The sequence below is a fragment of the Scophthalmus maximus genome, chromosome 14 (genome assembly GCF_022379125.1).
Source record: "Scophthalmus maximus strain ysfricsl-2021 chromosome 14, ASM2237912v1, whole genome shotgun sequence".
Lineage (NCBI taxonomy): Eukaryota > Metazoa > Chordata > Actinopteri > Pleuronectiformes > Scophthalmidae > Scophthalmus > Scophthalmus maximus.
The window spans coordinates 11,362,757-11,434,845 of record NC_061528.1 but is presented as its reverse complement, the minus strand read 5'-3'; the positions used below and the strand labels follow the sequence as shown (position 1 = coordinate 11,434,845).

General features: G+C 40.8%; 4 protein-coding genes across 15 annotated transcripts in view; 1 reads left to right on the top strand and 3 right to left on the bottom strand.

Moving 5' to 3' along the window:
- LOC118283109 (bromodomain adjacent to zinc finger domain protein 2B) overlaps positions 1-21,792 on the bottom strand; it is a 44,291-nt gene extending 22,499 nt beyond the window's left edge. For 7 of the 10 annotated variants that reach the window (XM_035604806.2, XM_035604811.2, XM_035604807.2 and 4 more), the window contains exons 1-2: positions 21,538-21,789; positions 15,421-15,463 (exon numbers count right to left, since the gene is read on the bottom strand). In XM_035604806.2, the coding sequence (XP_035460699.2) occupies positions 15,421-15,463; positions 21,538-21,564 (70 nt within the window). In that variant the 5' untranslated portion in view covers positions 21,565-21,789. Of the gene's footprint in view, positions 1-15,420; positions 15,464-20,815; positions 21,222-21,537 lie in introns of those variants that run through there. The other 3 variants (XR_004784431.2, XR_004784430.2, XM_035604810.2) reach the window with 2 other exon arrangements.
- Positions 21,793-27,868: 6,076 nt separating this feature from the next.
- cd302 (CD302 molecule) lies at positions 27,869-32,186 on the bottom strand. Its single transcript, XM_035604823.2, has 6 exons — positions 31,879-32,186; positions 31,091-31,216; positions 30,872-30,982; positions 30,026-30,211; positions 29,828-29,848; positions 27,869-29,710 (listed from the first exon to the last, which is right to left on the bottom strand). The coding sequence occupies exons 1-6, from the start codon at positions 31,967-31,969 to the stop codon at positions 29,508-29,510; spliced, it is 738 nt and encodes a 245-aa protein (XP_035460716.1). The 5' UTR covers positions 31,970-32,186; the 3' UTR covers positions 27,869-29,507.
- Positions 32,187-34,351: 2,165 nt separating this feature from the next.
- On the bottom strand, positions 34,352-53,145 carry LOC118282632 (RNA-binding motif, single-stranded-interacting protein 1). 2 transcript variants are annotated; one of them, XM_035603899.2, is made up of 14 exons: positions 52,634-53,145; positions 46,317-46,492; positions 45,553-45,611; positions 43,823-43,914; positions 42,119-42,154; positions 40,764-40,921; positions 39,818-39,897; positions 39,052-39,167; positions 38,633-38,682; positions 38,426-38,513; positions 38,221-38,271; positions 37,225-37,335; positions 37,001-37,078; positions 34,352-36,878 (listed from the first exon to the last, which is right to left on the bottom strand). In XM_035603899.2, exons 1-14 carry the CDS (start codon positions 52,733-52,735, stop codon positions 36,807-36,809), a joined length of 1,269 nt encoding a protein of 422 aa, XP_035459792.2. In that variant the 5' UTR covers positions 52,736-53,145; the 3' UTR covers positions 34,352-36,806. The 2 variants fall into 2 exon arrangements, with proteins under 2 accessions (XP_035459792.2, XP_035459793.2); XM_035603900.2 differs by lacking the exon at positions 42,119-42,154 and having other exon boundaries at positions 52,634-53,142.
- A 10,315-nt stretch (positions 53,146-63,460) lies between these two features.
- On the top strand, positions 63,461-68,565 carry tank (TRAF family member-associated NFKB activator). Of its 2 annotated transcripts, none has more exons than XM_035604543.2 (8): positions 63,461-63,650; positions 64,469-64,610; positions 64,857-64,965; positions 65,139-65,209; positions 66,302-66,360; positions 66,474-66,592; positions 67,065-67,462; positions 68,220-68,565. In XM_035604543.2, the coding sequence occupies exons 2-8, from the start codon at positions 64,512-64,514 to the stop codon at positions 68,277-68,279; spliced, it is 915 nt and encodes a 304-aa protein (XP_035460436.1). In that variant the 5' UTR covers positions 63,461-63,650; positions 64,469-64,511; the 3' UTR covers positions 68,280-68,565. The 2 variants fall into 2 exon arrangements, with proteins under 2 accessions (XP_035460436.1, XP_035460435.1); XM_035604542.2 differs by having other exon boundaries at positions 63,464-63,650; positions 68,109-68,565.
- Positions 68,566-72,089: the final 3,524 nt, after the last annotated feature.

Below are 72,089 nucleotides of genomic sequence, written 5' to 3'. Positions count from 1 at the left end.
TACATTAGGTGCAACATTTTTTCTGATGCCTGGGGTTCTGCCCATCTTCCAAATCATCATCCAGAACCACAGAGGTTTTGGTGCTTTTGATATCCCCAGTCTAGTGCCTCAAATCCCATTGATCACAAAAGCCCACATCTTTAAATGCCCTTTAACACACACCCACATGCGGTTTGTATTATATTTTACATAACACCACAAATTTCTAGATCTCCCTGGTGATTCTCCTCTGCACAAGAAAACAGGAGCAGCTGATTAATTTGAGGAGACAAAGCTGCCCTCTGAATATCAAGTATCATTCCTCACCAGGAACGATGCTGATGAGACGTAAATGACATGAAGGCTGTGGCCATGCTTCACTGATAAGGCCACGGTAACCGTCGTGGTGAGCAGGGGTTTGTGCAGAGCAAAGAACAAAGGTGCTTTCATATTTATGATGCATCGTTAAAAGAACACATTCCGTGTATCATTCTGACCTTGCTTCATCAGCTTTCATTTCTCAAGCCAAGATGTACAGTATGCTGGTGGAAACAAAACCATAACTGTGCATTCATTTTAAGATAAGAAATACGCAGCTGAGGTGGTAACGGTTTTGACAAGGATTGAAGGTAAAATATGTGTAATAACTTCTGCACATTCTACATTTAATTTTTAAGTGATATGCTGCAGACATGTTGTCTTACCAGGTAATTCTTTTCTGCTGAATAATTAAACATGTTCCGTCAATATGTGAATCCTAAAATGATGTCTCAATGTTTCCTTCATACATGCAATGTAAATCAAATTAAACTGTACAGTTCATGTTGTAAAATTAATATTTTGCAAAACAAATTATAAATACCAAATATTATATGCAAAAACCTGAACGGCACTGAAGGAATTTTTTTTTTGCAGCATGTACAAAGCACAGCCTGACTTCATTTTAGAGATTAAAATGGTTTGACAAGCAAACACACAGGAATTTATAGGCAATGAATATAACAGCACACAGGCAGCAAGTATAGTTTTCTGGTGTTTTATAACCTACATAAACATTTTAATTTGATTTGATGGATGCATGAGCACCATCTTGAGCTGATGTAAGCATGTGAGGGGAAAGTCACGCAGCGATGACATCCCCGAACACTGGATGCAGGTCCTATGGAAGCACATGTATGCTAATCGACCAGAGGTGATTTACAGAACAAATGACTTCCTGAGTACGACCCCGCAAACACAATGCACCAGGTCGTCTGAGTAAAAGTGTCTCGTAACGGGAAAACAAATGAACTAAACAGAATGAGATTCTAATGAGACAAAGCACAAAACGCCATCAATCATTTAAACGCAGGCTGCTACAGCTATTTAAATAAACAGCATAACCAATAATAATAACACTGCAAGTGTTATGATGACACAGCATCACACACACACACACACTCACATCAAACCACATTTCTCATACTAACAGCATCGTGGCTCGGTTATCCACCTCAACTGCAACTGAGTGAAACAGATTAAATTTACTGTCGGAGAGTACGGTTTTTTCCTTTTGTGTAGTAGTGTGTATAAATGCGACAAATTATCTAATCACTTTGGCAATACAAACTATCAGCAGTAATGTTTGGTTAATGGCTGGAAAAATGTACTTTGTGCACAGGAAGATGCTTTGTAAGATTCCCAGTCCATCAGGTGTAAGGACATACTCACACCAACTATCAATTAATGTACTGCAACTCCCCTGAGATGCACAACAACAACAACAACAATGATAATAATCTTTATTTGTTTAGCAATTTTCTGTAATGTATAGGGAAACTCAAACATCAACAGGAACCATCGGGAGACTAATCACACTCAAATGAGAATAAGCCCAGGCTCCTCACTGTCCTGCTGTGAACAGGCAAAACAATTTGATTAACCTTTACTTGGACGCAAAGAACATCTCAACAGAAATCACATTGCTGGCCTCAAAGCTAAGCTTACCAAACCCATGATATAAATGAAGCGTACCCTTCATTCTTCTGCTGTTATCCACTATCTATTTGGACCTTTAAATAAAGCACCAGGATGTTTTGTTGATTCATGTCAAACGTGTCACATATGATATGATTCCTGAAAGCCTTCGGGAAGTTGTACAGTGGTGTTTTGTTTTTTTTTACCTTAAATGAACAATGTGACATTTAGTGAAAGACACTTTTTTCTCTTGCTGAGTGTTAGATGGTAGATGGTAGAGTATCATTACCACTCTCATGTCTGTGCAGTAAAATGCTACTGCCAGCAACCTGTTATCTTTCTTTGTTAGGGCTGCAGTAATTACTCTCAGCAAGAAAGAGAACAAACATATATCCGATAATCAAACTGAATGTAAGAAAATAAATAATCATTTTTATAAAAAACGTTTTGATCGGACTGTGATGGATAAACACGCAGGAATGATGCAAATGTTTTTTTAGTATATCTCATAAGATAAATTGATGCCTTCTCTGTCTTTGTTATTGGCTCCTTGCAGCTGTGTCTCTGTGTGACACAGAACTGTGTACATTTCATATAGTGTCGTTTTGTTCTGGGTGCACCTCATGTGTGTTCCTCCCTGTCCGCATGTTATCGTCTTGCACGGTAACAGATGGCCGACGCTAACAATGATAATCCAGTAAAAGAGTCCTCAGCATGGATCAGCAGTATCACAGTTGCAAACACCGTTTTTTCACCTAATGGAAGGTAGACGATAGGAAGAGGCACTATATCAATGTGTCGTAACACTGTTCTGAGGGAGAGAGCTGCATCACTCAAATGGTCCTTTACTCTGTCTGTTCCACATCAGTCTGCGATGAAAGTGAAATGATTAAAGGGTATGTGAATGACAAAAAACAACAACAACAACAAATGTGTCAAGTTCTGACTATAATTACCATGCATTCCTGATGGCCTTCTAATTAGAATTACATCACGATGTTTAATCCACCTCCGCAGACATTTACATCTCCTTGATTGATTGTATACGTGGTTGCTTTGTCACCAGCTGCAGTTTCCCAAACACCACAAATCACTGCTGGTGTCCATCATCCCACTTAACACAATTAATTCCTTCTGCTACCAGGGAAAAATAGCAACGCCACTCACTTTTGGCCCCAGTGATTTCCTGGATGGGAGGAAGTAGAGGGATGTGGCAGCAGTAATGCAGATTTAAAAATGTTTCTTTTTTTTCTCAAAAGACATTCACTCCCCCGCTCGTCACTCACTCTTTGAGGTCAACTAGAAGACCAAGTGAAATGAAGCCAATTATTTTGAAGGTTTTCATTTCTCCCCATTTATACGAACACCCACAAGTAGTGCAGAACGAGGGCTCGCTGTGGGGGCGCGCTCTTACCGAGCGAGTACGGCTGCTGTGGCGGGGTGTGGAACAAGTTCATCGATACGCCCACAGTTCAGCTGAAACGCCGTGCTTCTATGAGTTTCAATCAGTTTTTCATTCGGTCATGTCTTCTGATAAGTTATGGTTCCCGGCCCTCACTCCTACTCCACCTGGAAAGTGATGAAGTGTTCTGTCTCATCCGTCCCACCAGCTGAGGAAGGAAACTACAGATTAACCTGCATGAGGCCCAAAACTACACTTACACACACAATTATTCATAAAGTCAAAGGAGGATTTTCAAGGCCAACTAATGCTGATGATGATGCAGCATTTTTTTTTTTTGGACATTTTTGTAAATTTCTCAGAATTGTTTTTTATAAATTAGACATATTTATGGTGTTGACATGTACTACTTTAATGAATTTGGTGCAGATTACCAGACTTCCCCCTCCCCCCCTCATTTTTCTGTAATATGAGTAAGGCAGACATAGGATTATTTGGCCTTAATGTGCCACTACTAAATTACATCAAAGCTTAGCTTTTAAATAAAAGTCAATTTTTGGCTTTTCAGCAACAAGGTAATTTATTATTTTCTGCTGCATCATGAGAGAGGAGCTGTGCCGACTGATTACACGGGAACATTTCATTGCTACACAATCAATACCCAGCATTTAGGGTAAGCCCACTCAGGTCTGCTCTTGACGGTGATGAACCCATTTTTATAGGTGCAACAAAACCTGGTTGTCCCCAGGGACAGAAAAATTAAAATGCAGCTCCTGGATGTAGGTTGTAAATAAAGGGTCTATACAGAGACTGATCAACAACCATGACTTGCTGTTTACACAGGAGAGCGTCTGGGATGTTCTGTCACATGGATACAGCGATAGACCCATTCTTATATACTGTATGTGGTCCATAGCAAAACCTGTGTTACTAAACACCTTCAAACACCACCAGTCATAGTAGTTTTTTACATCTTTGACCTCCGACACACAGACACGCTGCAAGCCCAGCAAAGTTATACAAGTGCTCATAATTCCAGGATAATAATCAATTTTTTTAATCATTTCTCCAGGACACTTTACTTAGAGAGAGCTCCACAACCAAAAATAAATTACTTCTACTTTTATTGGCTGCTTCAAACAAGTAACAAATGCTTCCAGTAACACAGTGGAAAGGTTGTTAGTCAAGCAGCCAAACGGACTCTGATAATTAATGTGAGGCCTCAGTATGAAAAGTGTTTCAACAAATGCATTTGTCTGCATTTGGCAGCATTGGCAGAGGTTTCCTTTTGCATGTGAATGTATTCATAAGGAGGTGGGACACGGTGCTGGGAAACAGGAGTCAAACATGTTCTGTTCAGAGAGACATGTTCCTAGAGCTGCTGCTCACCGCTGCCTCATCGACAGCAAGCACTGGCAATAAATTGTGCAGCTCAGCCTGCAGTTTCTAATTAGACACATACAGCAAAGACTGAAGAGAGGGGGTTGAGGACAAGGAATGTCATGCATCTCCCAATAAACTGCTATTAATTTGTTGTCATTGGTTTAGAAAATGTAGTTGCTCGAGGGAGAAGGCATCATCTGGGTGACATTTTCATCATCATAAATATAGAGCTTAATATGAATTAATACCCAACTGTTTAAATATACAGTGGGGTCCAAATGTGTGAGTTTCCCATTCTGGGATCAAACTGTACCTGCCAGTTCCTATTAGTAGTATAAGTTCTAAAGGGAGGAGGTTGTAAGACAACTGTGGTTAATGATAATCACACATACACCATCATATCATTATCACACATTACACAAAGTCCTTCTACACCCTCCTTGTTTACTTTGGCATCAATTGTTCACCATCATTTGCTAAAGGAATCTCCCTAATGAGTATTAATTTTATATAATATAATATATAATGGCACAAACAAAATGATCATGTGTATTAAAGAAAGGCCAATTTGAAGAATCACTTCAATTTGCAGCTTCAATTATTCACAGAAGAAAGGTGGTAATGTAAATGGACTGTGATTCAAAATGTTATAGAGATTAAGCAGTTAAATAGCTCAGTTTGGACTAAGAAAGGTGCATATCCATGTATAAAAAGGTGTCTTCACCTGACAGGAAGCATGCATCATTCCACAATGCTAAATAATAAAAAGCTGAACAAAAAACAGTCTACGACTGTAAAAGGTGGCAAAGACATTCTCATCATGACACTAATGCTTATTGTTTATTTAATTATTAGACAAAAACAGGGAGGAGGACATTTTGTGGATAGTGCTACAGGACTACTGTACATTAAGGCAAAAATCTGCCTGACAACAGTCAAGTCTCTGCTGGTGTGTTGGTGGAAGGTGGTGTGATGACGTGTGAATTTGGCTATACATCATGTCAGAGACAGTGAGGATAAAAAGTCCAAGGTTCTGTCAGTCTTTAAGGCTTGAAGCTGCAATAACATCCGCATGCTTCAGATGATCAAACAGCATTTGTGAACAGGGAAACCTGGGACCTAACAGGGTTTTTAACCTATTTGTCCCTGGTGTCAATGTCCAAGATGACATAAAAAGGATCAAGGTAAACGTCGCCATCACAGCTTTTTCTACAAAGCTCCGGTCCCCCCCCCCCCCCCCCTCTCTCTCTCTCTCCAAAGAGCACAACATAAATCACATGGCAACCGTAATGGAAAGGAGGACTGCAGTGAGCCAAATGAAGCAATAAAACAGATCCAACCTTTCAAAGCATTAGTCACACAGTGTCCATATGTCCACTGCTTTATTGAAGCAGACCCTGCTGGTTACATTCAAACAAGCACCTGCTCACGCACTGAATGTCTTAAATGAAGGTCACGAATATGGAAAGTGTGAGCTAATCAGGAAATTGGCACTGCACCCTTACAGCTAGATAATGTTGTGCTGTCAAACGGGGAGCACCATTTTCAACAGCGGAACTCTTACATCAGCAGTCTAATGGAGACGCACGAGGACTGACAGATCACATCTCGACATCAGTCACTTTGATGTGGAGAAGCACGGGATTACAGCCCAAAAACAAACTCCTGGAACACAAAGAAAGAGGAAGGGCCGTCAAACACTCCAGACGACAGGCCGTGCGGAGCGAGCATGATTAAGATAACACGGGGGAATGTGATGCATTGACACGGAAGGGAAACTTCCAGCAATGTCTGAAGGCGCAAGATACACATAGCGAGACTTGGAGTATTCCCTGATCAACAGTGTTCAGTGACCATTTCTGTCATTTGCAAGAATGGTGCGAGAAGCTGAGCTGATACTGTAGCTCCACATTGGTACTGGTGTAGACAATTTACACCTTCGGGAGCTTAGGCCTTACCATTAGTTAAAAATAAAAATAAAGTCTCAACATACAACATTCCCTTCTTTTTACAGCACACAACTCCGTAATACTGATTTTCACCTTTATATTAACCACTCACACTCTCCTAACATCATTAGCAGTGTGTGTGGCAGTGAAAACACATGCAATAAAAACAGTCTGTAAAGAAAGATGGAAAAGAAAAGAATAGGAAAATAAATTGTGCAAATTAAAAAAGCTGTATGTTACAGGTTACAGGTGTGGACAAGCTGTCACTAGCTGACAGGTTTTGCAGGAAACCATTTGGAAGCCAATCACTATGTGAAAAGCCCCCAAAACAACTAAATCTGCACAATGCAACAGTGTGTAAACACCACAGCTGCACTATGATTGTCCTCTTGTTAATGGATCCTCTTGTGAAACGAGAAAGAAATCCCTTTCCAATCACTTCACTCTGTAAAGGAGACAATGTGTTGATTTTAAAATCATTTTATTGATTATGATGTAATTGATGGAGTGTAGCTCAAAACACATCCCCGATGGATTTTCTAAACATCACAAATAAGCAGGGTGAAGGTTTTAGGATTGAGAAACATTATCGAGGAATAGTATTTTTAAATATAGACATTATTTTAGAGCAGTTCAGCCAGTGAAACATAATTGTGAGAAATGTTTCATTTATAATCTAGAGTGGAGATTCTCTTGTGACACGTCTGTCAGTGGCAAAACAACCAAGAGTAGTACAGGATTCATAATTCCTGCCTGGATAGAGCTGCGCTTGAATAACACAGGTCTGATTGGAACAACCTGGTAAAATGTATTGCTTGTGAAAATAACCCCTGCATGATGAAGTCCATTTTCATATTGTCTAAAACACTTTTCACAATCCGTATTGTCAGGTAACAGGATTTAATTATTATGAAATTCTAATCAGTGTTCAGCTGACCACACAACAGTCCACTGAGATTGAAATTAAGAACTGTTCCACATGCACACATACTTTAGATGAGACTCTGGTCTTCCTCAGACACGACTAAAAACTGTATTATCTTAAGATTGGTGGATGGATGCAGAAACAACAAGAAAGAACAATTTCTACAATCCTGCCTGTGCAAATAATGCAAATAGGTTCTCCACTGAGCTAATTTGTATCCACAATATATAAGAAGATTAAGAATTTCTGTTACCATTAAGGCTGACAACAGTTTTCTCTAACAGTTAATCGTTCAACCAGAAACAAAAATAGTTGCTCTGACTCAGTTAATAGGGCTGAAGCAAATTAAGAAATTCTGAAAGTTCAAAAAGTGACTACAACTGCCACTTGTAATTTTCCCAAAACCTATGATAAAATGAAACCACTAAAGTAGTGCAGTTTCAAAAACTTGCTTTCTTCCCTGCAACAGACCATACTGCTACATTTCCTGTTACAGCAAACTTGTACTTGAAAGACCACAAACAGAGAACAATCAAATAACAATGTATCATGTAGTCTTATCTAGTACTACAATTTCACACATGCACTTTTTTTCATAATGCTTAAGAAATTCTGTTTGTCACCATTTAAATAAAACCTATATCTGTGCAGAAGCTGCACAAGACCCACAGACCCCTCTGCCTCATTAAATCAAACGTTATCAGAGACCGATGTTTTAAAGGCAAATATTATTAATTAATAGTTTTGCCATTCAGAATTCTTTGTTCTTTGCTCTGGGATGTCATTGTGTTTCACACTATAATTTTAGGAAAGTAATAAGTTAAGCTTATAAATTTAAGTAGGGCATTTCATTATTTTGAAAATGCTAATTCTTATGGGATGAAACGTAGGACAATTACTTTGCGATGAGAAAGAAGAAGAAAAATGAGGGCTTATTTTAATGGTGCTCAAAAACACCTAAAATCCATGGGAGGGTTACTAAACACACGGCTGCGATTGATGTGGAGAGTCACTTGGGATAATCAGACTATTTTTATTTTTGATGAATGTGTAGAGAAAATAAGTAATTTTCTGTCTGCCTCTGAGGCACCTTCACACAAAGAGCCTCTTCTCCACAGCTGAATGAATATTTCCATCACCAGCTCGGACTACGTCAGACACTGTGTGCTTTATCATGTCGCCCGAACAATGACTATACGGCACAAAACACCAGTGTACCATGCAAATAGGTGGACATTTAATAGCTGTGAAATATTACCATAGCAGAGGTCAACAGGGCTCACAGATTGGGCTACCAATGCTTCCTTTATAAAACCCACAAATCAGAGCTAATTTGGGATATGAGAGGGAATATGTGCACAGAATATAGGACTCTGGTTGAGGAAAACACTGCTGCCGCTTCAATATTTGCAGTATCCGCGGTAACACGAAACCACAAAAATATTTGTATATCATCAAGATAACTACTATTACAGGGCTATGGATGGAAATTTCATTATTTTGATAGTTATATAGACAAAATCGTCTTTGACAGAAAAATAGAGTAATTCACAAGGAGAGAAATGATAGTGAAAAAGTTACAAAAAAAACTGTTTATCCAATAGCTTTAAAATAGGAGAAAAATAACCAGATTACAATCCTTAGCAGATCATACCTACCTTAGAGACAGGTAGCATTCCTGCTATTTTTCAATTTCACATTCTACCTTTGCATGTCTGCCAACATCTAAGCAAACACAAACATCTCATTTAATCCGCCAAATTCAACTAATCTTTATGGTTCTTCAGATGTGGCGGAGAATGTGCTGAGGGGACTTTCATTTCCTGGGGCTATTTAGATGATAAAAACCCAAACAGAGTCATTTGGATTAAATAAAAGAGCAAGATGTGAGTTGCACACATTCAAAGAGCTGATGAAGAAACAACAAAGAGACACAGTATTGTGTCAGATAACAGTAAATCCATGTGTGTGCAGTTCCAGATATAACCAACCCTCTGCGCCAAACAACAGGACTCCATTAAAATGCAGCACAGCAATAGGCAGAGATTGTGCCACTATCTTCTATTTTTGTTCTGGACAGGAACAGGACCTTGAAAACAGTTTGTCTTTTCTAAAAGAGGAAGGGACATATAGGGAAAGCGGACATTTGATTACCTAGGACTGAAAGAATGGCATCATTTAGCATTTACTCAGAGGGCTCTATCTTAGAACCAGCACAAAGCGCAAGCGTCTTTGCTACTTTCAGACAGACACAGTTGTCATTTTGTCGCCCAGTGCCCATGTTTGTTTAAATAGCAAATACACTTGCACAGCCCAGGAGTGCCTTGGTAACCACATGGTTAGGCCACGGCATAGGCCACATAACCACAACATCCACAACCTGTGTTGCATGTCATGCTTCTACCTCTCCCCGTTTCTTGTCTGCCTCTTTACTACCAACTGTTCAACAAAGGTAACAATCCTCAAAAAACTGGTGGATATTGTTGCTTATATCAAATAAAAGTGCTTAACTAGTCAACTCATAACACTAAGTCACAACAGCCTGCAGACAAAACAGCTTCATAGAAGTTCGTTACTTTAACCCCATTCTGGTCGCAGGATGTCAGCAATATTTTAGTTTAGCAACAGAGATTATCATGAGTTTGATTCCGGATCTTTTTGAAGCACGTTGTCATCTTAATTAACCCTAACAGAAAAAAAAAAAAACATCCATCGCCTTGCAACGTTTGTTTTTAATTGTCCACATCTTTGCCAGCACACAATTGGCCTAGCGTGGGCTCAACTAATATTGATATACATGTATTTAACATAGGTTACCATCTATAAGCCAAATGAGCAGGAGCATCTGTCATTGCTAATATTGCCTTGCTAATATTGCCTTGTATGCGGGGAGTGTGAAACAGAACACCATGCACACACACAGATCCTTACTAATGCAATTTTATTCCCACACAGTTTCTGTTTCAGTTCAACTCAGCGCTCTGAAAGCTGTGTGCTGCCAGGCCCGGAGGAGAGGAGGAAAGGTGCGTGGCATCGCAGCTTAATATTAACCTCCATACAACTGTCTCACATGTATGAGACATAGAACTTTAAGGAACAAATAACATTGAAATTTGGATTATTGTGCCAGTATTTTTTTTTTTTTCTTGAAGACAAACGGCTAATGTCTAGAAGAAGCTGTTTGGCCAAGATTTATACTGTAAACATATGCATGTCTGACATGTTATATTTTTCAGTCATTCCCTACTTTGTAACAAATAACCTGGTTCTTCTTGACAAATTACCATCAATATTCCAATAAATGCAAATCTATGATTAGATTTCAAGTAAAAAAAAATAAGAATATAATGTTTGAATATCTATATATTTTAAATACTATTAATTATACTCTGAGGTAAAAAGACAACCCTTCCTTTTTTCTGAGGGATGTCACTCAAATCCAAAAGTTTCCTCCTGAATATTCAGGCTACGAGAGCACAGTATTCATTTCACTGCAGGGGGACAGTCGATGCATAACAATGAGATCTGCTAATGAAATCAACCATCAAGCCAAAATACATACATATTAAACTGGGGTCTCAATGTCATTTTCTTTTTTTTTGCACCGTTTGTTCATTTCCTCCATTTTCCCCTGGTTCATATAATATTCCATTCCAACTTAAATTTGTTTACAGTCAAGAATAACAGAATAATATCACAGTTTTAGTCTAAGTGCCTTGTTTAAAAAGCGCATTTACCAAATTGATCATTGCAAAACTATTCTTAACGTGGTAAATTATTTATTTATATTGAATCAAATAGTGAAAACCTTGTGATACATCTATACTCATTTAAATCATTTACAGCAATCCTGTAACAACATGAAATAAATGGAGCAAAACAGCTGCCATGTATCAGCTGCATATGCATCAATACACCAGTTTATTTTTTCTGAGTGTTTACAAAACATTCTTGTTCACTGCTTCCTCATTATACACCAACAACAAACACCAGTTTCTCGATTGTACATGCAGCCACTCGCTTGAAAGAAATTGACATTTAAATCCGTTTCCACTAGCTTAGTAAACAATGGAAATGAGATAATTGATCATGTGCTGGGGGATCTCTGTGAGCGGCAGAAGGTCACCGCCTGCCAGCATAGCTGATAGGGAGAATGGCATTGATGCTCCCGAGCTGCCATTTTTCTTCCTTGACAAAGACTCCATCTGCCACCGAGCCATTTGCAGCCTCCAAGTCAGAATGTCAATGATTTCCAACCATTCTACAACTCAGCGTTCACCGTGGTGTCACCTCTACACCCGTTTGAGCGCTGACACCACAGATCCTCACTGCAGACCGCCAACAAAATTCCACATAAGTGGCAACCAAGAATGGTGAGCATTGTATTTGCATTGATGATATTTGTTTATAGTGTTTTGAGAGCTACGATTAAGCAGATGTAAGGTTCCAGAATTTCTGGTTCGCTCAAAGGAAAGCACTCATTCATTAGATCAGTAGTAAAATCAATGACAGTGCAGCTGTGTACTGATAAAGTCAGGAAGACACCTAAAATCCCTGTTGTCTAATAAAGACGTCATGCCAACAGTAAAGAAGGAACAGCAGGCAGCTGGCCACGGCTGCCCAACAAAATTCAATTTGCCTCAGTGCCATCTGCACACCTCAGAGATGCCCTTGCAGACTGCCTACAGTCTGCAAGCTCCCCAGTAAACCATGCCAGTGCTGTACCAAAATCCCAGGCATGCCTGACCTGTCACCTCAGTGGAGAAGCTCACATAATGAATTCCACTATACACTGACAACAAACTAGCCTCTGTGAGTGCAGCTGCCTGGAACTCTCTGCTATACGGTTTCTCGCCTTTATCACCTTAGAGCAGAAACACACTGTTAATCCATACTCGATTCTCTTCAAACAGGCAGACTGTATACGACCAGGAAAGCCCAGAAGCACATGAGGAGAACCAAGTGCGTGTCAGTGAATCCGACTGTTTAGAAGTCACGTAAACATGCACCACCCATGGGCTGCTTTGCTGTAAATGACAGGATGTCCAGGGCACTTTGGTGCTAACTTGAGTGGTCTTAAGAGTTCAAATAAACACACAGACATTCAGCTGCCAACCAATCCACAAAACCACCTAGAAAAACTGTACAGCTTTGCCATTCAGAGGAGTGCTATTCTGAAAATCAACAGTGTGAAAACCCTCAAATCAGCCTGGGATTCAAATGAATTCCTAGAGGTGGGCGTGTTGCTGCTAATAGAGTTTTGCTCTGGTCCCTCTTTATCTGCCTTGACGGAATTAAATAAAATTTCATCCTTGGTTTAAGATAAGCACCAGTAACCATTACAGTAATCACAAATATTCAGAAGGACAGAGAAAAGAAGAAATGGCCTATTGGTTTTATGAAGCCATAACAGAGACAATACTATAAGATCGTCATTCATGTCTCTGTTTTCCAGAGGCAAAGATAATTGTCATTAATTCTACATTTGTGTTATAGGTGCTTTTTTGTAGGCTGTGTATTTAATATAAAGATCTTTCATCTCATAAGTCAACATGATGTAACGAGTGGTTCTGGATTAGCGTACAGAAACACATCATTCACACTGCTGCTGTTGCTAAATATGGCTGTATAATCATTAGACGTGTGAGAACACTGTGTCAATACCCTACCCAAACAACCAATACATCGCACAGTTGCATCATTCATGCGGGTCTTCGATTTACTATTGACGGTTCTTTCATCTCAGCACTTTTCTTTCCTGCATGTATTATAGTCCGTCTCAAGGCAGAAAAAAGTGGATAGAATAGAGGGCTTTGATATTTACTACAAAAGCATATTACAATAGCACAGCAATCAGTTCGATCTTCTGGCAAAGTCACAAAATATAGCCCACTCTGTGAAGCTACAATATTAACTGAAGGTCATAAATATTTAAAAATCAAGGGGAAAATGTCATTTGCGCAGCTCAACCCCTCTCTTTTATATACATGCAGAACATACAGTAGGAAGTAATGATCCGTATTAAACATGCCAGTCACCAGTCCATAAAGCTTTCCTCCCTCTCATTCACGACCTAAATATCAATCATGTAACTGGACAACACACTTAACAGTCAATAAATTGCAAATCTAAAATTATAATAAAATCATTAACAGGCTTCAATTAACTCAGATCGTTCATTTGAAATATCATAATACACTAGTGTGTATATTGGATTAGAATTAAACAAACATTTAACATAAGAGGTTCTGCTTCACCTTCTCTTCCCGAACAAATCTTCAGAAAACAAGCCTGTCAGCTTTGTCTGGAGCCAGACATGTCATTTGTGTACTTTTCCCCCCTCCATTGCGTTAGAGTTAGAAATGAATCCTAGCACTGATGTGTCTTTACGATAAAACAACTGCTGGCACATGATATACACTCAACTACTGTTTTGATCGAAGTGAGCACAGGTATGTTAGATTTACATGTGTTTTATCAGGACAGTGCAATCATTGCACAGCAGCCATTTGGCAACTAAAAGCAAAGGCTGGCCACAGTACAACTTGCCACCCTCAAACCGACTGTGGCCCCTGTAGATAAACTGAAGGTTACCGGTAACGGCTGTAATAAATCCTTGAAGGCTTCTACGACGCCCTCACATGAAAGGGAGGGAGGGAGGGAGCTCAGCTTTAAGAGATGATGGGATTTGTGCGACCGCGCTCATTTTGCCATTGCTGTTTCAACTCAGCTTGTCCACAGTGCCGCACATGACCTGTCCCTTTCCAGGGTCAGTCGCATAAAGAGCACAAGACTTTTCCTTCACAGTAGATCGAGAGGTGGCCGTGTACATGTCATGAATTTCATGGCACAATTTCAGCATTCTTTGCTCCATAAAAATTAAGTGAGCAGCCCCACACTTTCACTTTCAGGATGCTGCCAAATGTTGAAAGAGTGGGGAAAGTACAAAAGGACACGAAAGAGAAAACTTTTGTGAGATTCACCCAATGTATAGTAAATGTGAGCAGGTATCCCTGCAGAAACAATAAAGACCGAAATGATTTACTTCTTATAGATATCTTACTCAAACCAATACTAATTTAATTTCAAGTATGTCTGTTTTGACACTGCTGAATTAGTGTGAGATCCAGGAATAATTTTTTTCATACCTGTATATCCTCTTGTTTTGTGATAAAAACCTCTCAATGTAAAACTTCAAATTAGCTCTTCCCTAATTTGGCAGCAAGTATAGCAGTCAAAAGAAAACCATGTCACATTCTGTCACTGTAGAGCTCAGGCTGAGGGAAAGTGACTTTCATATATCCACCACTTTTGTCTTGGGGCAACAATTTAATTTCTAATTGCAGCCCAAAAACATCTGTATAAAGTTACTATTTGCAGAGTAACCCATATTAAATTTGAAAACAAAGACAAACAATAGCTCCAGCCCTACCAATTACTCCTGTTTAGCTCACAGCAATTTATCCTGAAATACCCTTTAGCCAAAAAGTTTCCTTTTCTCCTCCCAAGAGATTTTAATACATTCTGAGAGTCTTGATACTCCAATCCTACGAAAGACAGGAATTAATTAGATACACACAAAATGAGTGCAGAACCTTATGCAGCACAAACTAATTTCATAAATTAGGACTTTGTTAAATTTCAACTTAATTGGAACATTTTAATCCTATACCTAAATAATACTTTAAAATGAGGTGATCAGCTCAGTCCAGCATTTAAACTCATGAGATACTTTTACCAGCTCCACATAGCAAACCGGTTTCTCCCGGCGCAAAAACCAAAAGATGAATCACGACAGTGTGTAGCTGATGTAAGCAGATACTTACGGTATGAGACTATCCTCGGTTCTGTGACATCACTGCTCTGCACCTGAAACACAAGACAACAAGATCCAGATGTATTGCTTGATTCATCGATTTACTCATTTTGCATCGTTCCTATGAGAATGAAAATGAAATAAAAATGGTAATATAGACTGGAGGAAAGATGAATTATGCATTCTAAACATCAGCAAAATAAAAAGAAATAAAAATAAAACTCACAGTGAGAGCACAGGGCAATGGAACATGACAAAAACACTTTGTAGAAATTGGATTATGGTCTAAAACAAGAGTAGATACGTAGCATCCAGTCACATTAAGAAACAACAAACTGTGTCAATCAAATAAATCAGAGTAGTGAATGAACCCCCCCCAGAAAAAACCTAACATGCTAAGTATTAAAGTCCAGCCTTTCTTAGGATATTTCCACAATGTTCATCCTCAGTCAAAACAGCTGTAGTGGTCAATAGATTTTATAATGCAATATGTTATGCACTGCAAACACCTCTGACCAGCCACCATATGTATACTATTTATGCCAGTACCATCTGGGTTAATTTTGTTTTGAATGTAAAGTGAAGTAAACCTCGACCAACAATCTTTGAATAAACCCTGAATCAATTAAATCCTTTCAAATCAATCCCAGAATCCAGGTGTCACCATGACCAGAGTGATGGCATCGTGGTCCTGTATAGTAACTCTTAACTAAATCACAACCATTTCTGGCCTATTAATAACCATCACTGGGTTTTTTAACTTCTATATCATCATTTAGGATATGACATACAAAGAGGTTGTAATTTATCTCACTGTAAAACAAGCTGGTTTTCCCCTTTACATTATCTGTCTTCTTTGGGCTAGTATTATAGGACAGTCCTCATATCCTAAATGTTTAGACTATTTGCATTGATGTTTGATTTTTTAACAGCCGAAGCCCATGTTGTCGAATTTAAAAATGGCTGCAAGCCAACAAATTGCATCATCATCAGCACGCTTCTATCTAATTGGGCTAATATCAGTTATTCACAGACTAATGAAAGAAAGAATTACTGGCACTCCACAATCCCCCTACTGATAATACATTGCAAGATTGTGTTAACAAATTACAGTACCATGCCAGAAATAAGTGTAGAAGATAATAATTTAAAGTCAAGCCTTGAGTTTTTCCCCCCTAAAAGGTGTGTTTATCAGAATTTAAATCCAAATAAGGAAAAATTCCACGAATACATTTTTGTAAATGTCTTATGTTAATGGCAAACGGGTATTTGTTTGTATTTCTATTTATTGTCTGATACAGGAATGCGCATGTGGGTTCACGTTGATTTGTGTCATGTTGTAGTGTCTATACTATTGTAAAAGGAGATTATTGTGTTCTACACTCGAATGTTTCATTCAGAATCAAGTGTACAAAGGTCAGACTCCAGGGGCTGTGTGAGATTCTTCAAGGAGAGACCATCTCAGGTTACTCAGCTACAATATCCATCTATCTGGCTCAGTGTCATCGTTTAAGGAACAGATAATGACATCGCCTGCTCTCCCCTTCCTGCACATAAAGATGTTTACTAGTCATGAGTAACAAATGGTAACCGCTGTACCAGAAGCATGTTCTTACTTCATTGTCTCCTTGGTAGTCCTTCATTGTGTTACATGATTTGCATCTTTCAGCTTGAACATTGCGTTTGCTACACCGGGGCCTGGAGCATCTGTCTTTTCTTCATTTGTAAATACCATCCTCACAGCCCTAACAAACTAACACCGTCTCTTACTAATTCTGGTAATTAATTTCCTAATGATGGCAACACTCAGTACCAACGCAGACGGCAGTGTGACAAAAAAGAAATGGTGTGCTGGTTGATCTTGTGGATGGGCACATAAGCATTTGCCGGTGTTCTAGATTTGCCACACCTAAGGGTGCCTTGCACAGGTACTTTTAGGATTAACTAAGTAAAACATATTGGCAGTGAACATTTTATTGATGTAGGTATTTTTCCCTCATAACCAGCATATCAGGCCTAAACTATGCTATGCACACTTCACAACAAAATTGGAATCATTAACAATCAATATGATCAATGATCTCCCTTTCGCTTCCCATTCGACAAAACTTCTACTGAGCAATAAGTAAACCATAGGTGAGCACACATAGTGGTGTGAAGTCCCTTGTGGAAATGATAGATCGCAAACACTTCAGTGCATTACATTGTAAAAAAAACAAAAAAAAAAGTTCATACTTTCAACATCAGAAGAGGCCGTTTAAGAGACAGGAAGAGTTTCACAACAGGCCAAGATGCTTCTGTCTGCACTGTGGGGAAAGAATTCAGTCAGCTAGCTTCAATAAGCTAAGCTTTCCATTTTGCCGTTTGCTGATCCAGACATTTTTGGGGATGAATTACTTTTCTCCAGTTTCTTATCGGGCTGGTGAGACTAAAATTAAATATTTAAAAATGTGGCTGCAGCAGCGTGTCTAAAGTGGGGAGTGTTTGTGACCAGATTGTAAATGCATGAGGATCAATAAAAGAAAAGGGGGGCTGCTGAGGCACAGTCTTTGTGTGAGATTGGTTTACAACGGCAGGAGGACTAAAGGTCTGTGCTGCTGTAGGAAGCTACCTGGCATGGAATAATGAGTTAATTCACCCATACCTTGCATCTGGCCTGTAATTCCTGCAGTATAGGACACAAATAAAAATACAACAACTAAAGAAAAAGACTAGACCAGTAGCATTTTGAACATCAGCTCCATTAACACAGCAGGGAGACTCCAGTCTCAGAGGCATCAGGGGTTAGGATAAGCATCTCCAGGCAGAGAGAAAATAGACCAGGAAGATGAGTGAAAAAGAGTAATCACCCTGACATATTCCTAATAATCCACCTCCCTCGTGCCGCTCCCCCCAAGCTCACCCAATCATAAAGTGTCAACACTGACCTACAAAAAGGGAATCCTGTCAAGCCTTACATGTTTAAAAAACATCAATCACAGCAGACAAAGAGGGTGCATTGAATTATACAGCATTAACCTTCAGGGCTTGCATATAAAGACCACAGATTTATTTATGCTTGTGTGTTAAGAGCCTCTGCACTGTTCCTTGCAGCAAGCTGGCTGCCAAATTGATGAACCTGCTCAGCCCTCAGCAGGACTCCAGCATCTTTGATTAATGAGTGCAAACTTGTGGAAAGGGTAAGAATAGAGAGACAGGGTGAAAATGGGCGAAAACACAATTATTAGCAGACCTGGTTTTCTTTTTTCCTTTGGCCATTTCAAAGGGCCAAAAAAAAGAGGGGAGGGACACTTTTAGGAAAGCCATAGGAACATAAAAAGGGACCTTGTCATGTCATAAGAATATAACAAGAGGTGCATCAAAAGTCATACGAGCAATAATGTGATCACAGCTTGAAATGGTGATCACAGCTAGAAATGGTGAACACTGGAGCAACGGTGACCAAAACACACATCACATAAGACAAAAGGTTTATAGTCTAGTAGTTCTACATAGTAATACAATAAATAGTTTTTAATCAAGTTATATGTATATTTTTTATTGACTGCTAATATTCAAAAGTGCTGTTTTGTGTATTTTAGCACCCATGGGCTACATTTGCCTCCCGAGCCTGCAGAACAAAAACCCTGCTGTTTTTAACATTCAGATGTCGAGCTGTTGACGTTTTTGATTTTTCACTGTTGAAAGCTCGTATTAGGAACCGAGTACACAGCACTTAGGCACTTAGGCACTGCTCTGTCTGCAGAGGGTTTCAAGGACATGAGCTCTGAATAAATATCGGGCAGATTTTGTGACCTTCTACCTGCGCTTTGATTCATTGGCAGTTACTGGATGCATGCATAACACATCAAGGCTGTGATCTGATTTATCTCGGCTACCGAAGCCGTTCAAATGATGAACTTCATCAGGAATAATGTTCACAACCGTTTCACTTACACCGTGTTTGTGTGTAAAAGGGCACGCGCCGGTTCATTACTATCAATTATATCTGTGGAGACGGCTTTGCAGCGGAAGTAGGGACGCAAAGTTAAGGACGAGCGTTGAATTCATGCGATCAAAATAAACACTGTTGTCCAATTTGAATTCCACAGCTCACAAACTCCTGTGAAAAAATAATACGTGAGGTTGGTGCTGTCAAAACAGTTTGAAAGGGCTGAGTAAAAGTTAATTTCCAGAGAAAAGATCTCATTGAACATTGACAATAAACGCAGGCCTTTTAGGAAAAAAACCCACAAAGTTTACATTATAAACTTGACAATGGCTGAATCCCATGTAGCTGCTTCAGTCTCAGCTTCCCGGTATTGTGCACAGATTGCTCTGTGTCACAGCTGTCTGGAACACTTATGACAGGGTCTGTGATGTGAGCTAATAACATGCTTTTCCCTGCTAAGACAAGTCGTAAAAGGCCTTTTGATGTTTATCTCTTAATCAATTTTTGGGGCACTAGGTTACTTGTAACCCTTTAGATCTGCCCTAAATAATTCACCTTAGTTCACTAAAACTTTTTTAGTTTATAGTTTGTCATTTTGTAGCATTTATCGATTCACTCATTGTGCATCGTTCCAATCTGAAAGCTCCATGAAAGTTATATTAAAAATGGTAATATAGACTGGAGGAAAGATGAATTATGCATTCTAAACATCAGAAAAATGAAAAAAATAAAAATAAAACTCCCAGTGAAAACACAGGGAAATGGAACATGACAAAAACACTTTGGAGGAACTGGATTATGGTCTACAGTAGAACAAGAGCAGTTATGTAGCTGTATAACCAACATCCAGACACATTAAGAAACAACAAACTGTGTCAATCAAAATTAGAGTAAGCCAAGCAGGGTGAGCATACATTTTTTTTAGTGCACATGGTAGAAATCAGGGCAATATGAAGATGCCCCAGTTTCTGCACTGGAACTTAAACCTAGTTTGAACTTCATTTTAAGAACAGCCAGCAGGTTCAAAATCTGAATTTCTACAGGGATAAATATTGACATCTCACTTGCAAAAAAAAAAAAAATCTATCTCCCCAGTCCCGAGAAAACTCCTAACCTATCAGAGTTGCGTTTGAAAAAAGAGAGAAAAACATTGCTTTGAAATCAAGGTCGTGTGCCTCGCAGAAAGTTTCACAACTTTAGTTCAGATGCAGATCAGAACCGGCGTTTTTGTTTTTTTTATCAGGCGGCGCTGATTTTTCAAACAGCCCAAGATGGCGAACGCCTCGCTGGTGTGAGACGGAGGAGCGGAGGGTATTGTCATCATCTCAAAGGGCAAATCTGAGCCCAGACCCGCAGCTGCAGCATGAGCTGCGCTCCCCTTTCAGAGGAAGCCACACAAGGAGGAGATAGTGGAGGGAGAGGGGGGAGAGAGGAGAGGCAGCACACAACATGGAGAAAGAGAACAACAGCCCACCTGTGTTGTGTACAGCTGATGTACAGTGTTGTCACCACAAGCGACGAAGCACGGCAACCTGCGTGTTAACCGAACCCTGCGTTAGACCTCGCAGGAGGCGGCAGCCACGTTCAAACACTACTGCTTTGGTTCCTTTACGAGGAACACGAGACGCGTGGCTGGGACCTTACACCCTCACCCTCAAGCTTACTTAAACGTTTCTGTTTTCACCGGTTGGCGACCGTTCGCGTTCCCGTACACACACGGACGGACACACGGACACACGGACACGGACGATCCGCCGAGTTGGACCAGCTGGCAACAAAGACAACATCCACGCTGCCTGCGAGGCACGCGGACGGGACGAGAGCCCCGAGCACCGCCGGGGTCAGAACACTGGGTTTTTATGACCAAGTTACACTTTTCAACATTAAAGCTGCCCCCCCCCCCTCCCCTCGTCGACCAACATTAAGATTGGCGTCGCCCGAAACTGCAACTTGTAGTTTTGACACAGCAACTTTACGTATCACAAGTGTTGTCAGACTCGCCGCGGGGCGAACACACGCGCCGAGCGCGGCAAGTGTGTGGCAGGAGAGGATGGAGGGTGTTTGAGCCGGGGACCGTTAGCTTAGCCGTTAGCCGCGGCGACGGACACCACTGACCGTCCGTCGGTGAGCGCTAGCGTCCAGCGAGCTAAAGTGCCGAAGGGGTGGAGGAAAAACACACGAATGAAATAAACTCACCTTGTCGTAGATGGTCGGTGTTTTCATAAAAATAAAAAAATATATACACAGCGCGAAATTCGCAAGGAAAAATAAAAGAGAAACACGGTATGAATTCACTTCCCAGTTCTAGCGCAGGACACGGCGTCTCCCGACCGGAGCGACGTGCTGGGTTAATTGAGCCCGGGTGTGAGTGTGTGACTGGAGGATGTGTCGCTGCTCTCTGAACACACACACACACACACACACACTCCTCTCCTCCGTCTCACTCCGGGCAACTCGAGAGAAGTGACGTCAGCCCCGAGGCTCCTACAAGGCAAACTTTTGTTCAAAAAACCTGCGGCCAGCAAGTGCACAACCGTGACAGACATGCATCAACCTACACTAACCTGCAGCAACCGGCATCAACCTGCAGCAACCGGCATCAACCTGCAGCAACCTGCATCAAAGTGCAGCAACCTACATCAACCTGCAGCAACCTACATCAACCTGCAGCAACCTACATCAACCTGCAGCAACTTGCAGCAACCTGCAGCAACCTACATCAACCTGCAGCAACCTACATCAACCTGCAGCAACTTGCAGCAACCTGCAGCAACCTACATCAACCTACATCAACCTGCAGCAACCTACATCAACCTACATAAACCTGCAGCAACCTACAGCAACGTGCAGCAACCTGCAGCAACCTACATCCACCTGCAGCAACCTACAGCAACCTGCAGCACACCGCAACGTCAGTTCAAATGATGAGATGATGTAAGAAAAGATAATCCTTTATTCTTTATCAGTGACAGTGACAGCAGTAAAGGGGTAGTCAAAAATAAGAATCATCAGTTTAATAAAAATAAGTTTACATTCTATGTAAACATAAGGGAATTTATCCCCAACTATTTTGATAATAGATTAATCTGTTCAAGTAGTTTTTATGGAGAGAAAAAAGTCCAAATTCTCTGATTTCAGCTTCTTGTGGTTTTGGGATAAACAATCGACATTTTTCACCATCTTATGACATTTTATGGATCAAACAACAAATCGATTAATCAAGGAAATAATCAACAGATTAATCGATAATGAAAATAATCGTTAGTTGCAGCCCTAATAAGGATTGCACATGGAAAGATATTTGAGATTGTGAGAGACAAAAATTGCACTGACAATGTAAGCATTGCAAAGGTTGAATGGGACGATGGCTGCGTTACATATTATAGCAGTTGTTTGTTAGTATATTTGGTGTTTGTGGTCTAATTGGGAGCAGTGCTGGTTGTAAACTTCACAAGCAGCAGGAAGGAAAATAACTGCAATATCTCTCTACTTTACATATTTGGGGTGAAACATGTGTCAGCGAGCTGCCCAGTGTCCTGCAGGGCGTGATCATGGTGCAGGCATTGTCAAAATGGTGATGATTAATGTTTTTATTATTGTTACAACAATAACATTATACTTTTCACTACTCTTTTGACGACATAGATGTTCAAACTGGAGCATGGGTTTCAGGAGCTTTTGATTTCAGCCACATCCCCGTTGAGACAGTGAAAACACACGCCTGCCTCCATTTGTTTTAAAATTTTTATTTCAGATGCTTTACAATTTAAGGGGTTTATTTACAACCATTTAACCTGATTTTAAGAAGAAATTAAGGCGTATCAGTCACCCACGTCCTGGAGGTCTTTAATCAAAGTAAGTACAGGATTAGGACATTGCTGCCAAATGCATTTGATGGTAGACTATACCACATGCACTCTCATCTTGTTTTGTAATGAATAACCAAAGGAGGCAGACACAGCGAGTCTCCCTGGCGTTGGGCACAAAGTGCAGTGTAATGTCTGAAAGTAAAACAAAGATTCGACGGTGCTTTAGTGGGTAAAGCAGTTCAGTCTTTATCCTCCCTATATGCAAAGTTTGGCTTGCAGAGTGGCAACAAATTGACACATGCTCATCAATCGACTAACACAATGAGAGATCATGAATTACAAATAATATATTATGCAATATTAAACCAATTAATAAGAGCAAGTTAAAAATCACGACAGGGATTAAATGAGGAGGATGCTAATCAATTAAGACTGCAAATGAAATGATGTTAGTCCACATACTTAATAATTCTTTTTTTTTTTCCACATGTGAGAGGGGAGTCTAGCTCAAACTCTTTATTGAAGGGGCCAAATTAAGCTTATGTGATACAGAAACTGTCAACGAGATATTTGTGTTGAAAAAATGAGTTGTCTAAGACTCCATTTGGCCAAGAACTACCATCTGGCTAATTTTTCTGATCATTTTGCAAGCATACGTTTGGCAGCACACAACACAAAACAGCACAAAGGGGAGGTGCATTTGATCCCTGTACTGACACCACGAAATACAAGTGTAATGGAAACATTTTGGAAGTGTATCAAAATTTGGACTATAGTAGTGCTGTAGATCACAAATAATAAGGAGTGTTTGCTTCTTTTGGGAGGTTCAAACTAAGGTAATGGGATTTCAGTTGCATGGTGTATTTTTAAAAATAGGATGCAGTTCTTTCCTAAAGAGAAACAAGAAGGCACTGCACCTTTTGCCACGGCGAATTGTACATGAAGAGGCACTAATTGGATACAGTAATTAAGGCACAGAGGCAAATCTGAATTAAAGATGTGGGGGTGTGAAAATCCTTTATCAGCATGTGTTATTTAAAACAGGCTTATTTGCTTGTTCACTGTCCCTTGTGCTCATTGATTTTTCTCTCCCCTCTTTAATTCTGAGTCCGTGGTATAGATGCTGCAGTCACAGCATCTACTGACTGGACTGAGTGAAACACACGTCTGGCCGGATGAACACAGTGAGGGAGGAAAAAAATTATTTGATAAATTCCTGCCACAGAATACCTGGATTTTTAATTATATTAGACACTCTTCATTATGAGAGAATGAGCAAAGGAAGAGATCGGAGCAATGTCACTTTCAAAAGCATTTCCTGGCTGGTGTTTTTTTTTTATATCATACAATAAAAATGTCAGCCTACCTTGGTCATTTGTAACACAAGTCGCCGTGGAGGGCTGCGATGCAAGCAGCATGCTGGGGGAAGGGCAAACAGTCTGTCCTCTTTGAAGGGATTCTTAAAGAGTCGTGATTAAAAAGTATAATGAGATACCAAAGACACAGCAAAGATGATCTCCCTGGCGACAGATGCAAAACAAATTAAGACACTGCTTTTGTTTTTAATTATTATTTTTTCTATCGGCCCTCAGAAAGCTCAGGATCCCCTTTCGGATAGGAGTTGGACTCACTCTCATTGATTTTTCTCCCCCCTTCCATAATGCAGATTTGAATCATGTCAGCACACAGTCGTCTGATCCTTTCAAACTAAAGCCTCCCTCCTGCACTGCACATGGAAATAACCATTGTCTGAGCTAATACCTGGGTTTGCTTTAGTTTGTGACTATGCAGTTTAAACTCTAATACCACAATTTCCCCAACAACTCTGACCTTACCGATCCCTAAACTCTGCCACACCATGTGTGTTGTCAGATATAGAAAGCTACAGTTGACCCATTTATTTAGAATAAAACACATGTAAATATGAGAATTTTATATCCATTAAAACTGATAAAGAAAATAAAGTCAGGTTAAGCATTAATCTTACGCATGCAAATTGTTACGTAGTTAAGATAAGCTCTGTACAGTAAAGGTGATAAAGAAAAATAAGAGTACCGGTAGTATGCCATGCTTTGACATGAAATAGAGTATAGCAGATCAGGGAGCCTTTACCTAAGTAGAGGCCATTGTTTTCCTCTGTTAAAAGCAGTATATTCCAGTGGGGTACATGGGGGAGAAACCTGAGACTTGCAGGACATAAGAAACAGATGCTCTTCACTTCTGTGTACAGACACCTTCCCCAGGAAAGACAGGAACATGGAGGATGAGAAAGACAGGATGAGGGGGGACAGAAATAGCATACTCAGTCCAATCCCGAGAAACAGGACTGTGTGTAAATCAGGAAGGGGGAAAGAGTCTCTTGCCATTGTATTTACACGGTCAGTACCATTACACATGTATTTGTAAATATATAAGTTGAAGACATTGTGAAGTCCATGGGCAAGCTGAGAGGTTGTTTTTATGGTATGCATTTTATAGTGTTGGGAGAGAACTCGGCGATTCACACATGCTTGATGAACTTGTGTCTTGAGATCTGGCCTGGCCCCTCATTTTCATTCCATCTATCACACGACTGTTTGTCACATTCATGCATACCAATGTCCATTTCAATTTGTCATTCTGGGTCAGCATCGACCACCTCCTGTTCCGAACAGTGGTGTGGCAGATGTGCTGAGACAATAAACATGTACATCAGAGTTAAACAGAAACTACTGCTTTTGGGATGTAACAGGGTAAATCACTTAAATTGCAATATGTTTTTAAAAATATGAAATAATCGGATTTGCTTTAAAAGATGAATCACTCGTTGAATAAAAAAAAATCAAATGGGGCTTTTCAGTGTTGTAGTGTTGCAATTAATTGTAACAATAAGCATAAATGCCTGTGCAAGAAAGCAAATACAGCTCTGTCTAATTGGCTGCTGTCAGTTACTACTGACAACTACTGCTGACAGATGGCACAGTCTCCACTGTCAACACATAATGTTCATGTGAAACCCTTTTTAATCATTTATCAAAATTCAGACACTCATTACTAAGCATTAAACCAACTTCAATATGCTTCCATCACACTCATCTTGAAACATGGTTAAATGCCTTGACACTTCCTCTAACTATTTCATTCAGAACCAAGTGGAAATCTTTAGTCAACCTTCTCTTGCGACTTTCACCCATTGGACGGTATTAGCTGTCGATCACGTGGTATCCACGCCCCAATGCAATCCGTGCTAATCTAAATGGAACTATTAATATACTAAATTAACATCATGCTGTATTTGAAAAGTCTTGAAACTAGCGATTGAGACCATAAGCTGTTAAAATGTCTTCTGACGTTATAAAGCAAGTGAGAAAGGTGAGGGTTATTTTCTCATTGACGTCTATAGAAACTGACTTCTTTTTGCAACCAGTGGAGTCGCCCTCTGGTGGTCATTCGACAGAATGCAGTTCTCAGGCGCTTCCGCATTTGCCTCACTTTCCTGACCTGTTGATTACATCCATTTTTTAGATACAGTCTATGGGGGAGAACCCATATTTGTGTTAATGTCCATCTCTCTTGGAGTTCGGAAAAGGAAACATCTGTATTTTTTTACCATAAAAATCTAAAAATGTCCCTTTTACTCCAGTGTTCAAATTGCTGATATACAGTAAACAAATGTGTAACAGAATCAGAAGCCTTACAGACAGGTCATTTTGTTGTCTGGACACTCATCTTGTATGTTAATAATTGGCCAATTGAGGGAGACCCTTGTACACAGCTTTCTCAATCACCCAGAGGACTCTCACCTTAGCCAGGAGAAAAGATAATATTTTTATGACTTAACATTGGACTCTGTTTATCTGTATTTGCGTTGCATTCAAAGTGATTATCTTCCTCATTTTCACACTTCATTGTAGTCAGAAAGAGACTTGGCATAATGTGAGTCACTGTCCCACCTGGTGGCCAAATACAGAAATGATCTGGAAGGTTTGGGTGAAAAAGGTTATTGTTGTGGCTCTCCATTTTGGTGCCACATTACAAAATGTAGGTCCATAACGGCCTCCGATCAATCATTTCAATATGTTTCAAACGTCTAGAGAGAGAGCTCAACAGAAAGAGGCAAATGGAGCAAAGATTCATAGGGAGCTTGACAGACTTCTTGTTAGTCTAAAATTAGATGTGCATGAATGGAAAGGCTTCTCTCAGTTCTGCTTTTTCTTGAGCCACACTGAGATGTCAGCAGAGCCACTGGACATTTAGAGGGTGACACACTTTTCAATGACAGTGATTTAAATGACCCTTCAGAACTAATTAGAATCTATACCTAATTTTGGCATCCTAATTCATCTTCTCCTCTTCAATGTATATATTTAGCAGGCATGTTCTACATAGATCACTCGGAACAGAGCATTATTCTCAACCTGCATATTTTTTGCTGGACAAAGCAAGACTGGAAACTAGAAAACGCTTCCATTTACTGCAACCCTCTCGTTTAACACAAATCCCGGCACCTTTGCGTCACCATGTTCTTTGGCACATTACTGGAGACAAATTGCACATACTTGCACTAATATTATATTAAATCTTTATATTTATATTCCTTACTTGTATAGTTTAGCGGTTCTTATATTTTGTAAGGTGTGTTGCGTGTCCGATACTTGCTGCTGTATCACTGGAATTTCCAACTTTGGGATCATAATTATGTCTATCCATCTGTTCAATAACAGCAAAGCAAGCCATTGTTTTAGTCAAACATACTTTATCATGAAAAAACACACAAGGGGCTCAGATTCTGCCAAATTAATAACAGATATTGCACAAAAGCATTTATGCTGTTGAAAACAACAGTATTAACAGGGGCTACTTGCCATTATCCTGGATTACACCCATCATATCGCCAAATCTTGATTGTCTTTAATGTCACAAGATGAGCCATCATTTCCAACACCAATATCATGATGAGTCGCTTACAAATTAAACAATGACAATGCTCAGGATTCCATAGGGCAGCAAAAAAAAATAAAAAAACACCAGAAAATTATTAATATTATTATATATGATAGCCACCTCAAAAATATTCTGGAATGACAGTATTTGCTGTTCACATTCAGTCTTACGTCTGTCGAGACAACTTAACAAAATGCACGGGCATCTCTAATGGCATCTCTGGCAGTATTTACTGTCATTTAGGATGATTTTCCATTTCAATAGGATCCCATTCAGCTTCATGGACTGTGGAACTCCGCTTCATTGGCTTCATCTACATCGTCGTAACCAGACTCCTGATCACACTGGGATCAAACAAACAAACCTTCTGACGAAAAAACATGCACTTTGTCGCATTCGTGGAAATTCACAGTAGAATATGGCATTTTTGACTTGGCTTGATCCGTAATGAGGAATATGAGTCAGGATATCTGGAGGATCTGCTGCACTGATTTTCTTTCACTTTCTATGCCTGCCTCTTGGAAGTCTCCCGAATTTATGGGAATAAAATACTAAATATGAGAAAACTTCTGCTCACAAAAAGTAGGAAAGCTTTGTATTAAAAACACAACGATCTCAAAAGTTAGCCTAGGAATGCAGTGACCGATAATAATCGGATGTTTCATGCGGTGGCAGGTGACATGTACACTAAGCTACAGCTGTTGATGAAAATCAATCTGCAGAAATTGATTGATAACTAGCAAGTGTCCGTTAATGCAATTTTCATAGTGCCCCAGTGAAGAGGTTAGTATCAGAGTAAGAGCCTGGTCAGTTTTGTCATAATCACACTAAACTATTCTGAGTCATGACAAAACGTTCTCAGGCTACATCCACGCTTCTACGTTTTAGTTTGAAAACACATCCCTGTTGCCGTCCACACCACTCTTTTAGTAGAAGTTTTAGTCTGGACGGGCAGAGACAGAGACGTTAGGAAAAAGATGACGCAGTCACCAACATTCACTTCCTGGTTGGTTCTTATCAGTCACGACTCGATTACCAGTGGCGAATGCAAAAACACTGATAACACTGTAACAGTTCTACTTTGTCAACGGTCCAAGAAAAAATAAATTTCCTGCTCTTACGATTCACAATTGTCGTTTCCCGTTCGTAGTATTTTTTCTGCAACTAAGCAACCAACTGAAGGGTGGACAATCTGCTTCTTGTTTACACCAGCACACACGGGCCCGGCGTATGTGAATAGTCATTTGACATGCGTTTTTGAAGTGTGTTGATATGGACAGAGATTACTTCTGATAGGGAGCTACAAAGCTCGTCTGGACGGAGATTGTTTTTCGTTTTAAAACCAAAACATATTATTATGGATGTAGCCTCAGTGGCTGTTGTGAGGGTGGACCTCTCTTTACACGAACACCCACCCAGGGAGAGTCAGTTCTTCTATGGCACACTGTCAGTCTCCTCGGCCTCCACCAGGCAGGACTGGTCCGTGTCCAGGACTCGGAACGGAGGGTGGTACTCGAACGCTGTGAAGATGGTGGAGCCAAGATTGTTCTTCTGGTGCAGGAACCAAATAACCGCGGAGATTCCCATGATAGCCACAACGCTGAGAATGACCAGGGCCGACAGCAACGCGTTGGGTCCTGAGGAGGACAAGTCACAATGCGAGGAAGGTCACCATTATAAACGCAAAAGTCACAGAGGAACGTGTAAAGAATTACATTGGAGAAGAAGAAAGAAAAGCTCAAAGATCTACTTACTCTGCTTGCCTTCCTCTTCCTCTGCAGGGAACAAAAAACAACATTTTGAGGCAAGTAGAAACAATCCCAAGCATATTTTCTGAAGTCACAACGGTTCGAAACCCGTCTACACACTCATAAATCAGTCATTTTTTAAATAAAATCCGGGGGATGTATTCAGCACATAAAATCAACACTTGTAAGAGACTCAAGTCTTACTCTGAGCGGTCTCACAGATCACTCCGTTCTCCACTTCGTCCAGGCAGCTGACGTTTTCCCACCTGCCCGTGTTGCTGTGCAGAGCCACACACGTGTCCAAGGGCACCATGTCCGACGGAGATGAGCTGTCCTCCCAGTTCGTGAACCCCACGGGGGATTCGTCGCCGAACCACCTCATGTCTTCACCTGACAACATACGCCAGTCACTACCCCAGCATGACGGGCAGCAAGAACACCACGCAGCAGCACCTTCGCCTTTGAGCTTTTCTAACCGTGGTCCATCACAAATAGTGTTGAACGAAGGTCCGAGATATGCATCTTTCCCCCCGCTCTAATGTGCACTGGTTCAGCGTCCTCCTCTGTGCCTCGCATGACCACTTCGAAATAAAACCAAATTACAGGATTTCCCGAAGCTGTGCCGGTATTTCAAGAGAAGGATGAATCAGTGCTGTCAGCAAAAGCTTTCAAAAGTAGCTGGCACTCGCAGAAAATAGGGGCCAAGCTAACGGACAGCTCAAAGAACGCACCGACCGAAACAGAAAGTGAAAGATGACATTTCTAACTCTTCAGACCACTCTTTCCAGGATCAATAATGAATTTCCTGGCTCAGCGTTTTTTAACGGACACCCACAAGAAGTTCCAATTAGACTGCTCAGAAACATTAGTTAACATTGAGTTCAGACTATACCAACATCTAGAGCAAAAGCCTGTAAGATTCAAGTGTCGGTTTGTGGTTAAGGTGTTTTTCAGGGTTTCCCACTTTCTGATTGTTATTGATAATCAGATTTTATCTGATGGAAGTTAGCCGGCGTGCTCCCACTGTCCCCCAGGTCACATGGTACTTACTGTCTGTGTCATAATACATTCCCAGCCACACGTTGACCTTGCCTCTCCACACCTCTGGGCTATATATAATGACAAAGTGATTCTCCGCAGCGCTCTGCACGGTCAAAAGCTCTGAAAAACAAAGCAATGTACAGTGTGCCAACACACTGAGAATACAGCACACTCGCCATTTTGTCTTGGATGCAAAATGGGCAGAAAAAAAAAAGTTGTGTCACGTACCAAAACCTCGGCAGAGGGTTTTTGCCCTCTCAAAAGTGTAGCTTTTGATTTTGTCTTCTTCTCCGTGGACGAAGTGGTAACACTGGTCCTGGAAGGGCACCCAGGTGCGTCCGTCTGCCGGGCAGTCTGAGGAACAAAACATGGTGATGGAAATATTTGATATAAGACTCATTTAGACGCAGGAAGAAAAGTCACCAAACACCTTCTGGAATGGGACTGAGTGAACAAACCATATCTGAAGATGCTGTCAAAGATCATGTCTGGCTTGAGGCCACCGTCCTATTGTAGTCTGTACTACCAGGATGGTCAGATTCAACACGTGACCATTGTTCCTCTTTACTAATACAGTTTGTCTGTTCTGTTATTAAGGCTCCTTATGATTTTCTTCATATATGTTTTGGGTGTCTTTGGAGCTCATCAAGTTGCTTTTTTAAAAAACCCTCACATTGAGGATTTTATCTGACAAGTTTCACCTTTATAGCATCGTTACCCATCATGACAGTGTTCCCATTTAAACCACCACACTGTCCGTACTGTTGCTTTTCAGAAAGTGGGAACGTGTCAAAAGTTTCACAGCACATAGTGTTGGTTCAAAAGGTGTGTTGCCATGTCCAACACAACAGGAGAGTTGGTTCGGTGCCTGGTCGATGCGCACGAGTCCACCGACACATGGCTGATCCAGTGGAACCCTGCACCGACCGAACAGGGTCCACTGACCCCACACCAGGCCTCCACCAACCCGCCGCCGCGTCACTTTGGTTCTCCCGCAGAAAAGCGAAGCCTCTCACCTCCCGTCGAACAGAACTCCAGGTGCAAACACAGCGCGAAGACGCAGCACAGCACTGATCCAAAATGGTGACTCCTCCTCGGCGACTCCATGACCGCGAGCGAGGACTGAAAAAACAAAACAAAACCAGAAACTACCACAGGCTTTCAGGACCCAACTACTTGTGTGACTGTTGCCTCGACGCGCGCGGCCGCCGCGACGTGAGGACACTGATCCCTCCCACGCGCAGCGGCGCGCGAACGTGGACTCAGGCGCACAGACGCGCCACCCTGTCCGGACTTCACCCTTCAGCCCGGGAACAGGCTCCACTGCGGCTTTTATAACCAACAAAACAACCGATCATGTCAATTTATGCAACGGTATGAAGTCGTCTTCGTGCCCCTGGATCAGAGTTGGCGCACAGGCGCCTCTGGATGGTGCTGTGCGCACAGCGCTCCTCTCACACTGAAGGAACTCTGTGGGGGATGTGCATTGTTTTGCCTTTTATTTTATTTTGAAATGTCCGTCTCATCATCATTGTGATAATATAAAGTGATATGTATGTTTAAATTGCACATTTTAACTACGTTTTAAATGCATTGACTTTACTGAAGCATTCAATTGTTATTTTTATTTACACAATGACTCTTTTTTTAATATTCAAAAAGTTTAACACAGTTTCCCTTAATTTTGTGAACTGGATGGAGATTCAATATTACATTGTATGATTTGCAAAGATTGTATTTGTCGTCCGAGTAGCCCCTGTACCTACTCTGCATTATTAACATAGTCAAGCAGCAATCCGGTCCAATATATAGTGCTATGATAAGAAAACATTTCTGCCTGAATAGATAGAAAGTTGGATAATTATTCCCATTGCATATTAATCAACAAAACTCTGTTGGAGAATAACTTTTGCAAATTCAAAAGGGATATATAATATATACACATACACTAGCACACACACCCCCATGATGACCACATACACATTTATAACCATAAAGCTTGAAAAGATGTAATAAATACCATAAAAGTATAGGGGGAGAAAGGGCATCACAATCAGGGTTTTATCATGACTTCTCAGGAGTCCATTGAATGAGATGAAGATCTTCTCCTTTAATACCTGAGCAGGTGTGGGAGGGGAGAGTTGGTCTCAGGTCCACCGCTTGTAGGCGCAGGTGGCGCATACACAGACAGCTGGAGTGTGAGTTTTGCCGCTCGTCTGGAGCCGGTGGCTTCCCGTAGGGTGGCACACAACACCCGGCAGGACACCATGGGGACCCATCTGCCATGGCAAGGCCTGCAACCCCCCCCCCCCCCCCCCCTCATCCACCCACCCCACGCCATACCTCCTGATACCCATAACTCAACCCTGTCCAGGCCATGCATGTTGTCAACAATACAATGTGACAGTGTCGTTAGAGGCCTTAACCAGCAGGTCCTCGCCCTCTGGGTGAGCGCTTCATAAATACCGGTGGCTGCACAGAGCCACGGTACAACTGTGCTGACATCTTGCTCAGAAGGAACGAGGTGGAAGAAAACATTCTCATTATGAGTACCGAGACAATAAGGCTGAGTTTGAATCCTGTTGTCATAAGGGGTTTCGTTAATACATTTGTGTACATTTCAGAGGAGTGAAACAGTTGTCAAATATGAGCCAAGAGGTTTGTCGCGACCGCTTTTTTAAGAAGAAATGTACATCATACTTCAACAAATTTGGTGCCCCAATGGCAAAATGCTTCTAGGCAGCTGCCAGAAATAATAATGTCTCATTAATTCACCGATCGGACTTCTGAAGGACTGACTAATGTATGTGCAGTGTGTGTGTGTGTGTGTGTGTGTGTGTGTGTGCAGGGGTTGGTCACTGCCATGTTAATGGAGTCTGGTATCTCGGAGGATGCTGACAGTGAACGGACCTTTGTCAGCTGCTGCGTTAATTAGGATGCAAAGCAGATGTTGTTCCTTTTCCTCTCACATTTTTGCATTTCTGAAATTCATTTGATAAAAACCTGCCCAGAGTATCTTGATTCCTCCTAACACAATGTTAAAAGCTCAATGACAAAGACCAATATCTACAACAAAATAAACCACTTGTTTTTCTGATGGAATACATTTCTGTTTGGCAATCTGCATGAAGTGAGCATGACATCATTTTCAAGCTGTCTCAGTAAAAGATATTCATAAACATGTACATATTTTCCAAATTCTGACAGAGCCAAATTCCTTATATACATAAATTGAGAGGGAGAAAGAGAACGCGAGAGACAGCTTGGACTTCAGCCCTCTGAATCTGCAGCCAAGCTCCTGCAACGATGATATTCTTCCTGTTAAACTGTTAAAAAAACAAAACGCTTTACTGGCAACCTATATACAAAAGCTGTATTTTCATAATTCCGTCATGAAGGATGCAAGGTCACCAAAGGGAGGACAGATGAACTCTCCATTCGTGACCAAGAACGGGAGCTCGTTTTTCAATTAAACAGCAGAATCACAGATTAAAAGGTGAAAATCTTTAAAGTTTTTATTCAAAAATGTCAAAGAAATGAACAGAAATAAACCTTAGGCAACAAGCTAATAAAAAACAGAAATCTTTGGATTCAATTAAACACTACAAAACAAAAATACAGAGGAAAGATTCCTTAAACTGTACATACGAGTTACCACTGGCATTTGTGTGGCACAAGTAAAAAAAAGAAAAAAAAGATCAACTTTCATCCAACACTATGAAAATCTTTCTTTTCCTCAAGCTGTCTGTACAAAAATTTTCATAAATTAGAACTTTTTTTTCTGTATAACTTAATGACTGTTCAACATGATGGTTAACCTATATGAGCAATTCTCTTTGATGCACCTCTGCAACTCTTGATCCTGGTACTATGGCACTTGGTTCAGACACCATTAGCAGCATAAACCTCACAAAACAGTATCACTTCTCAGTCTCGGGCATTACAACTTTTTTTTTTGCACACCCTGATTGACTACAGAGGAAATGCTGCTGCGAGTTTGTCTAGACCCAAGACAAAAACAACAGACAAGTTTGTTTGAAGGAGCACAGATCCAGTGAAAACCACAAAGCTTCGCTGCTATTGATGCTCTTGAAAAGGTCCTAGATCGGCATCTGAGATCCATTGTTATAAAAGCAGCAGCTCTTTTGAAACTATAAAGCTGAATGCATGAACATGAGGAGAAACGTGTTGTTGCCCCCCCCCCCCCCCCCAATGATTACAATAATAAATCGTTAAAACAAAAAAGGTCGGATGCAAATCAAGGAAAAGTATTCAAAACAACCTGAAAGGAAACAGCTTCATGTGGCCAGCTCCTGAGCGTGGCTTTTGGTCTGGAAGGGCGGGCTGGACCTGCTAACCCGACCTAATACAGAGGAGGAAGAAAACTCTGAGGTAGATAACTGGTCAGACTGACCACCAGGTCGAATCACAGGTTTATTGGAGGACACCTCGATAAAAAAACAAACCTATGTGAATCTGTGATAAAAAAAAAAAGAATCTAAAAAAAATAAATGAATCTGACGTATTGTTTGCGTGCTGTGTCATATCAGACTGCTATAACAGCACTGTCCTTTCATTGTTTCTTCTTTTAAACTAATTTTTTTTTTTACAATAATGTTGCATTTTTCTGTGAGTGTATGAAAATTCATCTGTGGCACTTGTTGGATCCAGGCCGTCCTTCATGCTTTGTGTCAGCACTGTACTAAAACCTATGCAAACTGAATGTAAATGTACAAAAAAAGGCACACTGTCCGAACTGCAATCTAGTTTGAGTCACTTGTGCCCAGGTTTTGGAGACAAATGATGCTATTTCCTCAGTGAACTAGCTCACAATCTTTGGTGGAGTAAACTACAATTGAAAGTGCCAAGTTTTTTGTTTCCTATCAAAGAGCGAGGTGCAATGAAATACACATATTCCTCTCGTTTCACCCCCCAACGCGGTTCTATTACAAGGCTTTGATTTTTGCACAATCATGAGTCCATGTTTTCCTGCTAGTATTTTTTTTCTCCAAATAAATGTGAAAAAGACAAAAAATTAAAAATCTAAATTAACATCACCAAAAAAAGAATAGACCAACAAACAAAAGACATCAGTCCTGTCTCACCCCCAACCCAGCAAAGTCATTTTCAGCTACTCTACAATACCAAGTATTAAAAAAGGCAAAGATTCAAAAGGTGATCTTTCTGCGGAATTTCATAATTCAACATCCAGAAACATGTAGGGGCATTCTTACTAAATAAATATCACATCCAATAAAATCATCAGATGTGGGGTCATTTCATTCAACAAATCTTTCTAGAGATAAGCTTCTACTTTTCTAGCAATTCTGGGAGGGAAAAAGCAAAAACACAGGTTTTACTATATATATATATATATTTTTTTTTTTTCAAAGTCCTCCGTGGCTGATTCAGATGTAACAGCTTTTGCCTATTGTCACTCTTTGTGGTGGTCTGTACAACTACTGTATCAAAACTATTAAGGCAAATTTTAATCAGACAGCAAGATCAATCCAAAGTACTAAGAGGAATCACTTTACAAAAAAACCCCAACAACAATTAATATTTCACCATAGCAACACTCACACAGCAAGCACAAAAAACATCGTTGGCTGAAAAAAAAGAAAAGTAGGAAATATCAACAAATGACATATTGACTATCATGCACTTGAAACAACTAGTCACACGTTTCTTTCTTGTATCCTGCAGCAATCGTTGGTAAACAATAAACATTGTAGTATCAAAATAAAACTTTTTCAAAACTTTTTTTCTTCTTTTTTAAATATAATTTGAATTATTCGATGAACTCATATGTTCTCTCTGAAAACGATGCCAAACAAAAGTCTCACGTTGTAGAACCGGTGCAGAACAGTGAAAAGATCCTCAGCATCCATTGCATTTGCAGAGATGATTGCTCAAGCTGTTGTCCTGACGGTTAACCTCAGCACTACTTTGATTGTTGGTATGAATACGGGGAGTGATTTCTGGAGGAGTCCACTTGTGACTGTGCACCATTTTCCTGGAAGAAAGAGAGCGAGAGAACCCAATTATACTTTGACGGTGACATTTTACAATGAGCTAATGTTTTAAGACGAGAATAATGTTTTATACGCGTGAGGCAGCACTGACGTTACAACGTACCTCCACGGGAACAGCAGCCGTCTGCATGTGTGCATACTGCATATATGCTCCTTGCATAGGCGAGTTTGCAGCCATAAACTGCACAACGAAAGAAAAAAAACAGTCACACGGGGAACAAATTCACGAACTGCACATTATCGCTTAGGGAATATGGTCGAACTACGTTATTTTCAAACGGGCATGATGTGCAGCATCATTTCTCATTCCGTGCAGCATTGCCTCACCGTTCCTGCACTTCCCAGAGAGAGGTGACTCATCTGCTGTGCGAGGGGGGCCATCATGGAAGTGGGCTGCAGTGACATAGACGGGTCCATAGAGGGCGATATCACTGTACCCTGGAAGAAAAGCAGGTGAGAGAGGAATGTAAGCAGCTGGACTGTCTTCCTGCAAAATGGAAAATGTTTCCCAAAAATCCAGGCGAATAAAGGTGATTGAATGCATCAAGAGAAACTGCACGGTCTCTTGTCTCTTGCCCACAGCAGAAGGTCAGAAGATGAGCGGTCACCAGTTGAACAAGTCGTCTATGAGCATCTTGGCCGGCCTGATGCAACTAACATGTTTCTCTCATCTACATTGGCTCATTTTCACAGCATTTCATTTCACACCCATCTGTTACGAAGTATCCGGCATCTGTCGTCAAATACACATCTTTATATAGCATCTCTGTCTGAAGCAGTCGTTTTTCCGGTACGACGCTCTCACTCGAACACAGTGAATCCTCGGGAATCAGTGGCACGCTATGTGCAACTACTACTCTTCCATAATGTGTCTGTTTGTTGACAGAAATAATTCTGTAACCAACCAAAGAGAGAAACGTTCTTTTTTTAATGAAATTAAAACAAAACTGGGTCAAAACCTCATATATGGCTGGACTGTGTATCAAGGCTCTCCATGCTCACATTCACAGTATTCTAACACAGCTGATTTCCCAGTATTCCCATTTACAAGTATTGAGTGACTATTACAAGTGACTGAGACATGGCTCATTAAAACCACGTGTTAAAGAGCTGTGAAGGTCTAACAAAATCACCATACACATGCATAAAAGACCATAGCTATGCTGTTTATAATTACTTCATAATCAAGCAGAGAGGAAGCTAGAACCTCTACGTCAGCTGCTCTGCATTCAATTGAATGGGACGCATAGAGATGTGTGACCGACCTCGTGCCCCCCCCCCCCACACACACACACCCAAAAAAGAGAGAGGTTTTGCTCTTACTGGGTGCTGCATGATGTACTGTTGATGAGGCACCCAGGATGGATTCTGCATCTGAAACATCACACAGACACTCTGTAAGCACGCTGGTACTAAGCAGCTGGATCTCCCCTCCCCCAGTATGTAAAACTGCTGAATGAAACATATTTTTTTTTTTTTAAGTACTGGAAGTATAGCTTTCTATCACATCGAAGAGCAGCATTCAAACCTGGTACGTTGAAACAGGAGACATATACGGAGACATGGACGTTTGAGCGATCATCCTGTTTGAAATACTGTACGCGGGTGGGAAAAATCTGTGGACACGGAATAAAGTGCATTTCGTTAAAATAACAAAGTAAAATATTTGTAAAAATGGACACAGTCAAAATATATTGGCCACAACTATGAAATCTAATCTGTTGTTGTCACTCACCCGTTTTGCATAGCAGCAGCACTGGGGTCATACGTGAGTGTCATTCCAGCCTGGGGGGAAAGGACAGCACAGGTTTTGCGACTTAACTCATGCACGCAACTCAAAAACAGAAACATTATACTGCACATTACTGTGTGTCTATTACACTCAGACCCGAGGGAGCGCACCAACGACAACACAGGACAATAAAGCAGCAGAGAGTATAACTAGGACAACTCATTCAAAATCAAACTTCAGATGCTTGACAGATGTGATAGATTAATTTGTATGTCTCAGATGAAGCCAGTAAAATGTGCTTCTTTTCTTGTCAGGTTGTAATATGTGTTGCTGTTCAACTGTTCTTTATGTTGTTGTATCATATAATACCTGAAGTGTATCCTTGTTATTCACACATGCGCACTATCCTGGGCACCACTTACCAGTCTCGAGTCACAGTCCCTTGCCCAGCCTCGACCATTGGGGACAAATTTATTCTGACTGATTCTCTTTTTCTGCCCTCCATCGGCAAACTTGCACAGCAAGGGTTCAGAGGGCGCTGAAGAGAGAGAGAGAGAGAGAGAGAGAGAGAGAGAGAGAGAGAGAGAGAGAGAGAGAGAGAGAGAGAGAGAAATGGCGAGAGCACAACATAAAATGAAATGTTTGTCACGAAAAACAATGACTATCACACAAGACAATGCTGCCATTGCTCACTGTACAGTCACTCCCCTCCCCGAAGCCCGGGAGTGTACATTTACTCGCCAGCATGGGAACACAGACATCTCATTTGGCAGCTGCGGAGCTGTAATCCCCTCCCCTTCCTAAAGGAGGCAAGGCCAGCAGAGACTATTTCAGTCTAATAATCCAATTAAAAAGCTTAGAGAGGGAGTGGAGGCCACACAGAGACACTCTCCCTCTCCCTCTCTTGTTTTCTTTGTCTGCACTCTGCCACTTAAAGCTGAGTGTATATGAGCTCTTTACCAGCAGACTCAGTGACTCCTGCTGGAAGCATGGATCACTTGGCTGACCACTTCCTCCCATCTATACAGCTCCGCCTATTAGGACTGTGCACATCACAGTCAGTACAAGACAAATCCACTCAAATTTCCTTTTCACAGCATGGCACCCCAACTAGATCATTATACATTATATTATATTTTGATGCGTGCCTTGCAAATGTAATTGTATATATTGTACCGTGTGTCTTACCTGGAAAACCTGCGGGTGTCTTGATAAACTTTCCATTGAAGTGAGAAATGACTGCGTCACATTTTTCGGTTGACTCCATCCTGAAGTTATAAAAGACAAACGGCATAACTTCATCAGCAATAAGTGCAGTAATGAGAATGAGCCGGTGCTTTCCAACACTTCGCTTCCTTTTAGGGGTGGTTCAAAATAATACAGATACAGATTTGTATCTGTAAGCCCTGCAGTGTTAATGGCATCAACATGTACATTTCTTTTTCTTTTTTTTCTACCACACAGGCCCATTAGTCCACACCCACACACACAAACATTCCTAAGATGCATTATGATATTTTTGTTCCTGTCAAACGTCCGGTTATGCAAGCACGACCGGCGGAGGCCAGCGTTACCACTATAATTAAATAATCCAGTCATTGTGAAACACTTTTAAAGGAGTTTCCATTTGTCCAGACATAAGCTGTTCTTCACGCCTTGTTATCGACGACGTGGCTATGTATTGTTTTTAAGGTATTCATTTTAGAAATGAAACCCATTCTACTCGGCAAAACCCTGTGTAGCAAAACAGTAGCCTTGATCTCAACCCTGTGTTATTGTTAGCGCTATTGTCTCTCTTCAGAATTTTCCCATAGACTCTGAGGCCTAATGTTGTAAAGGTAATATCGCTGCTTGTCTCATTTCCTCCGTCTCTGGCATCATTTCAATTTCACTTGAACAGCGGCCTCTTCCTGTTTACTGCTGCAAAGTGGCCTATGTTGGCCGTCCAATGCATTTCCTTCGACATTCTGATCCGATTGGAAACTATGTTAAATCACTGGTTAGTGTCCAGAAAGGGCTGCCAGTCATTTCAGCTTGTCACTATGTATTTAGTTCAGTCACAGTGCGTCATATTTGACTGAATCTTAATATTGTTTCAGTTGCACGAGTCATGTGATGATAAATTGTGACTGACCTGGCGAAGCCCACTCCTCTGCTGGCTCCACTGGAGTCTCTCAGGACGCGTGTGGATATGACCTGGCCGAAGTGCTTCAACATGTTCTCTAGCTCCTGCTCATCCATTGACAAAGGCAAGTTGGAGATATACAAGTTTGTGGGGTCTTGCTCTTGTTGCTGTACAGTAAAAAAGAAAAAAAAGAAAGGGGAAGGCAAAGGGGATTGGAAATGCTTATAACATACTGGTAAACAAACAGACATATTTTTGTGCCTCACATTCAAGCCGGCTTCAGTAATGTAGTGAGAAGAAGGAAGAAACGAGGGAAGGAGGAGTTTCGTAGATATCCCATATAATTTATCCGTGGAAATAGCTGAACACACAATAGAATTTCAATGCAGACCTCAGTAATGGGGTTACCATGTGTCTGCATCTGCCCGCCTGTCTCTGTTGGGGATTTTGTGTAATAAAGGGTCACTATGAGCAGTAATAATTAGTGATTTGCATGCAGCCCGCGGTGGCTTAAGGCTCACATCAGCTGATTTCTTGCCGTATTTTAAGAGCATCAGCAGAAACAAAGGACATGGCTATGAGTCCCTGGGGAGCAGCCCCTCACCATTGCTATTCATCAACGTTGCGCTGCGTTCAGACTCAGCTACAGCGACAGACTGCTACACTCAAAGTAATGCACTGACGCAAAGGTCAGAAGAAATGAGGAACGCTACAGCAATGCAGTTCCTCTATAATTTTCCCCAACACAGCTTGAAAAAAACACCTTAAAAAATTCCCTGACATTATTTTTGCCTATATAAATATCTTATCATATACAAACGCGTCACGTGAATCACTTGCATGTATACTGAAAAAGGGACACATATAATGAAGTATATAAAAAATTCACTGGAATATTTTAAGGTAAAAGAAGTGAAACTCAACTTCCTAGCACCTTGAACGAATAACAAGAGAAAGTCTGTTGAAGGATTCCTGGGCAGATAAAAAAAAAAAAACAGGAAGGGGGGACCTCCGTCAAGGAGTCCATTAAGCCCAAACAAGCTTCTGCAATTGTGAGAATGAAGCTGGAGTGAAAGGCTCACACTTTATAATGGCATTTACCTTCCACAATACAAAGATTAAATTGAGGAATGCCCCTCAACGCTGCTCTCCTTTAATTAAAAAAAGGAAAATGGGTGCACAGAGGCATGTCAAGGAGCCCCACAGATCCCCAGACAAGGAAATGAGGCAAAGGGTTCTTTCTCAGTCCTATATGGGAACTCATTTCCCCCGACTGCTCCCTGTTACCATAACAACACACACTTATTTACTTCCTTTTTCTGTTGCCAGGGACAATTATAATGTCAAAAATAATGCAGCCTTACTTTATAGCCTGTCACCCGGCAATCTCTGGTATTACACTGTGAAGAAATAAATACATCTCAGACTTTCTGTCCACACATCGCTGAGCACAGCTCATTTGGTAATCGACAGTAACTCCAACTGCTCCGGTGATAAAGACAGATGTGCTTATCTGTGTTTCTTGAAATGTTTTCCAATGTTTTAAACATATGTGCAGCATGAGGCCTCGTTTGCTTGATGTTCGTTTTTTTGAATGGTTTAGGTAAAAATCCTCTTCCAGCGTATAATAAGATGTGCTGAGTGACTGGTCTCAGCTCCTGGACAGACTTACTGCAGAAACACAATCCCGTAGTGGATAATTCCTTTGGTATGTCGTCCCACTGTCAGTACCACCAATCTCTAAATGCTTTCGTCTGACTATTGTCACCGATTGCATCTGAAACCTTCCTGTCAGCCTGACGAGGAGCTGCTGGCTGACAGGATACCTACAATCATCCGTGCCAGGGAACATAAACATACACCTGATAATCCACGTATGAACACATTGGCATATTACCAAATACATCTGAACATTTTTTGGGCTCAGCACGGATGTGCGCTGTAATAACCCTGCATTAAATATACTATTAATGCAACATGAGTCAAACCGGCTTTACAGCAAATAAAAAAGAATAAGAACAAGACAAGAGGATAAAACTAATCAGAAGGAAGAGACAGAGCATAGAGTTTGGCCCCCGCCCACACTCTGAGTTGCTAAGTGGTGTTTATATAGTCAATGTCTATAGTCAATGCTAAAACACACAGAGATGGAGGGTTAAGCAACAATCCATGACATCACTGTAAAAAAAAAAGAAGCAGAGAAACAGGAAGTGCTGAAAATCCCCACTGTTCAACTGTAAGTGCCTGTTCAAGCTCTATTCTGAAGAGTTTCTTTACTCAGTAATGTGGAGACACATTCTGAATCGACATATCATGTAAAGAATAATCTATATATTCCACAGTGGCAGTGACACAAACTATGATGGACCCTGCAGTCAGCCAGGAGAACATTTTAACCAGGGCTTACGCTAAATGCTAAACTGGGTACATTTATTTATGACCTTTCCATTTTCTGAACTTTGATCAAAAAAAGGTTATGCAATGATAAGCCAGTAAGTTGGAAGTTAATACGTTTTGTAGTATTTCTGTTTTCAGGTAATCAAATTGGTGACAACACTGTGGGAGGCTGCCCTTTTTTTTACAGCATGGTGAAGAAGTTACTGAGATAAATGCACATTAGACTATAGACATCTTGTCAAAAGAAAGAAAAGTCCAGTTGCTGACTCGAGTCCATGTTTAAATGTGAAGTTCAGAGTCAAATCTAATGAAGACCAACCACAACAGCCCATCTACTGTTGTTTGTCTACTGTTGCATAACAACCGGATGTTGTGTCCATTGATAATTATTGCCAATTCTGTGACAGTGCAGTGGAGTGTAATTACGTGCATGTGAAAAGAAGCACAGATCCTCACCGTGCAGACATTCGCAGTATGAACACGCAAACCGAGACTTAAAAACTGCTTAAAAAGTACACGTTCCACATTTTCAGCTGACAATTTTCAAATGTCTCGCAGCAAATCGGGTTCAAGGATCAGCAAGGATTAGGTTAGGCCTCCCTACCATCCAGATGGAGGAAAATGAGTGATGATGGGTGACTTGTATTGATGTGATATCCAAAAATCCTCACCTTTGCCATCTGAGCTTGGACACCAGAAGTCTTCAGGGCAGCCACAGCTTTCTGAGCTGCAGGGGGGCTGTCGAAGTCCACGAAGCCATAACCTGTGGAGACAAGCAGCACAGTTAGTTAGACAATATTCCATGGCGATCACAGATTATGGCAGAGCCACTCTGATGTGGGGGCTAACTTATGTGCCTCTGTGTATTACTATATGGAAGCCATACATACAATCTGCTACTGACTAGCTGAACAGCAAATTCTGGTTTATACTTGGTTCGAAAACAGAGCACACGCTGCAGCCTACGCAATTGGCCCATGCTGTTGTGAGCAGTCATATTCGTGTGCTTGTGTGTCTGTGTCGCACTGCAAGTGCACATCCAAAACACAAGTTGGGGGTGGAGTTTCTATGCTACTGTGTTGAGATTCTTTGTACACTTGCGACTGAAACTGAGTAGATCATGCTGAAATTTTAACCACACTTTTACTTTTACTGACATTACTGCCACACAGAAAAGAGAGAAGATGTTGGATGAGATTATGTGTACGACAATTGAACTGATGCAGCAGGGGGATATACAGTTTTGTGTGCTTGTGGACCAATCACAGTTAGCGCATGTAAGGTTACGGCGCAGCTACAGTGTAACTAAAGCGTCAACAAAGTGGCAACCAACCGTGACGTCACCCATTGTTTTGTGAACTGCAGTTTTGAAGCCTCCAGTTTAGCATTTGGCAAGCACCATTTTGGTTTTCTGAAACCAGAAGTAACCATGTTTGGAGGAGAGAGAGGGTGGGGGTCTATTTAACCTTATTATATGTATGTGTACTTTTGTGTGTGTGTGTGTGTGTGTGTGTGCTCGTGCGTGTGTGTTTAAGTAGAGGTAGAAAGTGCTGAGGATGCAGATACCAGTGTGACATTCATGGCTCAGGTCAGCTCTTTGTCCTTTGAGGTACAAACAGGGTGAAACCGCAGTCCCTGGCCTGCACTGGAGCTGCTATTTTTAACCTAAATCATGGTGAATATGTCAGGGCTCTTTCACTGAGAAATGGGTCACACTGCTACTAAAAGTTTAATGTGAGCGCTTCTCTTATTTCTTGATAAAGTGTGAAATCGGAAGCAAAAAAACAACAAATCAATGACTTTAGTCAAATGAATTTTGTGAAACTGAAGTTCACACCAGGTCATTGTTAAAGCCATCTCTGGGTTCTATTTCAAATTCAGTTAGAGCTTTACAAGGCATTAAACGGTGTCCCATTTCACTGAGAACCCTTGATTAACCGGCCTCTGAATAATCCCGAGGAGAGTGACAAAGTATTCTCTTAAAACCCATCAGCTCTAGAAGAGAGAATCAGTAAGTCTCTCTTTGGCCAGGTGGGCCGTCTACTAGAACTGGAACAAAACCAGCACTATCATTCAGTAGAAAGAGGAGGAGTTGGCCTTCTCCTCAGGAGACACGCCAACAGACGAGGGCTGAGGCTTAAAATAACACGAGCTGGGAGGCAGCTTTGAGCAGCCGGGCTGTCTTGTTTCCTCACGTGACCGGATCATCTGAGACAACTACATAGCTGCTGAATGACTCAAGAATTAGGCAGATTTCACACATTGGCAGTCTGCGTGTTTTGGTTAAGATATTCTGCAGCAGGTACTGAATATCCAGTATGATATGTATGTATTCATACTTAATTAGAAGAGAAATAAAATAGGGGACCTATTGGAAAAAAAACAAAACAATATCACACACCTTTACATTTGTTTGTAGTCTTGTCCATGATGGCCTTTGTAGACACAATTTTGCCATACCTAGGGGAGTAGCAGAAAGGCGAGGCATTGTTAACAGGATTTATACCAGACAGAGCCAGTTATAAAACACACACAGAGAGGGTTGAGCAACAATCTATGACATCACCGTAAAAGTATGAGAAACAGGAAGTGGTTTCCATGTGGTGCTGTAAATCCCCACCATTTGAGCGCAAAGCTAAACAGTCCCTCTTTTTTTTTTTCATGCCAAACTAAACCACTGAATCAAACTTTACACAGAGTCATTTTACTTGTGTTTTATTTTTTTCCAGCTCCGACTGTGAGTATATGTACAGTTAATGATCAATGGAAGTAGCAGAGGTCTAGAAAAAAAATTCTGTGTAGACACATTCTGTCTACACAGAATGTGTTTTGCATTTGTTATCATATCAATTATAAACCAGGAAATATTTCGTTAAAAAAACAAACGGCATCACATCTTGTATCGTCTTTGAAACTTATCTAATCAGAGGGCTCGATTTATCATTCAAATTCAGATTATTAAAAGGGGAGATATTTAAACAAAGACAACACAATATATGTTTTCTAATCTTTCAAAACAATAAGAAATTGAGCTGTAAAACGACACATTTACATCTCACCTTTTACTTATTCCCACCGTATTTGTATTTAAAACTAGGTAGGCCAGGGGAAAAAATCAATGTCTGATCAATAGCAGATAATGATGAGAGGAAGCGCAGTACTCACGGCTGACAGAGCTTGACCAGGTCATGATCTGTGGTTGAAGGGGACAGGCCTCGGATGTAGAGGTTGGTCTTGCTGAGGGTGTCCCAGCCTGCGGTGCTACTGCTGCTGCTGTTGTTGGTGCTGCTGGTGCTCGGGCTGGTTGGAGCCATGGGGTGTGACGATGGGGCAGCGAGTGGCTGGAACAGGCAGGGAAACGGACAAAAAGGATAGGTTGAATGGTAGTTAAATAGTATTGTGTATGATAACCATGTCATTGTGAATATTTGAAGAGAAACTGAACGTCACGACAGTGGAACACTGCTGTTTAAAGTTTAACGTTCATTTTCTCTCTGCGTCACTGATGGTTATGACTGGGTGTGGTCACAAGTGTGCTTCTGATGTCACAGTGTACCGGTTTGCTCTGTCACCTTAAAAAATTGATATGTCAAACTTGTTCCAGCACATCAGAGCAACATTAGCATACATACATTTGGAGCCTGCTTCTGTCCACCGGATACATTTGAATCCAGTCCTCTTTTAGCTGTTTTTTCCTCTGCACTGTTATCATTAGCTTGCCACTTCTGCTGTGTGGTGCTGGGCAGGAAGTGTACAGAGTGCTTTTAAACATGTGAATTTCACATATTGTTATGTAGTGTGGTGAAGGAGGACAAAATGTTATTATCAAAACAAATATTGAACGCGTTCTATCATAAATATGATGGTCTCCCTCATCTCTTCATAAAAATTCTGTCTTGAGTAAGGACCCATGGTGTGCCCTCGCCAAGTCACACACAAAAAAAAAAGAAGATTTAAATTCCCTGGAAACACCATCATTAGTATCACCATCATTGTGGTTTCTGTCCAGTGCATAGTTCGCTGTTTTGCAGAGCAGTGATCCATATCTGTGAGGCAACCTCACAGTCACAGTCACAGACTTGAGGCACGACAGAGTACCTCATCCCAATCCGTCAAGGAAACATCTACAGGTAATAAGTTACTATCATTTGAGATTATATAAAACACAGCCAACAGCATAATTTTTTTTACATATGTTATTCAGCTTTGGTTAATTTTTTTAATTCAAAGCATTGCTTTACTAAACCGGTCAAGGGCAACATCCAAAAAGGGAAAATCCTTCTGCGATTGTGCAACTTTGTGCCTCACACACACACACCCTTTCTCTCTCTCTCTCTCTCTCTCTCTCTCTCTCTCTCTCTCTCTCTCTCTCTCTCTCTCTCTCTCTCTCTCTCTCTCTCTCTCTCTCTCTCTCTCTCTCTCTCTCTCTCTCTCTCTCTCTCTCTCTCTCTCTCTCTCTCTCTGAGGAATAACAGGCTGAAAGGAAGATGCTGGAATCCCAGGCATGAGGTGGTGACAGGATAGAGCAACCGAAGCCTGGACTTCGGCCTAAAGGATGTTCTCTTGTGACTGGATGGTTGACTGCCTCACATACCTTCCCTGTGAAAAAACAAGTTGGACCTACGGTTTTTCCAACTCATTGTAACAACAACAATAATACTAAGATATTTATAATAATACATTACTTTCATATAAGTAATTCTGCCAAATGCAGGCTACAGTGACAAGATACCTTTTTCAACAAGCTGTCTTCCCTCATATCTACAGGTGGTGTGTTCCATAGCTCTGGGCCGTAACAAGCAAAGGCTGCATCCCTACAATAAACCAACAGCAGATAATTGCAGTGTTCTTGAAGGCAAATACTTAACATGGGAGTTAGCAACGTAACTTTGTCCTAGTCCATTGATTCTGAATGTTACAGGAAGCCAGCACAGTGCAGTTAAAACTGGACTATTGGGCTCATTACGTAAAGTCTGCTAGAAAAGAGGCATTAATCTGTTTTTCAGCATCTTCTTGATTTATAACCGGTCTAATCTTAGCTATGCTTCTAAGGTGGAAAATGATGTTTTCATCACCTTGTTAATGCTTGAAGCTTAAATCTGAACCTGAGATAACGTCCACGGCTCAAGTTTAATGATCTACATGCATGGTCTAAAGGGAATGGCGCAAATGCATTTAAGGCGTGTCGAAATACACTTTTGCTAGTTTAACAGCGGACAAAAAAATGCTGTGCCAGGCACATGGCACAAAAGGGTTGTACTGAGTCAAGTAGTACTTGTACTTAGTTAATTGTATTGTGTTTTTTTTGGCTTAACATGCAATAAACGAATCAGAGGTCATCTCGCATTGCACTTGGCGGATGCTACTCTAACGGTGACTTTACCAAGTAGTAGAAGACAAAGCTTCTATGCAGAGAAGTGAAAATGCACAAGCAGATCATACTTCACCACTGACTTCAGGTTTATGGTAGGATATAACTTTCTCAAGTTGTTGCTCATTCATTTATTTATTACCAAAAGACAGGTAATAGTAGAGTTCATAGCTGCAGCATCATTTTGCTCAGCAGAGAAATATAGTGGCGTGTCATCAGCATAACTATAGAAACATATATCCTGCCCTCTAATGATGTCAACAAGTGGAAGTATTTATAGAGAGTATAATAATGGACGAGCAGCCCCCTTGCAACCCCTTAGCAGATGTCAGAAAGACCAACAAACTTTTTAAAACTCTGATAAGAATTTCTTGATCAATCGTATCAAACAATGTTCTTAGGTCTAAAGAAGACGACAATTGAGACCTCATTTTCATCAGAGTAGTTTCAGTGTTGTGTATATGTTTTAATGTCTGACTGAAATTCTGCCAGGATATAGATTTCTTTCCTTTATTACACTTAACTAACTTTTCAGGTATCTTACTAATGAATGAAAGGCTGGATATGGCTTGGATTTCTTGAGTGAGGGTTTTACAACAGCTGTTTTGAAGGTATCTGGGATGATGCCAGTTTGAAGAGATGCATTTATAAACTTCAGGGCATGACTTGAAACACGGTGGAACACAAACTAAAAATGCCGTAGGTACAGAGTCAATATCTGATATGGAGGAGCTACACACTCCTAAGTTAATGTAATACAGGTGAATTTAACCCTAACCCTATAGTTCTCCTTCATCTTTTTTACAGGGTTTGCTTATAGGCGGTGTGAGTTTACACCAGCAGCAGTAACGCCTCTAATTACAGTATTTTGTTACCGAAAGACGATTCCTATTCTTGGGTTGTAGAGTTGAGGGTCTCCTTTCAGGATTATTTGTTCATATTAAGTGATAAGAAGAGAGGTAATCTCTGAGTGGTGAATATAATGTAATGATAAACTCTGTTGATTCTGCTTTGAGCAAGATGTCCAAATGATGTAAATTCACCCAGTTCAATTTAATTACATACAAACTGTTAAGAGAAAATGGCTGCAATCTTTCCTCCTTTCCCGTTTTGTCTGACAGATTGACACAAATTCAGATTTGGAGGACAGACCTTTATCACAGTGTTGCTACACCTGTAGTGCTATTACGTCAGGACTCCAAAAACTTTCAATACAATCTCTTTTTAATTGTTAGATAATTAAACAAAAAGGATTTGCTAGCCAATGACATGACATTAAAAAGAGCTCATTTCAGCTGTAGTTCAGATGCATGCTCTTTTATTTGATTTCTTTTCTGGATTTGCCAAACGAAGTCCTGGCTGGAGTTGGTGTTTTCCGTCTGGTGCCAGTGCTATGACATTAAGAAGCATCATCAGGGAAGGCTGGTTTGGGAGTTTACGCAACTAATCCAGGGGCGTTAGGACACATCCAGGGGGGGGGGGGGGGGGGGGGGGCGCATCAGCCAAGTGTGTGACTGGATGCTCTACATTTGATGTAATCCCTGTCATAAAAATCAGCCTCTGTTGGTTAGCATTTGGTGGCTTGGTGCCTGGTACAGTGGCTGCTACAGAGTCAATTTCATACAGCACTTGAATCTTATTTTCAAGCTGCATTCTCTTCTCAATCAGTTTGCTCACAATTGGTGCAGCTCACCACTTTTGCTGGGTTTGGTGTAATAGCATTTAAGTAATCTTTTGTACATTAGGCTAGGCTTAGGAATGACACGGTTACTGGGTTCACGCTAATCCGGACAGGAAGAATTACTGTTTGACATTTTAATTATCATCCGAACCATGTTTGATTACCATGCTTTGAAAAAGTCACAGTAAATACTGTTCAACAATCACAGATGCAGAAGCACAGGCACAGCCTGCGGCATCGGTTCGGTTTGCATTAGTGAAAACAGGCAGTGACAGCACTCCGTAAATTTTTCAGCCTTCTAAGTCTGAAGTGTGGTCATAGTTTGTTTTTTATAGGGGCGTTACATTTTTATTCTTGTGAGTCATCTTCGTGACCACCACCCACTACTTTATAGCGAATGCAAGGTAAGGGCCAATATAACTGGTGAAAGGTCATTTTGGAAGAAAAGCATATAGCCTGCAGAGAGCTCAGGAAGCTGAGAGGTGGAATTTTTGGAAACCGTCCTTGTTTCCTCCACCCTAACCACCGGTTGATTACTCGCTTTAGCCGGGACTATGTCACAAAGTCAAAATTATATTAAGTGTACGGCCCCGCTCTTTTTTGAACAGCCATTACTACAACTGCGACAATGTTGCCTCTGTTGCTATTGAAAAGCCAAAATAAGAGTAGGTCACAGAACTCAAAAGAAAAAAAATAGCCCAGTCAACATCCTTTATAAGTGTGAAATACATCACAGTGGCTTGCAAGACTAGCACAAAGGACAGAACCATGGCTACATTTACCTGGTTTAAGTGAAGTTATTTCTGAAGAATTATGGAATTTGACAACAGTCAGGCCAAAAACCCACTCATACTTACGTAACATAAACCAATAACTCCTCAAAAAAATGCAAAAAAAGCTCAGTTTGGCATCAAATGTAATATACTCTCATTTCAAAATGATCTCACTGGTGTGCCAAAGTAATAGTGGCAGGTATGGTATTATGCTTCTAGATTGAAGATAGCTTCTTTAACATGGAAATATGTATTTTCATCCAATCATAAGAAATATAAGACAAGGCTGAAATGTACAACCTATTTCTCAGCATCTCAACAGAGCAACACCTATTTGAGTTATCAGGGATTTTTAAGTGTCAAGTATAGATTTCAGATAGATATTTTAACAAAAATTTAATTTTCATGCAAAAGACTATGAGACTAGTAATAATTTGAACTGCAGGGCAGAGGTGAGAGAAACAAACACAAACCAAATCTGGGGAGCCGATAAAGCTTTTAGACATTAACAAAATCTCTATATTTCAAATGTTTTCGAAGTTTAAACCATTGAAAGTCACCGTCATCGCAGTCTGCGATGCATCTGTGAGCTGCAAATACTGTAAGTAACATGCCAAAGATTCACTTTTAATAAAGAAAACAGGGCAAACGAGCATTACATGCATCCCAGTAATAGCTAATAACAAATGCACAAACACAGGAGACAAGTCCGTCTTCAGCCAGCAACAGAGATGCAAAGCTCCATTTTCACATTCTGGGATTCAGATGACTACAAAACTCCTTATATATTTTTTTTCTTTCTTCCTCCAGTGGGACTGAAAGTAAGAGGAATTTGTCGTCATCCATTTGGCCGGCCACTGAGTCTGTGGCAGACCGGTGATGGGGGAGAGGGCGGCATCTTATCAGCCAGCTGCAGACCAGCAGAGCCCGTCATATCCGAGCTGGAAACACACAGGGCTTCCAGGAACAAGCCTCGCCCATGGAGCTCCACAGCCACAGGAGACGAGGAAATATGCTTATTCAAATCTTTTGGCCGAAGGGGGGTTTCAACAAATGAATGAATAAATCTATATGTAACTGGGACAAAGTGGGACGCATCAGTGGGATATCACCCCCCCATTTCTGAAACCTAATACTGCAAACAATTAGGGTGCATGAAGAGGAATTTGTGGGATGTATGGTTGTAGAATGTGGTCCATCTACAACCTGCAAAGTGAGCCTGACGGAAAAACAGAAGCCGACCCCGAAATGTTCCCTCGCTCCAAATCGAGCGAGGTCGTTACACTCCACTAGGACGTGTGAACCAGGAACCAGCCTCCGTGTTGCACGAGGGCGAGCTCGCCGCGTCACTGAACACTAGCCACAACGTTGGCGGAGCATCGACTCAAGTGGCCGGCCCGCCGCGGCCCTCGCCCGCGAGCCGCAGGTAGTCTCACGGTGCACTGGGTTTTACAGGAGGCACGCGAACACAACACGGCGACTCGTCCGTGTCAGACGTCACGAGTGAAGCCGAGTGAAGCCGAGAGAAGTTCTCTCTTCCTCTGCCCCGCGGACGACTGGGCGGCCGTCAGGCGGCAATCAGCTTGCTTTTTTTCTTCTTTTTTTTGCGGGACGCAACGTCCGAAAGCCCCCCTTTTTCATTTGGTCGAATATTTACCTGCTTGCGATACGGAGTCCTCAGCGGGTGTCCGGTGTTGGCAAAAATCATCCTCGGTTCGACACGGCAGGGTGTTTCTGATGCGGTTGAGCCGGAACGCATCAAACTTCTCGCGCGAGGAAAGAAGACAACGAGTTGACCTACGCCTCGTCCTTATGCCGCCAGAGGACACAGAGACAGGTTCATGCACATGTCGGCCCTACACATAATGTCCCTGTTGTTGTCGTCGTCGAGTATCGGCCAAACAGAAACCACCGCGAATTGTCCCAACTTCGACCGCCCCGCCGCGCCGCCTTCACTGGCCTCATTGATTTGCAGCTCGGGCGCCGCGCGGCGCAGGACGGGCGCTGCTACGGTGGGAGAGACCATTCGGCTCCGCGGAGCAGGGGGGGCCGCTCCGCGACGCTCCCGAGAAACGCGCCGCAGTTCGCTTGTCTTCGGCTGAATTCGCATTCGGGAGAAGACTTTGAGAAGCTACTAAACTAATCGGGCGTTTAAAAACTATTCACAACGTCCCCGCCAAGGAGACAACACCGGGCAGGCGGCGTCCACCCCTCTGTTGCTGTTTGCGTATTAAAGGTCGCATACCGCGCATACCGCCGCGCGGCGGCTCGTCCTGGACGTGGGATTCGGACAAGTTTCACTTTATTTTTTAAAGTTTCTTCCTGCCACGATGCGGTGAGGCGAGGGGCAACTGACACGGAGTTCCGCGTTGGCGTGTAAAGATTATCTTTAATGGCAGACCGACAATGATTCCGTTGAGTGTGCGGTGATCAATATAATCTGTAAGCCAGATGGACGTGATATCAATGGTATTGTTTTAAAAGACGCCTGCATTTAAAAAGAAGAAGAAGACGCAGAAGAAGAAGAGACCGATAAAAACAGACTGCTAAATTCACAAATGAAATGAAACATTATGATAATAGCCCTATTCTGAGTTAAAATAAATAAATAATAATAAAAAAAAATATATATATATATATATATATATATATATATATATATAATTACAATGTTATATCCTGAATGAAGGGAATTGGACATTTTTGGTTCGTTATTAGAATAAAGGATCAGTCTGCTCAAAACAACACATTTTCCTATTTGAATGAACAGAATTTGGACTACTTTTCTTTGGTAACGTTTCTTTCGTGCTACACCTCATTAAATCTTAGGCGGCCATCACCAAACGACGGAGATGATAGCAATTTCACATTTGAAAAACTCAACCGCAGGATATTGTTTCCTCCTAGATATACAGTAGTAGCCCATTGATTGCAATCAGTTTAATTGATAAGAACAGTTAAAGTACACCACTTTCACCGCAGCTAACCACATTTTTTTGCTTCCGCGGCAATGGAGTGCTGTGCACTTTAGTTCCCCAAACAATATTCCAGTCTCAGTGGTGGATATTGCAAAATCTAAACCTTCAAAAATAAAAAGCTATGTGTATGGCTTGAAACCAGAGGAAATTAGGTTAAATGATCTTTTAAAGATTGGGTTTCATAGCAGAGAACAATTTTGGTGAAAAAAGGTGGTTTCTAGTATGGATTGTGCGTATAGGACCCTCCTAATGTGAGTGATGGCTTGTTGTTGTGGTCTAGGTGTGTGTGGGGAGGTAGGAGGGACAGGCTGGGCTATAAATCAAAGCTAATCTACCCACCACTGTCACCGGCTGATTGGAAAACCAACAGTGGTGGCAGAGAATGTGAATTGATGGCAACCTTCAGCAGTGTACAAGCACCATGCCATTATATAGCCACTGTCTTGTTGTGCCTTTATGGTCTCCCTGAACAGTTGAACCTTCTGATTTCAGTTTGTGTCACAGCTGTTTTATTTCACTACTTTCAGCTGTGGAGTGAATGACACACAATATGATTCAAATCAAATATTATCTTCAAGGTTTTCACTTTTACTGATGCATCAAACCACACATGGGCAATAGAGAACATAGCTGCTTTGACTGTAATGAAACAAGCGGCTCTCTAAACCTTGGTAATCACTGAAAATATCCTTGGGAGCCCACCATGACATCAGTGTCCTTTTGCTGAAGGCACTGGCACCATATGTATAGATTGCTGTGATATGTGATATATCAACCTAAATGAAACCAAAGGTCACCAGCGGAGCATGTAGAGAAGTTCACCAGGCCAACTGGAGTCAATGGGTCAACATTAGAGGAAAGGGAGAAAGGTCTGATTCAGCACTCTGCTCAGGGTACTAAAGGTGGGGTGGTGGTCCGGGGGGGGGCAGGGTAGACAGAGAGGCAATTGAGCCACCACCTTTTATGAAACAGTGAAAGGAAATGTGTTCTCTGATCCCTGTGTTTGTGCTGCACCATAATAGCACCTAAAACCTCCATATCCATTATAAATTAGTGTTGTTATCACAGAAAGAATATATAATCAAACAGATTCCCCTGCCTCCCACGAACCAGACCTGGAATGAATTACCCATTCAACAAGCGTGTACAAGGGTATAAACCATTAAATCACTGCGGTCAGGTTGTTTTGCTGTGAAAGGCCACGCACCGTTTGCAAATAGAGGAAGAAATACAGGAGGAAGAGGAAGAGATACCCTGAAAGCATGCTGTTCATAAAGATCTTTCATTATATAGATGCCGGTTCAGTTAGTTCACGTGTAATCCCTCAGACAGGCACGTACATGCATAGATGCAAAGATTACAAGACACACACACACACACACACTGGGTATTTCCAAGAGAAATTAAAGAGTGGGGTTATTTTAGGACATTGTGGTACTTGTTCTCACTCTTCCCTGAACTAATAAAAACAGTCTCCTCCAGCGAATAACTCTACAAAGGAAGTGTAAGTCCCTGTTTGATCCTTACAGCTTATAACAGCACTTACAGGCAAATAACTAAATCTGTAAAAGTCAGAGAGAGAGAGAGAGGGAGGTTTCTCCTCACTTCCTCTCTGTTTCACATTCCCGAGAAGTGGCATCGCCACAGTCAGTGTTGCAGAGAGTTTCAGCCGCTTCAGGAAGCTTGTTAGTAACAGCTCTGTACCTTCCTGCCTGGATGTGAGGGTGGGGGCATGTAACCCCAATTTGGCAGCATCAGATTCATTTCCCCTGACGCTTCACTGTAAATTAGCCACAAAAGAGGATGGTGAGTTGTGTGTCACAGAAAAAAAGGGAAAGAAACAAGCCACATTCACAACTCTGGCCTTGCATTGACGTGCTGGTGTGGGAGTGGTGAACATGACAGCCCTGCTCAGCTATCCAAAAATGAATGAGTCACTTTACTGCTTCAACAATTGAGAATTATCTTTTTGAATGCCTATAAATACATTTAGGTACGTCATAGTTAGATGTTTTAAATGATTGATAATCTTTCATAATGTTATCTATATCCCTGTTAAAGGCACTTCGAGTAAGAAATTGAATCATTTACATGTATTAATAGTTTGGATGGATTGTAATGAGACGTCCTCCTACTTTTTATGTTGCCTTTATGATATAGTTGTGAGCTCACATTTTGTGAAATATTACATATTTTTGCAACTTAAGAAGTCAAACTTTATCACACATTTCTAACAGGATAAGATTATGAAGAGATGACAATTTATATCCAAACACAATGGTCAACAAAACACTTTCGCTTTTCTGGCCATTATGCAACGTTACAACTCAGGAACAGAAAGGGGAGACCATATTTCCTAAAATTTGACTAATTTGCATGGGCATACAACCACGAGGCAATCATTGCAGTTGTAGTAGTCACTTTATGAAATGATATTGAAACATCGTAGAAACGGGGTTACAAAATCAAACGGTTGTGACACATCATAGGGCTACGTAATATCCCACATTTTCTTTTCCATTGTTTGCTCCCTTCTCTCTTACATTTTTAGATACACATTTCAATACTTCTTTTGAATACTTTCTAATGTATTGGAAGAAATGCTCGACAGCAACAGAGGGGTTTTATTGTAGAGCTTGCCCCCTCACTTCGCTCGTGTACTGAGATTGAGAGTAATATGTGTACAAAGGTACAGTAGTTCTTTCAGGCCTGGACACTGACATAAAGAGCAGCGCCACTTTCATTGTGTTTCATTGTGTACATTCTGCTGCCAGGCAACTCTCCAAACTTGATTGTAAACATTGTATGGCGCTGTTCAGCCTCAGCACAATGCCATTGTCCCCAGTCTCATCGCGGCATGAGATACTTTCCCTTTGATACAGATTTAAAGTTTATTTTGGTAGAAACAGCTTGCCATCAGCTGTCACCAACATAAAACTAAATTATCACTACTTTGCTGAGAGCGGTTATCTCTCAATGGTTTAGATCCATAGTATGATTTACTTCAAAACGATCATGACAGAGAGCAATGGAGAAGAATCAGCACAATCCATGCTTCAGAAACCGAATGCACTCTAGGATAACCGATGAATGCATAGTCTGTGTTTCCTGTTGCTGGCAGAACTTGTCTATGTGGAGCCTTGAGTCTATACTGAAAACAACATTTTCATGAGCTTGAGGAATGGAGAGCGCTGGAGGGCTCTTTATGTGAGGTTAGCTAGGGACTTTTCTTGTAACCTCATATACCCTTTCACTCTTGTTCCATCTACACTAACATTTTGTGCTATTTTACTCTACAGAGCCCCACAACCAACTTGTGCCCGGCAATACAGGACGGATATCTCATAATTGGTTGCCTTGATATTATCATTTCCAAAATGTATATAACAACTGCAACCACAATCTAGCTTTTGCATTCTATGCTTCTTCCATTTATAAAGGGATGCGATCTGTTGTGAACATCCCACATTCAGTCAAGTCAAGTCCAGCCAATCCATCAAAAGCTTGGTTTGCAAGTCCTGAGGGAATATGTGTTGGTTAAAAAGCATTCAGTGAGTTGTGCTCTTCAACTATTCCCACCGCATTCATATGTGTTGAATGTCACCCCTGTGGGAAACACAAATGGATTTCAGAGATGCCTAATACGGACAAATTAGAGATCAATGCACACATTTTAAGACAACCAATAATTTGTCACTGACCTCTGTAAAACAATGAAAATTTCCATGTTAAACAAGGTTTTTCCACAAGGTTTTCGTATCAAATTGAGTCAGTAAAACTAGAAGTAAGAAGCTATTAGGTTTATCAAATTTTTAAAGAAAAGTTAAAGATATTCAGAGATGATCATTGCCGCATTAATGCAAACTACATTTTGTTTAATAAGAGGTTTGTGGTTTAGCTCTCATGTAACAGGAACAGGGGGAGAACTTCCTTTCACTATCAATCAAGAAAGGTCTGCTGCAAAGTCTTCTTCTTGTTTTCCTGCAGTCAAAAAACTGTTGGGGAACAAATGAATAATATGTTTATTTGACACAAAACAATCATGTGTTGCATATTCTTTAATTCTACCTGGAATTTGGCATTCCAGAAAAATCTATCAGCCCACACGAGTCTGTAAGAGTCCAGTTCAGCGAAAGACCATAAAATACACCATAAAGATGTTGAGTATAATGCATAAGTGTGTAACTTTCTCAGAACTAGAACTATAGTTTTTCACCATACCCCTCCCCGCCCCATCCTCTTCAAATAGCAGGAAGTCCCTGAGGCCAGAGCCTCAACCCAAACAATGCTGTGTGCAGCTTCAGCTGGAAGCTGAAGTGGCTCACTGGTATGCTCTGATGTTATGAATGCATGCATTTTACATTCCCTGTTTTATTTATTTCTGTCAAATACACAAATTGCACCATGTCATAATGAGCTGATTCGTTTTTGGTACCACAATTCAGATGAATAAATAGCACAAAGCCTTACATTGTGCAAAACATTTTCATGGAAAAATAGTGTGAATGGACAGACAAAAGAAATTACACTATTTTTGTATATTCATTTATAGATTGTGGGTTTCTATAGACTGCCAGTTTTTTTTCCCCCAGTCTGCTCCACCTCTCTTGCTGGGCTCCTGAAATCTGATCAGTGTGCCCCCCCCCCCCCTGCATTTCTCCTCCCCCGGAATGCCGGAGACCTCGGCTCTGCCCTCCGTCTGATCTCCTGTTTCTGCAGACCTACAGCAGATTGTTTATTTTGCCAGACATGGAGGAAACACTGTTAGACCCTTCACTGGCTCAGGATTTACTGCTCGACGCAGCCGGGCTCCAGTGTGATGTGTATCAAGAACGGGGCTCCCTCGAACAGCAAGCTTCCTCACTGACATGGCGACATGGCACAAAAGACAATAGTGTTGACTGCCTGGGTATAACACCATAAGATAATCACATCAGTTGATACGCCATGGAATGGCACATACAAATAGTCTACTAATCTTGCTAATTGTGGAGATTGAGGGCACAGATCACTAAATGAATCACATACATCAATGTCCTATAATGGACAAAGAAAAAAAAAACCCTCACATTTGACCCTTTCAGCGGTCTTCTCCAAGGGTAAGACTGGAAAAGGACACAGCATCTCCCTGGAGATCATTACTGCTGAAATTTATGAGGCCTCTGCACCAGGCATGTCCTCGTGTAAGTGATGAGATCAGGGTATTAGCTAAGAACTGCTCTGGGACATTTCCCGACAGAAAAAGCTTCCCTCTACTCACTCTGTGCTGTAATTTGAGCATCTGTATGTGTGTTTTACGTGACTACATTTAACAGAGACTGATTATAGCATTGTAACAGTGGTTTGTAATGAATGCAGTCCTCTTCATTTTCTATTCTTCAGTAGGTGTGGGCTATTGAGATGCTGTATATCCTGTGGTCTCACAATGCAGGAAATGCACATATTGTTTGACGGAAATGCTTCATTGTGAGACACGAGAAAAATAATGGCACGCTCGCATGTTAACATATGTGAGTGTTGCAGCTGATAGTTTGATCTGAGAGTTAAGTAAGCACATGCAGTAGCCTCCTTACTTTAGAGGGGAAAAAGAGAGAGAAAGAGATGTGGAGAGAGAAAGAAGGAGGGAGAGAGAGAGAGATGAAACAGAGCAGATTGCCACATGAGAGGGAATTGGAGAATTCTTAAATCTGTCTCTGCATGTTTGCACTTTCCTCGTCTTTAGTGTGGTTTACTCTCACAAACACATGGCAGGTTGACTTGATGAAGAACATTGCAGAGATATTCCCAGCCAAATAGATATCCTGAACAGCCAGCTGGATAATCCAATTTCCTTCTCCGGAAAGATGAACAAAAAGGAGCTTTGAGGGCTGAACAGAAAGAGAAACTTGAGGTAAATGGATGTGTGGTCATTGAAATGACTCACACAGTGTTCAGTCATCAAATCATTGGTTATCAGTACACCACAGTCTGAATGAATTTTTTTTTCCCTGCCAGAACAACAAAACAGGAGTTTCATCAGACGGACATAAATTCAGTGTTAAAAGTAGAGAATAGAGTATGGGTTTTTTGTATGGCAAAACGTCATTTTCAGCAGGAGCAGAGGTTGAGGTTGGAAGGTCAGTGAGGGTCAGAGATGACAATCTCTGTGGCAGGATGCAAGGAAACAATCCCTGGATGAGCGAGGACACCAGAGCCCCAATGTGAAGCTGTTGTCATTTTTTACACAGTTCTGGATTAAAACCATTATATATCATTACGCCTGACACATCCTCCCGTGTACAATTTCAAAATTATGGGAGAGGGTCAGTTTATCAGTTATTATTGAGTGAATGTACGTATTTACAAGCTCAAATGAGACATATACACCAGTTTATCAATAAATGTCAAATAGAAGTTCTAGGATAAGTTCCTCCTGGCCATGGAAAGGTTAAGGAGATGTAGTAAAATAGGTTAGAGAGAGGTAGTAAAATATTTAAAATATCCAAGCAGATACTTGTCACACAAGGAAGGTAAAGAATGAGAACTGACCAGCTAATTTCAAATGCATGTACTAAAAATACTAATTTTTTGAATTCATATTACAATATAAAAATAGATCACCAATAACAAGAATGAATAACATGTTGAATACATTTCCTATAGAAATATGACTTACTTAATCTGGATGAATATTGTTTCCATTAGATTAATTTGTGATTATTTGTGTTTTTAACTTCCCAAGAAGTTTTTTTGTCTAGTAAATGAGGAATTCAGCACAAAACAAGTCATTTTTAAGTCATTGCCTCTGTCTCACACAGTGGTAGTTTGTCAAAAGTTTATTTACCTCTTCATTATTTCCAACTGGTGATATATGCACAATTGGAAAATATTACATGGAAACTGTAACCGTATAGGGAAATGAGCGTTTTGCTTCTACATTGTTCCCATCCTGACATCAGCATAAGAGATTGACAATAGAAGTTACTTATTTCACTGAGTTTTAAAATTTAAATGGTTTTTACATCACATCTACGCTCTGAGAGTCTTAAATAACTTAAAAAGTTCAACTCTCTGTAAGAGGATAGGTGATCTCAACAAGTCACTCTCAGTTGCCATCTGGTGGTTGTTCTTTTTGTGCTGCCAATATTTGTTGGGTTGCCCTTTGATGAGCACTTAGTTCTCAGTGTGACAAATAATGCATTATGGGACATGGTGCATTCAATCATGGTTAGAGGTGATACAGAAACTAAAAATCATGCAGAGTCATATATCTATATTAAGCAATATGAACACTTCTTTTATAGAAACAGTAAAGGTATTAACATGAGGTCACCACGGCAGAGTATTGCATCACTGCTCTACACTGCACATGGGGAAAGGCAATTTCAATTTGTTTTGGGTTTTCTTGTCTTTTCCTGAAATTAATCAAATTAGCAGGAAGACATTTATCTTTATTTAAGGATGTTAATTTTAAAAGAAGTGAAAATAAAATGTTTGTGTCTTTAGGTTAACAGACAGTATGAATACCATGCAAAAGAAAGCTGCAAAAGATGTGCAACTATATTTATATGGCCCATTTCCCCCTAAAAATCCATGTTGAATGATATTCTGTCATCATCATTCAACATGTTTCCCTCATTAGGGATTTTTCTGGCACGTGATGAGGCCTTAACGTCATACTTACTGAATTTTTGCCACATTGTGAAAGTCTGATCTTGTGAGTTCTGGTCTCATGTTACTGTTTAATTCACCAGGGGGCACATCTAACATTTAACAAAGCACACATCTGGATAAACAACTGTTTACTTTTTACTGATGACCTGTCAGGTTAAACTCACTGAATCGAGATTGGAGTTGTTTTATGAAGAGTATATTTTCATTTTCAAATATGAGCTATGCAACATCAGGAAAGTAATAGAGAAAGAAAACAAAACAGTCAAGTACTTTCAAGACCGCCATATGGCCCGTGATATTTTATATCAACAACAATTCCCACAAAAAATGTATAAACGCTAACAATCATTTAGTCTGCCTCTATACTTATATGAAGAGGCAAAATATAAATTTTAAAACAGTCCTGAATATGTCCTCCCCTCTTTAAAAAGCTAAAACAGCCGGGTGCCGTATTTTATCGCAGATTTTACTCAAACAGGATTTAAATTGTGTTTTGTGATCAGATTATTTGCAGCGGTGGTTTCTGTGTGCTGATGTTCCAGTTAATTTCTTGGTAGCAGGGTTTGTATGTCAAAATAAACTACTACTGTGCAGCTGTGTGGCTTTTTGATGTTTCAATATTTAATAATTTTTGTATACAGTGGATGTATTAGGCTCAGACACAGGCTTTTTTTTCAAGTGATGTGTCAGGAATATGAAAAATATAGAATATCATCAGCCTAAACTATCATATAGTAACAATAACGCAGTATGTTTTTAAAAACTTCCAACAATAATGTTACCTCTAAATTACGATACAATATAGTTCACACAGGTGACAGTATTTTATCCAGAGACCCCAAAACCCAAAACCAAAGAATTTCCCCTGCCCCAGGTTTTCAGTATGTTAATCAGTGGGTGGTGATTTAATGAAACACAACTTCAGTTTTCGGATTATTCACTATTTAAGCACAATATAAATTGTATGACTAAATATCGTTGTTGACCCTCTACAAACCAGGATCACGGGACTATGTAATAAAGCTCGGTTCAGTTGATGTTTTTCATAAGCGGTGAAAATATCCCAAAATATAATATGATCAATTTACCAAAATCCAAATGACACACAGTGAGCCAGGGCAGTCTGGGGCCTCGGGAGGCCGGGGGGCAGTCGCCTGATTCACCCAGTTGGTAATGCATTCTTATATGAGATTTTTCAAATATCTTGCCTCGTGTTTCTTTTTATAACTATTCTTTAAGGTTTATCTTTTCTTAAATGCATTGAATATCCTTGCCCACACAGACAGACTTGTCAGACATTATCAGTTACCAAGGCAATGGAGGAGAAACCGGGTCAAAGGGGCAAATGTCCCGTGACCCAGATCCCAAAAAGCCCCAAATTCCCTGCATGTCAATTGTTGGTTAAAAATATAAGTTCATTTTAGTTTTTTTAATATTATCTGATTGACTGTCAGTGATTTTGAACCAGTAAAGTACAACATAAACAAAAGCAGACCCTGCAGTCCAGACCAGCCCCCCCCCCCCCCCCTTTTTTTCTTCTTTTTTTTTACAGGGTTTTACTTACAATAAAGCGAGTTCGTGACTATCGACAGAACTTGCTGAAAGTTCAATGATGAAAGAAAAGAAAAAGAAGACATTTGGAGCGTTATAATGAGCACAGCACACCTCTGGTCTTGGAGGACGGGGTTTTTTTGTTCACTTGCACGGCAGCACAGTTTGCAGACGCGCGGGTTGGAAGAACCCTAAACCAGCTCGACGCCCAGCGCTCCTCTCCCAGCCCGGCGCTGATTGGCCGAGCTCGGCCGAAGGCGGAAGTCTACAGAGCAGGGGGATTCCCCGAGGGAAGTTCCCAACTCGACTGGGTCTATGTAAAACACACACACACACACACACACACACACTCTCTGCCATATCCTCTCCGGCGGCACCGCGACTTCGCATTAGAAGATTAGGGCGACGGCGCGGCGGTGGTGTCGAAAACAACAACAACAACAACAACAACAACAACAACAACTTTGGACTGTAGCTGTTCCTCGAATGAAGGTAAGAGAGGACGACCCGGTCCAGCGGCCGCGAGGGGAACCGATCCCCGGGAGTTGGTGGCTCGGACGGTCCGCCGCCGGTTGAATGAGCTATGGCTAACGAGAATACGGAACTGTGTGGGTTAAGTTTTCTTTTTGAGCGACTCTCTCCGAAGGGCTCCGTCGTTATGGTGTTAATGTCACCGCGCGAGCCCAGTGTGCAGCCGCCACCGTGTGGGACCACTGACAGGCAGTGTGTTGCTATGACACTCATCATCATCATCATCATCATCATTATTATTATGTGGAAGCAAACACTGGACAAGAAAAGACAACAACAAAGATGATAATACATATATCCACATATGCAAGGACCGTCCATGTCAGTGGTCTCATATTTGTCGTGCAAGAAAGTGCAGGTGCATTGAGTAAGCATATGTATTTTCTTCATCACTTTGCAGCAGCTCAGTTGCTCATTGGCAGTTTTTCCCCCGAGGTATCGGTTGTTGAAATGTGAATGCAATTTTTGCTTGTGCATTGTAAGTTGATACCTCCCTGGAAGTGGCAACTTCTTTTCTTCTTCTTCTTTTTTTTTTGGTTAGTAAGCAGATGGTGTGTTTACTCCAGTTCTGCCATTGCATCATATAGCTCACATAAATCAACCGAATATTATGGCACCACTTTATTGACTTTTATGTATTGTATAAGTGCGTGAAGACACTGTTGTGCAGAGGCAGTGTGGGACAAGCTAAAATATTCAGCCTGCATGTCTGACTAAAAATCGTTTCAGAACAAATAGTTGGTATATGTTTTAATACAATTTGTCACTTTGGCTCTTAGGGCTCATGTCTGCTGTGTCCGTGATGATTGTGGAGCACACGGCATGGAAAGGAACATCGGAGACCAGCTCAACAAAGCTTTCGAAGCTTATCGCCAGGTCTCCATTGAAAAGGACAATGCTAAAAAGGAGCTGCAGAAAATGGTAATGCGGGAGAATTTTTTTTCCCTGCCTTATCTGAAGACAGGATTTGTTACTCTCTTGAAAGTGTGTTTACTTGTTTTATTATATACCTTTTTAACAAAGGGCAATGATTTAATTCTAACTTGTACTTGAAATGTAGATGAAAATGTGACACACACACACACACACACACACTGATGTGTAGACATGGATTCCAGATGTTGGTGCTAAAAAAACAAAACAACAGAAACTTGTCTGTTTTCACAGACTGAATATTACGAGGGATACACTCAAACACTTCAAAAGCAGATAGAGGACCAGCAGCAGCTGATTACAAAACTTCAAGCCAAGTTGTCGTCAACAAGGAAACCATCAGGTTAGTGAGCCACATCAGACGATCTCTCTGCTCATATTCCAACCAGATCATTTACTCTTGCGTCGCACTGCATTCTGGTCATTTGAGGAATTGTAACGGGTGGTCATGAATTGTACTGTCATCTAACGTTTCCGCCTTTGCAAACTTTTCATTTTCACTTCTTGGATTCTAAGGAGAGATGAAATGTGAACCTTGCAACCATCTCCTTGATGGGGCCAGCGCTTATAGGATAAAACCATACCTGGTATGTTTACTTTCCTACACCGTATGTATCCTGTGTCTATACTGTGTGAAAACGTCCATATGATGGCTCCAAAAACAGGTTTCCCTTCATTCTCACTCTTGAAATTTCGCTTACGGCTTCCTCTCACACTCACACACACGTTGAGCATACTACTGCTTGAAGTTGCTGCACTTGTTCCATGTTAAAGGCGCATATCAGTTAGCGGCATTAACTATGAGGCTTAAAATAGGGTTTGTCCATATGGGATTCATACTGTCAGTCAAAGTTTTGTTTTTGTATTATTAAGGAAGTTACAAAACAAACAAAAAGTATTTATTTATATTTGTGCACACACACAGATGTACACAAATTTTCACCTGAAGTGAAATCAAATACAAATTTATATGGATACTGAGCATGTGCGCACATTTTTTTACACATACAGATAAAATATCCAGAAATAACCCCAGATGAGCCGATTAGTGTGGTGTCGTGCAATTAAACATTTTCAAATAAAATTCAGTCTGTGTTTTACTACCTATTTACCACCAACTTCCATTTATCTAGACTGTCAGATGAATTTCGAGCAGTGTCTTGTGTGACTGTAACATCGAAGCATCATCCTTTTAAGTAACCTTGTCTTATTCAGCACAAGTTAGCCCATCTAACACTGTGCAAAGCGTCACTAACCCTTGTTCTCACAGCTCAAAAGAGGTTTGCAGATAATTTCAAGGGAAATTCCTTGTTCAGGCATTCAGCTCCGACGAGAAGGGAGTGCCCAGTTTTTCATGCTTCCTTTTATTTGTTTTCAAATCTTTATAACGTTGGAGGGAACCGAAGTTTGCCTTGCTGCTGCAGTAGTGTCCATCCTCTGTTTCACTCCACAAAAGGTGTATCCACTTTTACTTCACCAGATGGTGCTAGAGGATAATATCACTGCACCGTTGAGAAGCTTCGGCTTTAGTGTTCAGTATTGAAGCAGCCAGGAAACATTTTCCACTACTAGTTTAAAAAAAAAATCTTAATAAAACTGCAGATGTATTAACAATTTGCCCTTGGATACTCTTGTGTTAAAGATTAATATAAATATTTTATGTCTTTTTTTATTTTCAGGAGAATATGGGCACTGTTGCTGTTTCTCCTAAATTGCCCGTCAACTGCAGCCTTGAACAGTATGTGTTTCTACTTGCACAAAGATGACTTTTTTTCTTTTTTTTTTAATCATAGAAAATTACAGCTAAAGACTGAATTGACGTTCTCCCCCTTTTATGTATGTGTTTGTCAGCCAGGACATGCTGGGTGTATTCGAAGCAATTCAAGGGAGATTTCGGCAGATTCGCTCTCTAACACAAAGACAAAAAGATCACCTAAAAAGATTCCACAGAGGAAATGATGCATCAAGCGGTAATGTCAATATTTATCATTATAACCTGCTGTTTTTTCAAACTTCTGCTTTTTTAATTTATTAATTTAGTTACTAAAAATAAATTTTGTTGAATTTAAATTTGTCAGAAGAGCTTGTGTTTATTAACTTCTACTCTGTTCCTTAAGATAATTATACAGCGACAGCTTAACTACGAGTGTACGTGAATGACCTGTTGTCACATTCAATAATTCATTTTAATGCACAAAGCTGCTATGGATACGTATAATTAATAATATAACACTTTTTCATATAATGATAAAACTTGGGTGTGATACAAACATTTTTCAAGGTATATACATATAGAAAGACCAGTGTGGGATATATTATATGTCTCTGGAAACTTTCTCAAATCCTTGCCAAGCTCATATGTCCTGAAAGCATCATTGAAACATTTCAACATGTTGACTGAGACAGAAACAAAAATCTCATGTTTTTCGTGCCGTCTGACAGATCAGCAGTTCTCCATGCCCATCCAGTGCACAGACCGTACAGACGAAGCAGAGAGACCCTTCTCCTCGGTGCTTAGGTCAGCAGTGGATGTCCCACACCAGCCCGCGTCGCTGGCATCCCGAGGCACCAGCCCCGAGGAAAGGGACTTAGTAGACTCTCTCACCAAACTCAGTGTCAAATTCCCGCCCTCCACGGACAGTGAATATGACTTCCTGAACAGTGCTCCAGAAAGGCACATTGGTCTCACCAAACCCCCGAAGCCGCTGCTCAGCAGCGTCCCCTCTGCACTGACAGAAGAGGAGCCCGTGGAACTACCCATGCCTTTTGTCTACCCCACGTCCCCCTCCCACTCGACATCATCTTCGCTCTCTCAGGAGAACGTGCGAGGACCCCAGCAGGTGAGAATCACAGGAGAAAGTCTGAGAAAACTAGTAGCAAATTATCAGTTTATGATTGGTCTTTGCTAATGGAGGAGTGAAACGGTGTTAAGTCCAAAAAAAGAAAAAAGAGAAACCCCCTTTGGGATTTCTAACTTGAAATGTATTACTGTGTAATGTGTGCTGATTCTCTTTTTTATTTGAAACTCAAGCATTGATGCTGTGGTTATATTTGGCATCTTTGAGGGAAAGTGTGAGCCAGATGGAAGCGCCACACAGTGTCTGAATTTCATCTGCTGATGTGTATAAATGCCCAATAAAAATTGTGAATGACATGCAGTCAGATCTTAAAGTTGGTGCAGTTATTCACGATAGAATTATTTCCCTGGATTCCATCAACGTGTACATTAATGATTGCTGGGATATTCACTTGGACCAAAATATGAATAGTGAGATAATTGGAGACTTGAGAATGGCCTTTTGCCTTTGGTGTTCCAGAGTATTTGTGCAGGCTTTTGGACTGACAGAGAAAATTCTGCTGTTCATTAAAGCAACAGTCGCTTCACCTTGAAGGCCGAGTGGTCCAGCCTGTTTTAATAGTGTTAGTGTAAGGATTGTTTAGGGCATGAATAATATATGTTTTTGTTTGGTTCATCCTGCTCTGCAGCCTCTCTGGAGCCCTGAGCTGTGTGATGCAGTTGACGTGGGGACAGAGCTGGCGACGCCTCAGAGCAGCAGTCCTGATAATTGTGCTTTCTGCCACGCTGTGGTTCCTCAGGAGCAAATGACCAGCCACCTCTACTCACATTTCTCTGATAACAATGACGCCGACGATTGACAGTACAAGCAGACTGACGGGCCGAGGCCTCAACTCCTCCCAGGACTTTACTGTATTCACGGTCATGCCACGATCCTGCCTGCCAGGAAAGTACATGCGCTGTGCCGGATTTGAAAAGACACTGCAATAAGACTTGAATCCATTTATTTAATATTGAAGAATTGAATGGTACACTTCTTTGCCCATTATATTTTTCTAATATCGTGCTGAGATTTTACTATAGTAAGTGACGATGATGCATAATATGGTATATATGAGCAAATAAAAGCGACATTTACTCTTGCAACATTTTTATCATTTGAATCGCTCCTCGACATGTGAACACAAAACACGATGGTATCCGCCTGTCCTTCCATACACAGAGACAAAAGCTTGACAATATGTGTACATATTTAGTGTCTTTCTTGAACAAATGACAAATATATATATATATATATATATATATATTTAAAACAAATTGCATGAACATTTCTACATGGAAATGTAGATGTAAATGGGCAAAACTGTCATTCTGACCCCATTTTATATTGGCATGTTCTACTGTATCTCATAGAACAACCATATGTTATGTATTAGACATGCCAACAATATGAATCAAATCAGTCAGTCAGGCTCTAGAATGGTGATTAGCACTATTTTCACATTATTTCCCATTGTTCTTCCAAGCTGTACACCAGGATAATTTGAAGCAGCTGTGTGTCTTGTTGAAAATATGAGTAACTTTGAAATAAGTTTGAAAGTTAGTACGCCACATGCTCATTAACGTCGTCTTCACAAATGGCAACAGATAGCATTAGGCAAAAGCTAATTTTTCAATTAGTTGTCCAATTACCTTGCTGTTTATATAGTAATGTTTTTTTTTTACCATATGCAGTATTATAATGTATTGTATTTACGTAAGCACTTCTGATTTTTTTCCTTACATTTGTGTCCTACATATATATAATAAGACATTCTCGGTATTCCCTAGAAATGACATTATACATGGCACATTTGAATAATAATGAATAGTGAAATACAGGCAATCATGTTTTGGAAATAGAACAGATGACGTGTCAGTCACTGTCTGTTCACTGTGTGAAAATACATCTTTTGACAGTACATGTAGACAAATCATTTGACTAAACCCGAGTCTTTTCTGCACAGCGGCATCAACTTTTGATTTCTTCAGTATTTATTCACACCTTTTTAAACAATTGCAGCGATTTTCACCATTCGGTGTGAAAATGTTTTAAGAAACGGGGACGCTGTGAGTGTTGGAACACTCAGTTGTGCAGCGAGGACCTTGCAGCCCTTCAGCTATGGGCTGGTAACACTTGTGCTAGGGTAGATGAGCTGGTGTGAAGTCTGCAAGCAACCTTTTTTTTTTTCCCCCTTCACAAGTGTTAGGCATTGTAACTCATTTCATCAAATACAGCTTAATAGACTGATTGATTTGTTATTTCAACCTGAACTTATATCCGTGTTGAGCTTTTCACTGTTTCATAAATAGCTCAGAAGGGCGTAAAAATGGGATGTTGTGATTTTCTTAAGTAATCAAATGAATGATGAGACTGATCGTGCATGCCATTTGGTGTATTTACAAAAAAAAGGTGAGTATTACATATTCAGGTGCCAAACATAATAAATGTTTACCTCAGAGTGATGGAACCCACATCATTTTACATTTCACATCATATCGTGGATACTGAGGGGAAAATTTATTCAGATTTTTTTTGGCAAAAACATATCCCTAATGATCTTCTCTGGTTAATCTGTGAAGAGTTGAACATTGTGCAACCTGCAGGCTTTTCTCTCTGGGATCATGAACAGCTGCTTGCTCATAATTATGTTGTCATTCATTATTATTTGGAAGAAGAAACTGGTACTGACAGCGAGGATTTTTTATTTATTTCTTATAACCGTGCACTGCATTTACTTGGCTACAGCGATGTAAAAACGCCACGTTACATCCGAGCCATTGTCATGGTGAAATATCTGATACATGTGCCATCTTTCTCTTTGGGACATTTGCTGCCCGAGGGCGGCAGGGTATTTGACATAGATTGAAGAGCTATGAGAAGAAGAAAAAAAGCGACAGAAGACAAAAAAGAGGGATATGGATTGAGATGGCAAAGTAGCAGGCTGATTACAAGGTGTCAAAATTGCCACGAGCAAGAAGGTGAAAGCAATCAGGGGTGAGAAGAGTGCAGCATTCGTGAGGGGCAACTAATTATCCATCTCATTTGTGGAGAGAAGCATTTGAGGCAGCTCCAGCCCACTGAATGGTGACAGATTGGTGCGGAGGAGAGGGGAGGTGTTAGAACAATGGAGCCCAGCTCACCATCATTACTGCATGCTAATAAGCAGTGTTTCTGCACCGCCGGTCGGTGCTGCAGAGTTCGGGTAGATGGGAAGTCACTGGCTTCAGGGGACCACAGTCATTTCCAAAAGAGGGAGAGGGAGAGAGAGAGAGAGAGAGAGAGAGAGAGAGAGAGATGCACTGATGGATGTTGGCTCTCTACCACTGCTTGTTCTGAGCTTGTAGGTTATGGCATGCACAAGTGTTTTTAAGTGGACTGAGTGGAATAATAGTAGTAATATACATATGGAAGTTTCATAAAAAGTTTGAAAAATTAACAGAAATCCATAGAATAACTTTTCAAATTTTAGAAAGTCTATTACTGTAAATGCCTACAACTTAATACACAGAATCCAATCATGTGCAATTACATTGCCCCCAAACAAACAAAAAATCTATCTACAACATTAACAATCTGTTATTTGTACCAAACTGCTTGACACCATTTAATACGCGGACTTACACTGGACAACAAAAACAAATGTTCTGATACTTTTGATGAAGGGTTGTTTATATTTTTGTAAACACAAAAACACTTTTTTCAGGTTTACACAAGTAAATCTAAATAATATATCTATAGTGGTAAAAAAATGACATATACGTATTTGCCCGGTAAATAGTGATGTGTAATAAAAAGAATAGCTATCGAACTTTATTCTTTCTCCCCTTAACCCCCCCCCGCCTCCATTTTGCTATGCTGCAGCCTTATTCTAAAATAATTAAAAATATTTTTTTTTTACATTACATCACATTCATTAAGCTGACACTTTGGCCAAAGCGACTTACAACAACAGGATTCAGTCATAGACAGGTAGTATTAAGGGGCCTTGCCTAAGGGCCCACACTGGATTTTAGCCGCACGCTAGATGGGAATTGAACCCCCTAAGCTTCTGTACCTAAGTCAGCGGTGTAACACACACTCATCAACCCAAACTCAGTACCTCATAATGACAAAATACCTGACATTGATACAAAATATTCAGACCCTTTGCTATGCCAGTTGAAATTTTGTTTAGGTGTTCTCTTGATCATATTTGAGCTATTTCTTGATTGGAGCTCAGCGGCGGTAAACTCAATCGATTGACCCCAATTCGATCAATATATAATACATTTACGGTTTCACTGCCGACAATGCGCATCAGAACAAAAACAAGCCAAGAGGCCCGAGTAACTTCCCTCAGAGCTCAGAGACGGGATTTTGACATGGCACAGATCTGGGAGGGATGAAGCGTCTCAATAGGAAAGTTGTTTGGTTCTTAAATGGCAGAATTTTAGTACAGCAAAGACTTTTCCATGAGCTGGGCTCCCAAACCAAACTGAGCAACCTAGGTAGAAGACCTTTGGATTGATGGTTGTTTAGAGCTCCAGAGATCCTGTGTGGAGGTGGGAGGAACTCCCAGAATAGAAGGAAAACCGTCACATCAGCCTTCCAACAACAATCTTGGACGAATGGCCGGATAGAAGACTCA

Coding starts and splice junctions, on each gene's coding strand:
- LOC118282632 (XM_035603899.2), bottom strand. CDS start 52,735: ATGCGTTCCGGCTCAACCGCATCAGAAACACCCTGCCGTGTCGAACCG. Junction 40,922..42,118: donor GCCGGGTGACAGGCTATAAA/GTAAGGCTGCAT, acceptor TTTACTGTACAG/CAACAAGAGCAAGACCCCAC. Junction 39,168..39,817: donor GACACCCGCAGGTTTTCCAG/GTAAGACACACG, acceptor CTCTCTCTTCAG/CGCCCTCTGAACCCTTGCTG.
- cd302 (XM_035604823.2), bottom strand. CDS start 31,969: ATGGAGTCGCCGAGGAGGAGTCACCATTTTGGATCAGTGCTGTGCTGC. Junction 31,217..31,878: donor GGAGTTCTGTTCGACGGGAG/GTGAGAGGCTTC, acceptor TTTGTTCCTCAG/ACTGCCCGGCAGACGGACGC. Junction 29,711..29,827: donor GGAAGAGGAAGGCAAGCAGA/GTAAGTAGATCT, acceptor TGTCCTCCTCAG/GACCCAACGCGTTGCTGTCG.
- tank (XM_035604542.2), top strand. CDS start 64,512: ATGGAAAGGAACATCGGAGACCAGCTCAACAAAGCTTTCGAAGCTTAT. Junction 64,611..64,856: donor AAAAGGAGCTGCAGAAAATG/GTAATGCGGGAG, acceptor CTGTTTTCACAG/ACTGAATATTACGAGGGATA. Junction 66,361..66,473: donor GTCAACTGCAGCCTTGAACA/GTATGTGTTTCT, acceptor TGTGTTTGTCAG/CCAGGACATGCTGGGTGTAT.